Source organism: Rutidosis leptorrhynchoides, chromosome 7, assembly GCF_046630445.1.
Source record: "Rutidosis leptorrhynchoides isolate AG116_Rl617_1_P2 chromosome 7, CSIRO_AGI_Rlap_v1, whole genome shotgun sequence".
NCBI classification, from domain to species: domain Eukaryota; kingdom Viridiplantae; phylum Streptophyta; class Magnoliopsida; order Asterales; family Asteraceae; genus Rutidosis; species Rutidosis leptorrhynchoides.
Genome location: NC_092339.1, coordinates 281,847,287 through 281,919,375, shown reverse-complemented (window position 1 = coordinate 281,919,375; position 72,089 = coordinate 281,847,287). Strand labels below are relative to the sequence as shown.

General features: G+C 33.5%; 3 protein-coding genes across 3 annotated transcripts; all 3 read right to left on the bottom strand.

Moving 5' to 3' along the window:
- Nucleotides 1-38,879: 38,879 nt before the first annotated feature.
- On the bottom strand, nucleotides 38,880-39,496 carry LOC139860048 (uncharacterized). The gene is made up of 2 exons (XM_071848822.1): nucleotides 39,390-39,496; nucleotides 38,880-39,246 (listed from the first exon to the last, which is right to left on the bottom strand). Exons 1-2 carry the CDS (start codon nucleotides 39,494-39,496, stop codon nucleotides 38,880-38,882), a joined length of 474 nt encoding a protein of 157 aa, XP_071704923.1.
- Nucleotides 39,497-39,503: 7 nt separating this feature from the next.
- On the bottom strand, nucleotides 39,504-40,055 carry LOC139860047 (uncharacterized). Its single transcript, XM_071848821.1, has one exon. The coding sequence runs from the start codon at nucleotides 40,053-40,055 to the stop codon at nucleotides 39,504-39,506; it is 552 nt and encodes a 183-aa protein (XP_071704922.1).
- A 24-nt stretch (nucleotides 40,056-40,079) lies between these two features.
- Nucleotides 40,080-40,589, bottom strand: LOC139860046 (uncharacterized). Its single transcript, XM_071848820.1, has one exon. It carries the CDS (start codon nucleotides 40,587-40,589, stop codon nucleotides 40,080-40,082), a length of 510 nt encoding a protein of 169 aa, XP_071704921.1.
- Between the last annotated feature and the right edge of the window lie 31,500 nt (nucleotides 40,590-72,089).

Sequence of the window (72,089 nt, the reverse complement as noted above, 5' to 3'; positions counted from 1 at the left end):
ATTATAGGTTTAAATAAACGAATAAACTTTAGACCGCAAGATTTAAAATGTTAGAAAACTGATAAGGCTAAAAATGAACACATATTTTACAGCATTATTTCCCAAGAAAGACAAGATTTTAGTTGATATTGTTCGATTTACAAGCACTATTCGTTTAAATATTAAAAAGTGAAGATAAAAGGCAGATTCGACAAATTGAAGACGGAAAGGTCCAAAAAGTTAAAAAGTACAAGATTCAATCAAAAAGGTTCAAATTATTGATGAGGAACGTCTCAAAATAACAAGAGTACAAGTTACAAGACGCAAAGTACGCGATTTAAAATAATACGCGAAGACGTCCGAAAATCCGGAACCGGGACCTGAGCCTAGAAGAAACGCCCGACGTAACGGACCAAAAATATCTACTCAACTATGCATATAAATATAATATAATATATAAATAATTATTAAAATTATTTATATATTTATATTATTTATTTATTATGTCGGCAAGCTAGAAAACAAATGATCCTGAGCTGGAAATCACGGCCATGCGAGTCGCATGGCCTAATGCCCAAACTCATGCTACTCGCATGAGTACCTTTTCCAGGCCACCTTCTATTTAAAGCGACTTCGTGATCCGTTTTTAAAAGACAGAAAATATATCTCTCTCTCTCATATATACGATATATATATATATATAATTTATATTTTAATTTTAATTTTAATTTTAATTCTAATAATAAGGGTATGTTAGCGAATGTTGTAAGGGTATAAGTCGAAATTCTGTCCGTGTAACGCTACGCTATTTTTAATCATTGTAAGTTATGTTCAACCTTTTTATATTAATGTCTCGTAGCTAAGTTATTATTATGCTTATTTAAAACGAAGTAATCATGATGTTGGGCTAATTACTAAAATTGGGTAATTGGGCTTTGTACCATAATTGGGGTTTGGACAAAAGAACGACACTTGTGGAAATTAGACTATGGGCTATTAATGGGCTTTATATTTGTTTAACTAAATGATAGTTTGTTAATGTTAATATAAAGATTTACAATTGGGCGTCCTTATAAATTACCATATACACTCGATCGGACACGATGGGCGGGGTATTTATATGTACGAATAATCGTTCATTTAACCGGACACGGGAATGGATTAATAGCCACTAGAATAATTAAAACAGGGGTGAAATTACATTCAAGGGTAATTGGTGTAATTGTAAACAAAGTATTAAAACCTTGTTACAATTCGAATCCCCAATTAGTTGGAATATTTAACTTCGGGTATAAGGATAATTTGACGAGGACACTCGCACTTTATATTTATGACTGATGGACTGTTATGGACAAAAACCAGACGGACATATTAAATAATCCAGGACAAAGGACAATTAACCCATGGGCATAAAACTAAAATCAACACGTCAAACATCATGATTACGGAAGTTTAAATAAGCATAATTCTTTTATTTCATATTTAATTTCCTTTATTTTATATTTAATTGCACTTCTAATTATCGCACTTTTATTTATTGTTATTTAATCGCACTTTTAATTATCGTACTTTTTAATTATCGTAAGTTTATTTTATCGCACTTTTATTATTCGCAATTTCATTATCGTTATTTACTTTACGCTTTAATTTAAGTCTTGTATTTATTTTATATTTTACATTAGGTTTTAACTGCGACTAAAGTTTTAAAATCGACAAACCGGTAATTAAACGGTAAAAACCCCCCTTTATAATAATAATATTACTTATATATATGTTTGTATTTTTATAAAAGTAAACTAATATAGCGTTGAGATTTGTTTAAAGATTTCCCTGTGGAACGAACCGGACTTACTAAAAACTACACTACTGTACGATTAGGTACACTGCCTATAAGTGTTGTAGCAAGGTTTAAGTATATCCATTCTATAAATAAATAAATATCTTGTGTAAAATTGTATCGTATTTAATAGTGTTTTCTGCTAAAATTAATAAACTATTTTATATACACCTCGCAAAACATCAAGTATTTTTGGCGCCGCTGCCGGGGAATCGCCGAAGCGAAACGTCAAAATATTTATAAAAATTTTTTAAGTTTTAATTAGTTTTTTTTATAAATATATATTTTTGTTTAAATTTTGAAAAATATAAAAAAATTAAAAATTTTATAAAACCGAAAAAAAAAAAATATTTTAAAATCTATTTTTAAGTTTTTCTTTTATATTTATAAAATTATAAGTATTTTTATTTTTTTTTAGTTTTAAAATTAAGTTTTTATTTAAATTGTATATTTATTTTATTTTAAAACAGAAAAGGAAAATAAATATTAAAAAAAATTACGTGACATGTCATAATTGACCTGTCAACTGAACCAGTCCAGCAAGGCCATGCGACTCGCATGACCTGCTGCCTTGTCCCATGCGACTCGCATGGTAAGCCCAGACAGGCCACAAACTTACCCTAATTCCGCATTTATTACGGGTATTATTTAATTAATATTATCTAAACCCTAGTTTTTATTAATTATTATATTTAAGTTTTAGTTTAATTAATTTTTATTACTTATAATTATTTTTTATATTTTATAAACTTAATACTTTTATTATATAAAATATAAAAACAATATTTTTATAATAAACTAATAATTTTTATTAACTTTTTATAACTTTTATATTTTATACTTTTTAATCGTTTTAGCGTAATTTTTATATTTTCTTCGGTCGTACTTAGTTTTTAGTCTAGTTTTTTGTCGTAGTTTTATTTTTACTTCTAGAATTTTTAGGATTGCCGTAAAATCCCTTAAGTGCTTATTCCTTAAATTAAGTATTAGGTGCTTTAGAATTTTGCGACGCCATTTTTCGTGCTACTTTCTTATTTTCTTATTTTTCGACGCTTTTACCTATGTATCAATTACAATTCCAATTAGTGATCTCCATTTGCAATTTTAATTTTAAGATAATAGTCGTTATAAGGATCGATTAGTTGAGTGTTTTAAAAATGTTACAAGCTACTCTTCGCCTTTTTCATTTTTCGACACTTTTTGACGCGCAATCTATTTCTTCCTTATTTCTCGACATTCTAGTTATAGGACATAGAATTTTTTCTACTTCTTATCTAAATTTCTTAAAATTACGAAAATTTATTTTAAGAGGTTAAATTAATAGACATCAAAATTTTCTGGTTCGTAGTAATAGTTGGATTTGTACGTGGACCGGGTTATTGGAGCCAAACAGTCCTCAATTATATTGAGACCAAACGAATCCTGCCCCTCTGCTGCATCTTTTGGCTATTCGAAACGTGGGCAAAATCAGAAAAGTCTATTGATTGGATAACTTATTATAATTTTTCTTTCCTTTTAAAAACTAATAGGATATTCAGTGAATGCACCGAGCAAGACGTTCACCACCTTTTGTACGTTCACCACCTGTAACTAGATCAAGACATTTAGCAAATATAACCGCCGTTGATTTTTCTTTAGAATCGTCATCTAGTCAACCAAGTACTTCAGTTCAAATTTCCGATAATCCATTTTTTGAACCCAACCTCACAATTGAGAATCCAGAGAATATTCAGGAATGGTTCATAGATCCTGAACCATTAAACTTTCCTCCGGAACCACCAATCATTCAAACAGAGATTGTTGAGGAACGAACCATTAAATCAGAATCATCTAGTGATACCGATTCAACAAATTCAATTATGGAGAATCTGGAACCTTTAAGTATGGAAGACCGAATGAGAGCTAAACGCACTGGCCAAGGTCAGGCAATTACTCATCCAGACATTAATGCGCCAGATTATGAAATCAAAGGACAAATTTTACACATGGTGACTAATCAATGCCAATTTAGTGGTGCGCCGAAGGAAGATCCAAATGAACATCTACGTACCTTTAATAGGATCTGCACACTATTTAAAATCCGAGAAGTGGAGGATGAACAGATATATCTCATGTTATTTCCCTGGACTTTAAAGGGAGAAGCCAAAGATTGGTTGGAATCGTTACCTGAAGGGGCGATTGATACATGGGATGTTTTAGTTGACAAATTTCTTAAACAATTCTTTCCTGCATCTAAAGCCGTAAGACTTCAAGCAGAAATTGTTACGTTCACACAGAAACCAAATGAAACTCTATATGAGGCGTGGACAAGATATGGAAAGTTGTTAAGAGGATGTCCGCAACATGGTTTAGACACCTGTCAAATAGTACAAATATTCTACCAAGGATGCGACATCACTACAAGGAAAGACATAGATATAGCAGCTGGTGGTTCTATTATGAAGAAAACCGAAACTGATGCTTACAAAATTATTGATAACACTGCTTCCCACTCACATGAGTGGCACCAAGAAAAAGATATCGTTAGATCATCTAAAGCAGCTAGAGCCGATTCTAGCCATGACTTAGATTCCATTTCCGCAAAGATAGATGCTGTGGAGAGACGAATGGAAAAGATGACTAAAGATATTCACTCAATACGAATTATTTGTGAGCAGTGTGGAGGACCACATTTGACAAAAGATTGTCTCAGTATTGAATTAACAATGGAACAAAGAGAGAATATTTCATACATAAACCAAAGGCCTGGAAATAATTATCAGAATAATTATCAACCGCCAAGACCGATTTACAATCAAAACCAGAATTATAACCGAAATATTCCATACAACAACCAACAAGGTCCTAGCAATCAACAAGTATCCAATAATACTTATAATCAGCAAAGACCTAATTTTCAAAACAAACCACCACAACAAACTGATGATAAAAAGCCGAATTTAGAAGATATGATGACGAAGCTAGTTGAAACTCAAACGCAGTTTTTCACATCTCAAAAACAAACTAATGAACAAAATGCTCAAGCATTTAGAAATCAACAAGCTTCTATTCAAAATCTGAAACAAGAAGTAAGTAACCTAGCAAGATTAATAGGTGAAAGAAAACCGGGAAGTCTACCTAGTGATACAAATGCTAACCCCCGGAATGAAACAGCTAAAGCTATTACCACAAGAAGTGGTACAACACTTAAACCACCTGAAATACCTGTAACTTCTGATGAAACTATTCCTACTCCACAAGAACCACAACCTGATCAAGATAAGGAAAAAGAACCGGTAGTTGAAAAGGATAATGAAGATAACACAGTTAAGGATAAACCTTATGTTAAACCATACCAACCACCACTTCCTTACCCGAGTAAAATGAAGAAAGAAAAACTTGAAGCCGAGCAATCCAAATTCTTGGATATGTTTAAACAGATAAATGTAAATCTTCCTTTCATTGATGTGATTTCAGGAATGCCTAGATATGCTAAATTCTTGAAAGATCTAATCTCAAATAGAAAGAAAATGGAAGAACTCTCGGCTGTTACTATGAATGCTAATTGTTCAGCAGTGCTGTTGAATAAGATACCAGAAAAATTATCTGATCCAGGAAGTTTCACAATTCCATGTTTTCTGGGTAGTCTTAGTTCAATAGAAGCATTGGCAGACTTAGGTGCTAGTATAAATCTAATGCCGTATTCACTATACACTAAACTAGACCTTGGAGAATTGAAACCAACCAGAATAAGCATACAACTAGCCGATAGATCAATAAAATATCCTAGAGGGATAATGGATGCACATGCAGAATTATTAGAAGAATTTCCAGAATTACAAGGAACAGGAGAATGTTCTTTAGGAGAAGGTAATGAACCAATTGATGAAGCTGAAATGTTAGCTACACTTATAGCTAATGGATATGAACCAACAACAGAAGAAATTCAAATGCTAAAAGAAGAAGACAGATATCGATATAAATCATCGATAGAAGAACCTCCGAAATTAGAGTTAAAGCCACTTCCAAACCATTTGGAATACGCTTATTTACATGGTGAATCTGAATTACCTGTAATAATATCGTCTTCTCTTACTGAAAATGAGAAATCACAACTCATTTCTGTGTTGAAAGCTCATAAACCAGCCATTGCATGGAAGATTCATGATATTAAAGGAATAAGTCCTTCGTATTGCACACATAAAATCCTTATGGAAGAAGGTCATAAAACGTATGTGCAACGCCAACGATGACTAAATCCTAATATGCAAGATGTAGTTAAGAAAGAGATTATTAAACTGCTAGATGCAGGTTTAATTTATCCAATCTCTGATAGTCCATGGGTAAGCCCAGTTCAATGCGTACCTAAGAAGGGTGGCATGACTGTCATCACAAATGAGAAAAATGAGCTTATTCCTACTAGGACTGTAACAGGATGGCGTGTATGTATTGATTATAGAAAATTAAATGACGCCACCAGAAAAGATCACTTTCCCTTACCTTTCATAGATCAAATGTTGGAAAGATTAGCCAGAAATAGTTACTATTGTTTTCTAGATGGATTTTCCGGATATTTTCAAATTCCAATAGCACCCGAGGACCAAGAGAAAACCACATTCACGTGCCCTTATGGTACTTTTGCTTACAAAAGAATGCCATTTGGACTTTGCAACGCCCCTGCAACCTTTCAAAGGTGTATGATGGCGATTTTTCACGACATGATAGAAGAATGCATGGAAGTATTCATGGATGACTTTTCAGTCTTCGGTGATACATTTAAATCATGTCTAGTTAATCTGGAACGAATGCTAATTAGATGCGAAAAATCAAATCTAGTACTTAATTGGGAGAAATGCCATTTCATGGTTAAAGAAGGCATCGTTCTTGGACATAAAATTTCAAAAGAAGGAATTGAAGTGGATAGAGCTAAAGTAGATGTAATTGCTAAACTTCCACATCCCACCAATATTAGAGGAGTTAGGAGTTTTCTAGGGCATGCCGGTTTTTACCGACGTTTCATAAAAGATTTTTCTAAAATTGCCACTCATATGAATAAACTCCTAGAAAAGGATGCGCCATTCATCTTTTCAGATGAATGTATCAAATCTTTTAATATTCTTAAAGAAAAACTCACTAATGCGCCGATCATGATAACACCAAATTGGAATCTACCATTTGAACTAATGTGCGATGCAAGTGATTTTGCAATGGGAGCCGTTTTAGGACAAAGGATTGAAAAACGATTTCAACCTATATATTATACTAGTAAGACATTACAAGGAGCATAAACGAACTATACAACTACTGAAAAAGAACTCCTTGCTATTGTCTTTGCTTTTGACAAATTTCGATCATATCTCGTTCTAGCAAAAACGGTGGTCTATACCGACCATTCTGCTCTTAGATACCTATTTTCAAAACAAGATGCTAAACCAAGATTAATCCGTTGGATCTTACTCTTACAAGAGTTTGATATTGAAATCCGAGATAAAAAAGGAGCAGAAAATCTCGCCGCTGATCATCTTTCTCGTCTTGAAAATCCCGAATTAGAAGTTCTGAATGAATCAGCCATACAAGACAACTTTCCTGATGAATATCTATTGAAGATAGATTATAAAGAAATTCCATGGTTTGCAGACTATGCAAACTACTTAGTTTGTGGATTCCTTGAAAAAGGATTATCGTACCAAAGACGAAAGAAATTCTTCAGTGATATAAAACACTATTTCTGGGAAGATCCACATCTGTTTAAAAGTTGTCCCGATGGAATAATACGCCGATGTGTATTTAGAGATGAAGCTAGTAAAATTTTAAACCATTGTCACACAGGACCAACAGGAGGGCATTATGGGCCTCAACTAACAGCAAGAAAAGTTTATGAAGCTGGATTCTATTGGCCTACAATTTACAAAGACGCACACCTTCTTTGCAAATCCTGTGATGCATGTCAAAGGGCCGGAAAAATAAGTCAACGTGATGAAATGCCACAAAATGTCATCCAAGTATGTGAAGTATTTGACATTTGGGGTATTGACTTTATGGGTCCATTTCCAAAATCTCATAATAATCTATATATACTCGTAGCCATTGATTATGTATCTAAATGGGCGGAAGCACAAGCTCTCCCAACTAACGATGCACGAGTTGTAGTCAACTTTTTAAAACGTCTTTTTGCAAGGTTTGGAACACCGAAAGCTTTAATAAGTGATTGGGGTACTCATTTCTGTAATAATCAACTTGAGAAAGTTCTTAAAAGATATGGAGTAACTCATAAAATCTCCACCGCATATCATCCACAAACAAGTGGACAAGTTGAAAATACCAACCGAGCTTTAAAACGTATTCTAGAGAAAACCGTAGGATCAAATCCGAAGGAATGGTCCATTAAATTGGAGGATGCACTCTGGGCTTTTAGAACAGCCTACAAAACTCCAATTAGAACCACACCTTTTAGACTTGTTTATGGAAAAGCATGTCATCTTCCAGTAGAAATTGAACACAAAGCATTTTGGGCTTTGAAGACATGTAATCTTGATTTACATGAAGCCGGACGTCTACGATTAAGTCAACTAAATGAATTAGAAGAATTAAGACATGAAGCATACGAAAATTCGTTAATCTATAAAGAAAGAACAAAGAAATGGCATGATAAAAGAATCAGAAGTTCAAAAGAATTTAAAGAAGGAGACATAGTTCTTCTTTTCAATTCACGATTCAAGCTATTTCCTGGAAAATTGAAATCAAGATGGTCTGGACCATTCATAGTCAAAAGAGTTTTCCCATACGGAACGATAGAATTAATAAATTCAAATGAGATGGAATTTAAAGTTAATGGTCACAGAGTTAAACATTACATACATGGTCCGATGGAAGTCGACAACGAAGTTAATCACAATTTCAACACCACAGCTAACTAAGTGTGGGGAGAATCAAGTCTTTAAAGGATAATATGTATTTCTGTTAAAGTTAGATTGTCTGTTTTCGTGTAGTTCTCGAAAATGGAACTCGAATGGTCTTTCCCTAGCAGACCCTAAAGAACTAGTCTTCTCCCCCCATTCTGAATTTTTATTTTTTTTAGGTTTTTACAAAATGAAGACTGCCTGTGAACTAAACCATGGTCTAATGCTACACGCTTTGATCACTAAACGTAATAATGACATACTACCGAGTGAAATAGTATCAGTAATCAGAGAAAGAATGGACGGAGTTAGAAAAGAATCCAGATGCGAAGATAATAAGTTACAATTTGGTAAAGGAAAATCAAAATCCGCAGCAAAAAGAAGAGCACGACACCTAGAAAGATGTCACAAATGCGGAAAATGGTCACATGGAGGTAAATGTTCAAATAATCAAACCTATTCAAATACCGAATTTGTTACTTTATGCAGAGACGGACCGTTCATATGTTTAGAAGAAAAGACACTGAATGCTCGAGGTTACGCCTATGTAGCCATGAAAAACCAATTAAACCGACTATCTTATGAATGGAATAGATCATATAACTAAGAAATCTATTTCACAGGTATGTCTGTACAGTTTTTATTTTTTTTTTATTTTTAACCTTTTGATAATAAACGCTAATTTGTTCGCTAAAAAGTATTAAATTGATATTGAATAAAATTAGGTTTGGCGACCGAAATTATTGATATCATTCAAAAATTTATTACATCACTGCGAAATTTAACGTTTATTCTTAAGGTATAAATATCTTTAATCAATCAACCCAAAATATTTCAAAAATTCGTCATGAGTCAAATTAGGTCTTGGAACCGAAATTACTTTACCGAAAAGAGAGCGCATATTTTTGATAATATTTGATTGATTAAAGTGGGATAAAAAGCCAAAAAGATTTTTAATTTTATTTTTACCATGTTTTTAAAATTAATATAAATCTTAAATTAATATTGTAAACTTTGTAAAAACAATATATTTAAAATTGTAAATATTTGAAAAATTAATATAAGTTTGGTGTGAATTTATAATATGAATTTTTAATATAAGTTTGGTGTGAATTTATAATATGAATTTTTAAATTAAGTCTGGTGTGAATTTTTAAAATATGAATTTTTAATTTTATGCATTTCAAATTTTAAGTTTGGTGTGATTTTTTTTAATATTAATTTTGAATTTTATATTTAAATTGTGTGAATTTAAAAACAAAAATTTACTCTATCTCATTAAGTTAAAAATATGATTTTTAAAATTCGTCGTAAGTTGAAGACTAGGTCTTTGAACCGAAATTGCTTTACCCGATGGCGGGACGAGAATTTTTATTATCATTATTTTTAAGCTTATTGATTTAAAGTATGCCAAAAAAAAAAAAATTAAAAAATCCAAAAATCTAAGCTTTTAAAACAATCGCTTGAAAATGACAAAATTTTAAAATTTTGTCGAGGGACGGACTAGGGCATCGTCCCGAAACGACCTCGTCTTAAAAAGAAACAAAATTTTTAAAATTTTATTAATTCTATGTTTTAAAAGTATAAGGTTTTATATATAAAAAAAAAAAAAAAAAAATTAAAATCCTGGATTTTCACCCCATGCGACTCGCATGGGGGTATGCACAAATCCATGCGACTCGCATGGAACAAAAAAACTGGTCAGGATCATAAAACTCAGCGAGCTGCTTATTCTGTCACAATACACACACATACACGAAAACCTCTCAAAACTCTCTCAATTTTTCACCAATTTTTACCAAATTACTTGCAAAACTTCACAATAATCATGTGTAGATTCAGTAGGCTCAACCCCTTCAGGAACACGGTAAAGATTTCACCCCTAATCTCTTTAAATTCGAATTATTGTGTTCTTGAGCTATAAATTTTATATTTTGATTTTGTTAAATTCTAGTGTAATTAGACTTAAATTGTTGTTATATTATGCATGAATATCCTAGATTGAAGCTATTTAACATGGATTGAAGCTAAAAACTTCAAATTTTTAAGAATCTAGGGTTTGTGTTCTTGAGTAATTTGGGGCTTTTTGATATAAACAGGTTATGGCCGATTTTTGTCATGAATTGTTGCTAAATTAAGTAGTGTAACATGTTTAGGTAGTTAATTGATCCAAACTTTGAGCCTAAACATGTTTTTGAGAATTAAAGTAGACTTTTTAAGTTTAAAAAATTCATAAACTTGGATAATTTGATGTAAAGGCCAATTTAAACTTGTTTAATTGCTAGTAGTGATTAGTTTGGCATATAATTTGCGATGAATGATTAAAAACTTGATGAACATTTTCTTATGTACTTATTTGAAAAAGTGTAGACTTGACGAAGTATGAAAATGAACATGAGTTTGATTTGAATGCCATGTAATAAGTGTTTAATTGCTATAATGATTATTGTTAACATGTTTAAGAGTTTAAATGTGATAAAACATTGTATACATTTTCGTATGTAAAAGTGTAGAATTATTATTGTTAGGAAAATATGTATAAAATGTGTTATGAATTGAACATGTCATCATAATTGTTTCAAGTTATTATTTTGCTAACACTAATGCATATTTGGATGCACAATTTTTGTGTTTAATGTGTTTTGCAGAGATATACAAATACGGACGGTGCATCATCGTCCAGGCAACCAGAGCCCGAACCGGAAATGTTTTATGAACAAGAACAACATATGCAACAAGAAGAAGAACAACATGAGGATCAACATATTCCATATCACGATCAAGATCAATTATTCATGAATCAGTTTCGTCAATTCGCTCCACATCAAATGATTCTGAGCTTAGACATTAATGAAGATCAGTTACACCCAAATCTGAGATTTGATCGATGTTGGATAGAGTATCCAGATTATCAAAAGAACATGCACATTCTCTACTTTAAGGTTGTTGAAATGCCAAGGGCAATTGACTGGGTACCTTTGGAAACAGTTGACCTTGCCGAACCGATTCGGGAATTATTAGTGCAAAGGTATGGTAATTCTCAGTTTAACGATTGGATGCGCCTATTTTCCATTCGTAGAACCATATATAGGGAATGGTGTATAGAATTACTTAGTACTATTAAGTTAAACAGTGATGTTAGGAGGATAGATGATAGAAGCTTTATTAGATTTCTGTTAGGTGGACGCATGTACAGAATGTCCATGATAGATTTAGCCAGGGCCTTACAGATTTACACCCCTGCTGAACTTTTGAGCCCCGACTGTAATAGCCTGATTGCCCAAGGAGAAAGGATAGATAGGGAATTTGATATTAACGCCGTCTGGAGGCGTATGTCCCACTTTAATGAATTTCACGCTAGTGGAAATCATACATACTTAGATATAGATAGAGCTGAACTCCGGGTGATTCATAGATTCTTAGCAAACACAATTACACAAAGGGGTAAGAATAAGGAGAAATTGACCGTAAACGATTTGTTCTACCTCAAGTGTATTAGAGACCCGAGGAGTTTCGTTAACATTCCCTATTGTGTTGGTTATTATCTCGCTAATGTAGTTTCGGGGATGAAATCGGGGAGTATTATAGGTGGTGGTATTTTCATTACTCTCATTGGAGAGTATTTAGGTGTGGATAAGCACCAAGGGGGTCCAATGAACGAAATAGAGGACGAAGGTGAAACTATAAGTTCAAACCTTTATCACGGTGCAAGGGTATTATTGATGAGACGTGGTCGGGTATATCGATACGAGGGACCTCAGCGACAGGTAGAAAGAGGTTCGGATGACGAAATGGAAGAGGCGAACAACATTATAGGAGTTGTTCGGGAGACTGCTCTTGATTTAGGCGTTCGTATGGAGGATGAATACATGACGAACTATGATAGGCATATGCAGTACGAGGCATGGCAACGTCGGAATGACTACGAGCATTCCCGGCAACGAGAGCATGGCCGATGGGATTATCATCAGCGCCAAATTATAAGCCAGTTGCAGCCTGGCGAGATGTATTATCCGACCCGACCCGCATACTATCCCGCACATCAGCCAGAAATGAGACCACCCTATGATTTATATGATTATGACGCAGCATACCAGTTCACCTATCATCAGCCATGGAACCCGGACGCGAACATGAATTGGGATCCCTATCCTAATTATCCTCCTAACCCACCTCCTGATCAGTAGAGATAAGTTGGTAATTTATATTTTTATTATTTTAAACACTTAACATTTTAATTACATTTATGTAATGTTTGATATTTCTATTATTATTGTGTACTAATATTTTTCTTATAATTTGAAAGTGGGATGCCAAAGTTCCATTTCAAATTGCATGTATGATTATATTTGTATTGCATGTATTTTATGTTATGCACAAAACAGGATAAAACAACGCGTTTTCAAAGACTGGCATTAAGTTCAGCAAAAGCAAGTAATTTTGACAACAAGATGCAAAATATGTGTGAAATAACAAACAAGACGGAATAAACAAATGACGTGCACCATTTATCATTCAACAAACAAACAACAATATGTTTGAAACTTTGGTAAAATTTAATCACTTTTCTACGCTTATCACCCTCAATAATTTAAATTGTTACAGATTTCTTGCAAGTGAGGGCATTGCAAGATCTTAAGTGTGGGAAGGGGTTAAATTCTTTCGGATTTTTAAATTTTTTTTACTTTATACACTTAGTTACCATTAAAAATACTAGTAAAGCAGTAGTTGTATTAGAATCTAGTGCTCTCTGATAATAAATAACAGCCCTAGTCTTATATACTGACTACCCAATTCTAGTAAAATTTTTCAAAATTTTCAATTAAATGAACTCAAAATCATGTTTATACATATTTATGAACGATAAAACTAGGTTTTAACACCGAAATTATCGTTACCTCGGAAAGGACATAAATTGAGAAACAACCAAAATGTTAGAATTCATTTAAAAATGGAATAGAGGACGATAAAAAGGAAAATAAAAGCCAAGTGTGGGAAAACTTTACCAAGTTATTCAAAATATATCACATATTTTTGTACAAACAATTGAAAATACTTTTGTTTTGAACAATAATCAATAATCAACTGTTTTACCCGATGAAAGAAAAGAAGAGATGGATCTACACGATGAATCAATTCCATCATTTAAAGGAAGTAAATTCTTCCGAAAAAGACACACGCTTCTTGATTTAGGTCATGAAGTTGTCGTCCAGACCAGCTGTAGGTTGACGAAAAATCTAGAAAAGTCATCACTAAAATCGGCTGGAAATCCACGGACCTCAGCATCAAACAGGGTCGCCAAGTGGTCAGATTTATCCTAACCATGAGAAGGATTTATCTCGTACAATGGGGAGGCACCATGCAAATTAGCTGGATAAGAATAATGAATCAGATCCCCAGAAAGGATAATCTCCTTAAAGATTAAAAATCAGCTTTTAAGCCTGATATTACTCAATCCTTGAGATTGACCTTAAAGATTGAGAATTTAAACTCATGGAATTCGATGATATCTAAACTCGAGCTTGAACGAGAAAATATTTTGATCAAAATTATAAACCGATTTGTTTTCTGAAAACCCATTTTCAATGCGTTCATTACCATTGAACGTAAAATCCTAGGAATTCACCTGGAATTCATTAGGTCACCTGAACTAAATCGGGTGTCAACCGTAAGAACGGTGGTTGCATAGCATGGTCGGAGACAGGACCTTGTGCCAGACCGAAAAATCATAGGATGATCTTTACTATCGCTCCTACCAAGGATAGTTCTAGCATCCGACACGTTTAATAAGACCATAATCATCTGCATGTCATAGGACATTGCCTTAACAGTTTCTTGTTCATCGCTTTCCTTTACAACCGGACGGTAGTTTACCGAAAGGTAATATACGGAACAAGTAAAGTGGATGTGTGCTTTCCGATACCGGGATAGCAGTGGATTACACGAACCTAAAAGTTTTAGCCAAACTATTGATCCACAAATATATTTTGCAACACCGATGGTGGATTAAATCAGAAAACTTATCTAGGGTAAAATCTAGCTTGAATTTTCAAAAGATCAAATGTTTTTATAAAGATCCAATTTCCTTAAGGATCTAAATTTTTATAGTCATGTGGGACTGTAAACCACCTTTCAAATGTGCACTTTGCTTTGGAAACCGAAAGTAAATCGGCTATTTGATTGCAAGTGTCGTTGACCTAAACCCGAGGCAACTATAAAAGACACACCCACCTTTAAACCACATCGTTACTATCATTGTCTATACCGCTGTATTGAAGTCACTTATGTACAAAGTGTGAAGAATAAAGAAGTGATTCAAGTGTTTCAAGACTATATTGCTTGAGGACAAGCAACGCTTAAGTGTGGGAATATTGATAAGGCTAAAAATGAACACATATTTTACAGCATTATTTCCCAAGAAAGACAAGATTTTAGTTGATATTGTTCGATTTACAAGCACTATTCGTTTAAATATTAAAAAGTGAAGATAAAAGGCAGATTCGACAAATTGAAGACGGAAAGGTCCAAAAAGCTAAAAAGTACAAGATTCAATCAAAAAGGTTCAAATTATTGATGAGGAACGTCTCAAAATAACAAGAGTACAAGTTACAAGACGCAAAGTACGCGATTTAAAATAATACGCGAAGACGTCCGAAAATCCGGAACCGGGACCTGAGCCTAGAAGAAACGCCCGACGTAACGGACCAAAAATATCTACTCAACTATGCATATAAATATAATATAATATATAAATAATTATTAAAATTATTTATATATTTATATTATTTATTTATTATGTCGGCAAGCTAGAAAACAAATGATCCTGAGCTGGAAATCACGGCCATGCGAGTCGCATGGCCTAATGCCCAAACTCATGCGACTCGCATGAGTACCTTTTACAGGCCACCTTCTATTTAAAGCGACTTCGTGATCCGTTTTTAAAAGACAGAAAATATATCTCTCTCTCTCATATATACGATATATATATATATATATATATATAATTTATATTTTAATTTTAATTTTAATTTTAATTCTAATAATAAGGGTATGTTAGCGAATGTTGTAAGGGTATAAGTCGAAATTCTGTCCGTGTAACGCTACGCTATTTTTAATCATTGTAAGTTATGTTCAACCTTTTTATATTAATGTCTCGTAGCTAAGTTATTATTATGCTTATTTAAAACGAAGTAATCATGATGTTGGGCTAATTACTAAAATTGGGTAATTGGGCTTTGTACCATAATTGGGGTTTGGACAAAAGAACGACACTTGTGGAAATTAGACTATGGGCTATTAATGGGCTTTATATTTGTTTAACTAAATGATAGTTTGTTAATGTTAATATAAAGATTTACAATTGGGCGTCCTTATAAATTACCATATACACTCGATCGGACACGATGGGCGGGGTATTTATATGTACGAATAATCGTTCATTTAACCGGACACGGGAATGGATTAATAGCCACTAGAATAATTAAAACAGGGGTGAAATTGCATTCAAGGGTAATTGGTGTAATTGTAAACAAAGTATTAAAACCTTGTTACAATTCGAATCCCCAATTAGTTGGAATATTTAACTTCGGGTATAAGGATAATTTGACGAGGACACTCGCACTTTATATTTATGACTGATGGACTGTTATGGACAAAAATCAGACGGACATATTAAATAATCCAGGACAAAGGACAATTAACCCATGGGCATAAAACTAAAATCAACACGTCAAACATCATGATTACGGAAGTTTAAATAAGCATAATTCTTTTATTTCATATTTAATTTCCTTTATTTTATATTTAATTGCACTTCTAATTATCGCACTTTTATTTATTGTTATTTAATCGCACTTTTAATTATCGTACTTTTTAATTATCGTAAGTTTATTTTATCGCACTTTTATTATTCGCAATTTCATTATCGTTATTTACTTTACGCTTTAATTTAAGTCTTGTATTTATTTTATATTTTACATTAGGTTTTAACTGCGACTAAAGTTTTAAAATCGACAAACCGGTCATTAAACGGTAAAAACCCCCCTTTATAATAATAATATTACTTATATATATGTTTGTATTTTTATAAAAGTAAACTAATATAGCGTTGAGCTTTGTTTAAAGATTTCCCTGTGGAACGAACCGGACTTACTAAAAACTACACTACTGTACGATTAGGTACACTGCCTATAAGTGTTGTAGCAAGGTTTAAGTATATCCATTCTATAAATAAATAAATATCTTGTGTAAAATTGTATCGTATTTAATAGTGTTTTCTGCTAAAATTAATAAACTATTTTATATACACCTCGCAAAACATCAAAAACATAAAATATTATTCCATTAATCCATGAGTCACCTAGTAACCACTTAACCATTTCCATACCCATACCAAACACAATATACACTGAACAGGTGTATCTTTAAATAATAACGAAGTACTAATACATTCCGATTATAAATTGCTAGCGCGACTAGCTCGAAGTGGGGCTGTCAAGCCCGATAGATCTATCCATAGGATTCGCGTTCACCAGTAGAAACTAGTGATTACAGTTACCAGACTAGGGAATATTTTCGTTCAACTCATAATGAATAATTTAAATTTAATTGCCACTTGTGTCTAGACGTAAAACAAAATGCATGTAATCATATCCCAAAATACTTTAAATAGTATGAAAAAATGGGACTATAACTTACCTTAACGTAAATGAAGTGATAACACAGAAATGAGAGCAGCAAAAGATAAAGTGATCAAGAATGATCACAACGCATACCTAAAAACAAAGCAGGTTTATATAAATAACTAACTTAGATCAAGTCTTAGTATGATAGCTATAGTACTTGTTGCAAGTAAACATAGAACAACACTCAGTATGCTTCGGTTTGATCAGAACAGCTTAAGGACACGTACTTTCTATTTTTAACAAGTTTCTATTTTTAGCAGGTTTCCATTTTTGGAAAGTTTCTATTTTAGAAAATTTTCTATTTTAGGAAAGTTTCTATTTTTGGAAAGTTTCTATTTTTGAAAAGTTTTCATATTTAGAAAGTTACTATATTAGGAAAGTTTCTATAATTAGAAGGTTTCTATTTTTAAAAAGTTTTAGCTTAAGAAAGTTTCCTTAATTAGAAAGTCAACTGAAAGTCAAAGTCAACTGAAAGTCAACTCAAAAATCAACCTTGATCAAACATAGTCAACATTGAATTTTAAAGTATAAATTATATTAATAATATAAGTTATAATGTTATTTAAAGTGAGTTGGAGTGAGTTGCTTGTTTACGTGTGTTTCTTGGGCTCGTTGTTCGTGTTTTATGTAGCGTGTTTTTAGATGTTACGGTAATCTGGTGTCGTCATTTTTGCATCCATTAATGTCGATGTAATGTGGGTCTTTTTGGAGTCGTTGTAATTGCTAGCTTCTGGCTAGTTTCTTTTTTATTTATTTAATTGCTTGCCTGTCGAAAAATAAAATATATCATAAGTCTTAAATTAAAATAATTACTTTTATATCATAAGTAATGTAATAATAATGAAAATCATTATTTATTTCATAAGTTCCATTTCATAACCATAAGTTTTAATTAAAAGTTCATCGGGTCATAACTTGAGGCCCGGGTGTCGGTTTTCGGCAAGTCTTATATATATCTTCGCCTAACCAAACCACCCGACACATTAGTGTACTCAAGAACACCCCAAAATCAGTCCCCAAGTCGTGACAGCCATAAATCAACTTGGAACTTTAATCCATTCAAAATCTTGTTTTAGTCATACCGGGTGATCTGTAGCTCATATTTCGATGACCCTAACATGAATGTTCATCTAATCATCAATCCTAACACACTAGTACATCCTAGAGACTCCAAAAGTGGTCACAAAGTCATACCAAAACTGAATACATTCATTTTTAAACTTTAATTCCATGAAAACACCAAATTATGCATAACTTAAGTTCCGGGACTCGAAATAACATGAATCCGGAGTCTAAAATCAATGTCTTGATGAGAGGAACTCAACTAAACACTTTAATTTATCAAAAACATCAGTTAAATGTACTGAAATAATCAAACAGTCCGCTGTGCAAATTTATCAAACCGAAAACATACACGATTGAGCATTTCTACGCATACAATCATCAATACAACAATACACAAGTGCTATACTATCATAATAACATCAAAATACATACATAATCAGTAATATTAAATAAAAATCAAAAATCTAGGGTTAGGGTTTATACCCTAATTGAGAATCAAGTGATATGATCGTGTAGAGGAGAGCGAGAGCAACACGATTATGTAAACAATTGAATGATCCAAGATTGTTTTGTTGGTGAAATGATGATGATGGTGGAGGTGTATGGCGATGTCTGATGTTATGCGAGGTGTATATAAAATAGTTATTAATTTTTACAAGGAAATACTATTAAATACGATACAATTTTACACAAGTGATTTATTTATTTATAGAGTGGATATACTTAAACCTTGCTACAACACTTATAGGCAGTGTACCTAATCGTACAGTAGTGTAGTTTTTAGTAAGTCCGGTTCGTTCCATAGGGAGACTTAGCCAAGTTTAAAGCTATATTTTTTTTGCTTATAATTGTAAATACAAATATATATATAAGTAGTATTGTTATTATAAAAGGGGGTTTTTACCGTTTAATGACCGGTTTGTCAATTTTAAAACTTTAGTCGCAGTTAAAACCTAATGTAAAATATTAAAAATAAATATAACTTAATTTAAAGCGTAAAGTAAATAACGATAACAAAAATGCGATAAATAAAAAGTACGACAATTAAAGAGTAAGATAATTAAAAGTGCAATTAAATATAATGACAATAAATAAAAGTGCGATAATTAAAAGTGCAATTAAATATTAAATAAAGGAAATTAAATATGAAATAAAGGAATTATGCTTATATAAACTTCCGTAATCATGATGTTTGACGTGTTGTTTTTAGTTTATTCCCATGGGTTAATTGTCCTTTGTCCTAGATTATTTGATATGTCCATACGGATTTGTCCATAATAGTCCATCAGTCATAATCATAAAATGCGGAAGTCTTCGTCAAATTATTCTTATTCCCGAAGTCAAATATTCCAACTAATTGGGGATTCGAATTGTAACAAGGTCTTAATATTTTGTTTAATGAATACACCAGGTTATCGACTGCGTGTAAACCAAGATTTTACTACTTTGTTAACAATTACACCAATTATCCTTGAATGTAATCCACCCCTGTTTCAACAAGTCTATTAACTATTAATCCAGTTTCGTGTCCGGTAAAATGAACAATTATTGGTAATTATAGATATCCCGCCCACCGTACCCAGTCAAGCGTATGTGGTTATATATAAATACGTCAAATTATAAGTCTATATATTAAATCAACTAGGTATCATTTAGTTAATATAAAACCCATTAATAGCCCATAGTCTAATTTCCACAAGTGTCGTTCTTTTATCAAAACCTGATGTTTCGCGAGGTAGTATATAAAATAGCTATTATTTTTAGCAGGAAATACTATTAAATACGATACAATTTTACACAAGATATTTATTTATTTATAGAATGGATATACTTAAACCTTGCTACAACACTTATAGGCAGTGTACCTAATCGTAAAGTAGTGTAGTTTTTAGTAAGTCCGGTTCGTTCCACAGGGAATCTTTTTAAACAAAGCTTAACGCTATATTAGTTTACTTTTAAAGAAATACATATATATATATATATATATATATATATATATATATATATAAGTAATATTATTATTATAAAGGGGGGTATTTACCGTTTAATGACCGGTTTGTCGATTTTAAAACTTTAGTCGCAGTTAAAACCTAATGTAAAATATTAAATAAATAAAAGACTTAATTTAAAGCGTAAAGTAAATAACGATAATGAAATTGCGAATAATAAAAGTGCGATAAAATAAACTTGCGATAATTAAAAAGTACGATAATTAAAAGTGCAATTAAATACAATAACAATAAAAATGCGATAATTAGAAGTGCAATTAAATATAAAATAAAGGAAATTAAATATGAAATAAAAGAATTATGCTTATTTAAACTTTCGTAATCATGATGGTCGTGGTAACCAAGTGTATAAAGTAAAAAGTTTTAAAATCCGAAAGAATTTAACCCCTTCCCACACTTAAGATCTTGCAATGCCCTCATTTGCAAGAAATCAGTAATAATTTAAATTATTGAGGGTGATTTGTGTGAAAATGATTAAATTTTTACCAAAGTTTCCAAATATATTGGCGTTTGTTTGCTGAATGATAAATGGTGCACATCATTTGTTCATTCCGTCTTGTTGTTATTTCACATATATTTTGCATCTTGTCGTCAAAATTAGTTGCTTTTGCTGAACTTAATGTCAGTCTTTGAAAATGCGTTGTTTTACCCTGTTGTGTACATAAGATAAACTGCAAACATATATACATATTTTTGAAGTTTGGTATATTACCCCACATTTAAAAATTATTAAAATCTAAGAATAAAAGTTAGACAATTATAAAAACTATTACAATATTAACAAAAGTATTAAACGTATCAATCATTACAAATTACAAAATAAAAAAAAAATAAAAATAAAAAATAAGTAGACTAGGGATGATATTGGTACCAATAGGGGTTCCAGGCATAACCATAGGTGCTATAGAATGCTTTGGCAGGGTTATACGTAGGATATGGTGGCTGCATCTCTATAGACCAGGGAGGGAAGATGGGTTTCGGTGTAGAAATATAGTTTCTACCTATATGTTGGCAATGAGCTATGATTTGGTTCTGATGAACTTGCCAATCTTCAAATGCTCTCTGTCTAGCATTTTCGTACTCCTGAGAAGCTATAAACCTTTGCATTTCTTGCATCTCATTCCCCCCTCCTACATTACCTTGCTGTTGGTTTCTCTCAACATGTGGATGTCTACCATGGTATGGTACTGCGGCGTTATTTCGCCTTTTCAAAACTTTCGCACCATGGTATACATTTAAACCTATAGTATCGCGGGGTTCTGGTTCTTCTACTAATAATCCCCCCCGACTTATATCCACACCGAGATATTCACCAATCAAAGTAATAAAAATACCACCTCCTATTATGCTATGCGGTCGCATCCCCCGAACCATAGCTGATAAATAATAACCCACATAATACGGTATACTTACAGCGCTTTGTGGGTCTCGAATACACATATGGTAAAACAAATCCTGTTCATTTACTTTTTCCTTGTTCTTACCCCTTTGTGTAATCGAATTAGCTAAAAACCTATAAATTACTCTTAATTCGGCTCTATCTATATCCAAATAAGAGTAATTTCCCCCTTTGAAACGGTGATGGCTTGTCATTTGACTCCACACACCGTGTGTATCAAAATTTTCATCTATCTTTCTACCGTTTAGTATCAACCCTCTACAATCGGCAGATGCTAACTCCTCGGGCGTATATATACGTAAAGCCTGAGCCATGTCCAGTAAAGACATGTGGCGCATCGAACCGCCTAACAAAAATCTAATAAAAGAACGATCGGTTAAACTAGCTACCCGATCATTCAACTCTATACTACATAACAATTCTTCACACCATACTTTATATACAGGTCTACGCATGGTGAATAAATGTACCCAGTCATTAAAAGTAGAATTACCATACCTCTGTACAAGTAATTCTCTAATTGGCCCGACCAATTCTACAGCTTCTAAGGGTCCCCATTCTATGACCCTCGGTACCTCAACAACCTTAGAATGAAGAGTATGCAAACCCCTTTGATATTTTGGATAATCTATCCAAAGTCTGTCAAATCTCAGGTTCGGGTGCAACTCTTCCAAGTGCATATCAGAAAAGGTCATGACTGGATGAGGTATATCCTGCTTGTAGTAGTTATCCACCTCCTGTTGTTCCGCATTCTCAGCAGGAGCATTGCGAGCTTGGGATGAAGATTCACCCCTTTCAGTCTGCAAAACACATCAAACACAATTTTTGTGCATCCAAATATGCATTAGTGTCAGTAAAATCATCAATCAAAATAATTACAATGACATGATCAATTTATATCAAACTTAAGCTCATTTTCATATTTTCATCAAATCTACACTTTTTCAAATAAGCATATACGAAAATGTTCGCCAAGTTCATAAGCATTCAACTCAAATAACATGTCAAAATAATCATTACTAGCAATTAAACAAGTCTCAAATGGCATTATCTTTCAAAAATCAAGTTCATGAATTTTAGACTTGAAAAAGTCCACTTTAATTCTCAAAATCATGTTTAGGCTCAAAGTTTGGATCATTTAACTACCTAGACATGTTACACTACTTAATTTAGCAACAATTCATGACAAAAATCGGCCATAACCTGTTTATATCAAAAAGCCCCAAATTTGCTCAAGAACACAAACCCTAGATTACTCAAAATTTGAAGGTTAAGGCTTCTAATCATGTTAAACAGCATCAATCTAGGTTATACAAGCATAATACATAAACAATTTAAGCCTAATTACACTAAAAAGCATCAAAATCAAATTGGGAAAAAAAATTGTTCAAGAACACCAAATTTCGGATTAAATGGTGTTTAGGTGTAGAAATTTACCGTTTTTCTTGAGTAATTCCTAGATAGCATCCTTCTCAACATGATTTTAGTAAAAGATTTGGTGATTAACGGTTAAAAATTGTGATTTTGGGGTATATTTTTCGGGTTTTTTCGATGGATATTCGCAGTTTTTTTTCTGTTGTGGGGAGTGAAACTGAGCTGTTGCAGCTCTTTATTTTTTTTCTGTAATCCGGTACTCCCGCGACTCGCGGCATTTAAGCCTTCAAACTCCAGGAGTCGCGGAGTTTGGTATTTTTTTTTTTTAACTTATTAAAACAATTAATTAATTAATTTTAGAATTTTGTTTCCTTTGTTATTTAGGACGAGGTCGTTTCGGATCGATGTCCTAGTCCGTCCTTCGACAAAAGTTTAAAATTTGTCTTTTTGTAGCGATTGTTTTAAAAGCTAAGATTTTGGGTTTTTTTAATGTTTTTGGCATACTTTAATTCAATAAGATTAAAAATAATGATAATAAAAGTTCTCGTCCCTCCCTCGGGTAAAGCAATTTCGGTTCAAAGACCTAGTCTTCAACTTACGACGAATTTTAAAAATCATATTTTTAACTTAATGAGATAAAGTACATTTTTGTTTTAAAATTCACACAATTTAATTATAAAATTCAAAATTAATATTAAAAATTCACACCAAACTTAAAATTTAAAATGCATAAAAATAAAATTCATATTTTTTTAAAATTCACACCAAACTTAATTTAAAAATTCATATTATAAATTCACACCAAATTTATTTTAATTTTTCCAATATTTACAATTTTAAAAATATTGTTTTTACAAAGTTTATAATATTAATTTAAGATTTATATATTAATTTTAAAAATATGGTAAAAATAAAATTAAAAATCTTTTTGGCTTTTTATCCCACTTTAATCAATCAAATATTATCAAAAATATGCGCCCCTCTTTTCGGTAAAGTAATTTCGGTTCCAAGACCTAATTTAACTCATGACGAATTTTTGAAATATTTTGGGTTGATTGATTAAAGATATTTATACCTTAAGAATAAACGTTAAATTTCGCAGTGATGTAATAAATTTTTGTATGATATCAATAATTTCGGTCGCCAAACCTAATTTTATTCAATACCAATTTAATACTTTATAGCGAACAAATTAGCGTTTATTATCAAAAAAAAAAAAAAAACTGTACAAACATACCTGTGAAATAGATTTCTTAGTTATATGATCTATCCCATTCATAAGATAGTCGGTTTAATTGGTTTTCCATAGCTACATAGGCGTAACCTCGAGCATTCAGTGTCTTTTCTTCTAAACATATGAACGGTCCGTCTCTGCATAAAGTAACAAATTCGGTATTTGAATAGGTTTGATTATTTGAACATTTACCTCCATGTGACCATTTTCCGCATTTGTGACATCTTTCTAGGTGTCGTGCTCTTCTTTTTGCTGCGGATTTTGAGTTTCCTTTACCAAATTATAACTTATTATCTTCGCATCTGGATTCTTTTCTAACTCCGTCCATTCTTTCTCTGATTACTGATACTAATTCACTCGGTAGTATGTCATTATTTCGTTTAGTGATCAAAGCGTGTAGCATTAGACCATGGTTTAGTTCACAGGCAGTCTTCATTTTGTAAAAACCTAAAAAAATAAAAATTCAGAATGGGGGGAGAAGACTAGTTCTTTAGGGTCTGCTAGGGAAAGACCATTCGGGTTCCATTTTCGAGAACTACACGAAAATAGACAATCTAACTCTAACAGAAATACATATTATCATTTAAAGACTTGATTCTCCCCACACTTAGTTAGCTGTGGTGTCGAAATTGTGATTAACTTCGTTGTCGACTTCCATCGGACCATGTATGTAATGTTTAACTCTGTGACCATTAACTTTAAATTCAATCCCATTTGAATTTATTAATTCTATCGTTCCGTATGGAAAAACTCTTTTGACTATGAATGGTCCAGACCATCTTGATTTCAATTTTCCAGGAAATAGCTTGAATCGTGAATTGAAAAGAAGAACTCTGTCTCCTTCTTTAAATTCTTTTGAACTTCTGATTCTTTTATCATGTCATTTCTTCGTTCTTTCTTTATAGATTAACGAATTATCGTATGCTTCATGTCTTAATTCTTCTAATTCGTTTAGTTGACTTAATCGTAGACGTCCGACTTCATGTAAATCAAGATTACATGTCTTCAAAGCCCAAAATTCTTTGTGTTCAATTTCTACTGGAAGATGACATGCTTTTCCATAAACAAGTCTAAAAGGTGTGGTTCCAATTGGAGTTTTGTAGGCTGTTCTAAAAGCTCAGAGTGCATCCTCCAATTTAATGGACCATTCCTTTGGATTTGATCCTACGGTTTTCTCTAGAATACGTTTTAAAGCTCGGTTGGTATTTTCAACTTGTCCACTTGTTTGTGGATGATATGCGGTGGAGATTTTATGAGTTACTCCATATCTTTTAAGAACTTTCTCAAGTTGATTATTACAGAAATGAGTACCCCGATCACTTATTAAAGCTTTCGGTGTTCCAAACCTTGCAAAAAGACGTTTTAAAAAGTTGACTACAACTCGTGCATCGTTAGTTGGGAGAGCTTGTGCTTCCGCCCATTTAGATACATAATCAATGGCTACGAGAATATAGAGATTATTATGAGATTTTGGAAATGGACCCATAAAGTCAATACCCCAAATGTCAAATACTTCACATACTTGGATGACATTTTGTGGCATTTCATCACGTTGACTTATTTTTCCGGCCCTTTGACAAGCATCACAGGATTTGCAAAGAAGGTGTGCGTCTTTGTAAATTGTAGGCCAATAGAATCCAGCATCATAAACTTTTCTTGCTGTTAGTTGAGGCCCATAATGCCCTCCTGTTGGTCCTGTGTGACAATGGTTTAATATTTTACTAGCTTCATCTCCAAATACACATCGGCGTATTATTCCATCGGGACAACTTTTAAACAGATGTGGATCTTCCCAAAAATAGTGTTTTATATCACTGAAGAATTTCTTTCGTCTTTGGTACGATAATCCTTTTACAAGGAATCCACAAACTAAGTAGTTTGCATAGTCTGCAAACCATGGGATTTCTTTATAATCTATCTTCAATAGATATTCATCAGGAAAGTTGTCTTGTATGGCCGATTCATTTAGAACTTCTAATTCGGGATTTTCAAGACGAGAAAGATGATCAGCGGCGAGATTTTCTGCTCCTCTTTTATCTCGGATTTCAATATCAAACTCTTGTAAGAGTAAGATCCAACGGATTAATCTTGGTTTAGCATCTTGTTTTGAAAATAGGTATCTAAGAGCAGAATGGTCGGTATAGACCACCGTTTTTGCTAGAACGAGATATGATCGAAATTTGTCAAAAGCAAAGACAATAGCAAAGAGTTCTTTTTCAGTAGTTGTATAGTTTGTTTGTGCTCCTTGTAACGTCTTACTAGCATAATATATAGGTTGAAATCATTTTTCAATCCTTTGTCCTAAAACGGCTCCCATTGCAAAATCACTTGCATCGCACATTAGTTCAAATGGTAAATTCCAATTTGGTGTTATCATAATCGGCGCATTAGTGAGTTTTTCTTTAAGAATATTAAAATATTTGATACACTCATCTGAAAAGATGAATGGAGCATCCTTTTCTAGGAGTTTATTCTTAGGAGTGGCAATTTTAGAAAAATCTTTTATGAAACGTCGGTAAAAACCGGCATGCCCTAGAAAACTCCTAACTCCTCTAACATTGGTGGGATGTGGAAGTTTAGCAATTACATCTACTTTAGCTCTATCCACTTCAATTCCTTCTTTTGAAATTTTATGTCCAAGAACGATCCCTTCTTTAACCATGAAATGGCATTTCTCCCAATTAAGAACTAGATTTGATTGTTCGCATCTAATTAGCATTCGTTCCAGATTAACTAGACATGATTCAAATGTATCACCGAAGATTGAAAAGTCATCCATGAAAACTTCCATGCATTCTTCTATCATGTCGTGAAAAATCGCCATCATACACCTTTGAAAGGTTGCAGGGGCGTTGCAAAGTCCAAATGGCATGCGTTTGTAAGCAAAAGTACCATAAGGGCACGTGAATGTGGTTTTCTCTTGATCTTTGGGTGCTATTGGAATTTGAAAATATCCGGAAAATCCATCTAGAAAACAATAGTAACTATTTTCGGCTAATCTTTCCAACATTTGATCTATGAAAGGCAAGGGAAAGTGATCTTTTCTGGTGGCGTCATTTAATTTTCTATAATCAATACACACACGCCATCCTGTTACAGTCCTAGTAGGAATAAGCTCATTTTTCTCATTTGTAATGACAGTCATGCCACCCTTCTTAGGCACGCATTGAACTGGGCTTACCCATGGACTATCAGAGATTGGATAAATTAGACCTGCGTCTAGCAGTTTAATAATCTCTTTCTTAACTACATCTTGCATATTTGGATTTAGTCTTCGTTGGCGTTGCACATACGTTTTATGACCTTCTTCCATAAGGATTTTATGTGTGCAATACGAAGGACTTATTCCTTTAATATCATGAATCTTCCATGCAATGGCTGGTTTATGAGCTTTCAACACGGAAATGAGTTGTGATTTCTCATTTTCAGTAAGAGAAGACGATATTATTACAGGTAATTCAAATTCATCATGTAAATAAGCGTATTCAAAATGGTTTGGAAGTGGCTTTAACTCTAATTTCGGAGGTTCTTCTATCGATGATTTGTATCGATATCTGTCTTCTTCTTTTAGCATTTGAATTTCTTCTGTTGTTGGTTCATATCCATTAGCTATAAGTGTAGCTAACATTTCAGCTTCATCAATTGGTTCATTACCTTCTCCTAAAGAACATTCTCCTGTTCCTTGTAATTCTGGAAATTCTTCTAATAATTCTGCATGTGCATCTATAGTTTGAATATAATAACATGTATCATCTGCAGATTGTGGTTGTTGCATTGCTCTATCAACTGAAAAGGTAACACTCTCATCCTCTATACTTAGGGTCAATTTCTTACCGAACACGTCTATCATTGCTTTAGCCGTGTTTAAGAATGGTCTTTCTAATATGAGAGGAACTTGAGAATCTTCTTCCATGTCCAAAACAACAAAATCTACTGGAAATACTAAAGTACCAACTTTAACTAGCATGTTCTCCATTATCCCTCTAGGATATTTTATTGATCTATCGGCTAGTTGTATGCTTATTCTGGTTGGTTTCAATTCTCCAAGGTCTAGTTTAGTGTATAGTGAATACGGCATTAGATTTATACTAGCACCTAAGTCTGCCAATGCTTCTATTGAACTAAGACTACCCAGAAAACATGGAATTGTGAAACTTCCTGGATCAGATAGTTTTTCTGGTATCTTATTCAACAGCACTGCTGAACAATTAGCATTCATAGTAACAGCCGAGAGTTCTTCCATTTTCTTTCTATTTGAGATTAGATCTTTCAAGAATTTAGCATATCTAGGCATTCCTGAAATCACATCAATGAAAGGAAGATTTACATTTATCTGTTTAAACATATCCAAGAATTTGGATTGCTCGCCTTCAAGTTTCTCTTTCTTCATTTTACTCGGGTAAGGAAGTGGTGGTTGGTATGGTTTAACATAAGGTTTAGCCTTAACTGTGTTATCTTCATTAACCTTTTCAACTACCTGTTCTTTTTCCTTATCTTGATCAGGTTGTGGTTCTTGTGGAGTAGGAATAGCTTCATCAGAAGTTACAGGTATTTCTGGTGGTTTAAGTGTTGTACCACTTCTTGTGGTAATGGCTTTAGCTGTTTCATTCCGGGGGTTAGCATTTGTATCACTAGGTAGACTTCCCGGTTTTCTTTCACCTATTAACCTTGCTAGGTTACTCACTTCTTGTTCCAGATTTTGAATAGAAGCTTGTTGATTTCTAAATGCTTGAGCATTTTGTTCATTGGTTAGTTTTTGAGATGTGAAAAACTGTGTTTGAGTTTCAACTAGCTTCGTCATCATATCCTCTAAATTTGGCTTTTTATCATCGGTTTGTTGTGGTGGTTTGTTTTGAAAATTAGGTCTTTGCTGGTTGTAAGTATTATTGGATACTTGTTGATTGCTAGGACCTTGTTGGTTGTTGTATGGAATATTTCGGTTATAATTCTGGTTTTGATTGTAAATCGGTCTTGGCGGTTGATAATTATTCTGATAATTATTTCCAGGCCTTTGGTTTATGTATGAAATATTCTCTCTTTGTTCCATTGTTAATTCAATACTGAGACAATCTTTTGTCAAATGTGGTCCTCCACACTGCTCACAACTAATTCGTATTGAGTGAATATCCTTAGTCATTTTTTCCATTCGTCTTTCCACAGCATCTATCTTTGCGGAAATGGAATCTAAGTCATGGCTAGAATCGGCTCTAGCTGCTTTAGATGATCTAATGATATCTTTTTCTTGGTGCCACTCATGTGAGTGGGAAGCAGTGTTATCAATAATTTTGTAAGCATCAGTTTCGGTTTTCTTCATAATAGAACCACCAGCTGCTATATCTATGTCTTTTCTTGTAGTGATGTCGCATCCTTGGTAGAATATTTGTACTATTTGACAGGTGTCTAAACCATGTTGTGGACATCCTCTTAATAACTTTCCATATCTAGTCCATGCCTCATATAGAGTTTCATTTGGTTTCTGTGTGAACGTAACAATTTCTGCTTGAAGTCTTACTGCTTTAGATGCAGGAAAGAATTGTTTAAGAAATTTTTCAACTAAAACGTATCATGTATCAATCGCCCCTTCAGGTAACGATTCCAACCAATCTTTGGCTTCTCCCTTTAAAGTCCAGGGAAATAACATGAGATATATCTGTTCATCCTCCACTTCTCGGATTTTAAATAGTGTGCAGATCCTATTAAAGGTACGTAGATGTTCATTTGGATCTTCCTTCGGCGCACCGCTAAATTGGCATTGATTAGTCACCATGTGTAGAATTTGTCCTTTGATTTCATAATCTGGCGCATTAATGTCTGGATGAGTAATTGCGTGACCTTGGCCAGTGCGTTTAGCTCTCATTCGGTCTTCCATACTTAAAGGTTCCAGATTCTCCATAATTGAATTTGTTGAATCGGTATCACTAGAGGATTCTGATTTAATGGTTCGTTCCTCAACAATCTCTGTTTGAATGATTGGTGGTTCCGGAGAAAAGTTTAGTGGTTCAGGATCTACGAACCGTTCCTGAATATTCTCCGAATTCTCAATTGTGAGGTCGGGTTCAAAAAATGGATTATCGGAAATTTGAACTGAAGTACTTGGTCGACTGGATGATGATTCTAAAGAAAAATCAACGGCGGTTATATTTGCTAAATGTCTTGATCTAGTTACAGGTGGTGAACGTACAAAAGGTGGTGAACGTCTTGCTCGGTGCATTCACTGAATATCCTATTAGTTTTTAAAAGGAAAGAAAAATTATAATAAGTTATCCAATCAATAGACTTTTCTGATTTTGCCCACGTTTCGAATAGCCAAAAGATGCAGCAGAGGGGCAGGATTCGTTTGGTCTCAATATAATTGAGGACTGTTTGGCTCCAATAACCCGGTCCACGTACAAATCCAACTATTACTATGAACCAGAAAATTTTTATGTCTATCAATTTAACCACTTAAAATAAATTTTCGTAATTTTAAGAAATTAAGATAAGAAGTAGAATAAAAATCTATGTCCTAAAACTAGAATAGCGAGAAATAAGAAAGAAAAAGAGTTCGTCGAAAAAGGTCGAAAAAGAAAAATGGTTGAAAAATAAAAGGTGACGGAAAAATAAAAGAAACTTATAAAACTTAAAAATACTTGACTAACCTAACCTTATTACTACAACTAACTTAAAATTATAATCGCAAATTGAGATTACTAATTGGAATGATAATTGGTACATAGTAAAAGGTGTCTAAAAATATTAAAGCTTACAGGAAAACTAAATCCCAAATGAAAATAACTTAAAAAGAAACTAAAACTTAAAAAGGCGTCGCAAAATTCTAAAGCACCTAAATCTTAGTCTAGATAAAAAGTACTTAAGGAATTCTACGGCAAAGCCTAAAAATCTAGAAGTAAAAATAATTATGGCAAAAACTATGTTTAAAACTAAATATGAGCTAAAAATACAAATATTACGCTAAAACAATTAAAAAGGGACAAAATATAAAAATATACAAAAAGTTGTAAAAAGTACAATTTTTATAAAAATATTATTTTTATATTATTTATTTTATAAAACTATTAATTTTACAATTTAATTAAACTTAATAAACTAAAATATAAATTAAATAGAACTTAAATTAAAATAAAACTAATTATAATAATAATAATAATTAGGGTTAATAATAATTATAATTAATAATAATCCGTAATAAATGCAGTTTAGGGTTTCTGTCGGTGTCAGAGTATCTCCGCGAGTTGCGGTATTCGATGCAGCAAACCCCGCGAGTCGCGGGGTTCAGAATTTCAACTGACAGGTTTAATATTCGACGCGTTTTTATTTTTTTTATTTTTTTTTTATATTTTTAATTTCTGTTTTTAATTTTCTGTTTTAATAAAAGTATTTATATAATAAAAACTTATATCTAAAAACTAAAATAGAAATATTTTATAATTTTATAAATAAAAATCTTAAAACTAGAATTATATATATATATTTTTTTTTCGGTTTTTGATTTTATGTTTTAAAAATACTTAAATAAAACTTATATTTTTATAAAATAAAAATAAAGAAACTTTCTAAAACTTAAATATTTAACAAAATTTTAAAAATATATAAATTTTTCTTTTTATATTTTCAAATATTTAAAACGTATTTTTATAAAAACGAATTTTAATAAAAGTAAAAAAAAATTTTTTTTTTTTATATTAGCATTGCGCTTCCGGCGTTTAAGAGTTCCCCGGCAGCGGCGCCAAAAATACTTGATGTTTCGCGAGGTAGTATATAAAATAGCTATTATTTTTAGCAGGAAATACTATTAAATACGATACAATTTTACACAAGATATTTATTTATTTATAGAATGGATATACTTAAACCTTGCTACAACACTTATAGGCAGTGTACCTAATCGTAAAGTAGCGTAGTTTTTAGTAAGTCCGGTTCGTTCCACAGGGAATCTTTTTAAACAAAGCTTAACGCTATATTAGTTTACTTTTATAGAAATACATATATATATATAAGTAATATTATTATTATAAAGGGGGGTTTTTACCGTTTAATGACCGGTTTGTCGATTTTAAAACTTTAGTCGCAGTTAAAACCTAATGTAAAATATTAAATAAATAAAAGACTTAATTTAAAGCGTAAAGTAAATAACGATAATGAAATTGCGAATAATAAAAGTGCGATAAAATAAACTTGCGATAATTAAAAAGTACGATAATTAAAAGTGCAATTAAATACAATAACAATAAAAATGCGATAATTAGAAGTGCAATTAAATATAAAATAAAGGAAATTAAATATGAAATAAAAGAATTATGCTTATTTAAACTTCCGTAATCATGATGTTTGACGTATTGATTTTAGTTTTATGCCCATGGGTTAATTGTCCTTTGTCCTGGATTATTTAATATGTCCGTCTGGTTTTTGTCCATAACAGTCCATCAGTCATAAATATAAAGTGCGAGTGTCCTCGTCAAATTATCCTTATACCCGAAGTTAAATATTCCAACTAATTGGGGATTTAAACTGTAACAAGATTTTAATACTTTGTTTAATAATTACACCAGGATGTCGACTGAGTGTAACCCAAGGTTTTTATATTTTGTTATCAATTATACCAAGTGTCCTTTGTACATAATTTCACCCCTGTTTTAATTATTCTAGTGACTATTAATCCATTCCCGTGTCCGGTTAAATGAACGATTATTCGTACATATAAATACCCCGCCCATCGTGTCCGATTGAGTGTATATGGTAATTTATAGGGACGCCCAATTGTAAATCTTTATATTAACATTAACAAACTATCATTTAGTTAAACAAATATAAAGCCCTTTAATAGCCCATAGTCTAATTTCCACAAGTGTCGTTCTTTTGTCCAAACCCCAATTATGATACAAATCCCAATTACCTAATTTTAGTAATTAGCCCAACATCATGATTACTTCGGATTAAATAAGCATAATAATAACTTAGCTACGAGACATTAATATAAAAAGGTTGAACATAACTTACAATGATTAAAAATAGCGTAGCGTTACACGGACAGAATTTCGACTTACACCCTTACAACATTCGCTAACATACCCTTATTATTAGAATTATAATTAAAATTAAAATTAAAATTAAAATATAAATATAAATTTTTACATAGTATTATAAGAGAAGAAGAAAAAGATGATATTTTACGATCAGAATGCGCGAGCTTTATAGGGGGTTTCCGAATTTGGGGCTCCGCGACTCGCGGCCCTTTTGGCCTTCAAACTCCGCGAGTCGCGGAGTTTGCAATTACAGCTCACTCTGGTTTGGAGTCTTTCTTGCCGACGGTTTTTATTATTTATTATAATATATAAATAATTATAAGAATTATTTAAATATTATATTATATTTATGTGCATAGTTGACTTGTAATTTTTAGTCCGTTGCGTCGAGCGTTGAGAGTTGACTCTGGTCCTGGTTCCGGATTTTCGAACGTCCTTGCGTACAATTTTATATTTTGTACTTTGCGTTTTGAATCTTGTACTCTTGTAATTTCGAGACGTTTCTTATCAATAATTGGAACCTCTTTGATTGTCTTTTGTACTTTTGAGCTTTTTGGTCGTTTGCGTCTTCAATTCGTCGAATCTGTCTTTTGTCTTCACCTTTTATTATGTAAACGAATATCACTTTTAAATAGAACAATTGCAACTAAAAGCTTGTCTTTCTTGAGGAATAATGCTATGAAATATATGTTCGTTTTTAGCATTATCAAAACCCCAATTATGGTACAAAGCCCAATTACCCAATTTTAATATTTAGCCCAACATCACGATTACTTCGGTATTAAATAAGCATAATAATAACTTAGCTACGAGACATTAAATTAAAAATAACATTAACCATAACTTACAGTGATTAAAAATAGCGTAGCGTTACACGAACAGTATTTCGACTTACACCCTTACAACATTCGCTAACATACCCTTGTTATTAGAAGTTAAAATTAAAATTAAAATTATAATATATATATATATATATATATATATATATATATATATATATATATATATATATATATATATATATACGTGATAGATAGAGAGATGGATGAAGGATATATGATATAAACTGAGCCAAAACACGCAAATTTATAGCATGTGGCCAACTTTTCAGGGCCTTGCAATCGCATGGCTTTTGTGCCTCCAGGCCATGCGATCGCATGGAGGTAGGTATCAGCACACATGAGTTTGTTTTCTTGTTTGCCGACGTTTATAATATATAATATAATATGTATATTAATTTTAAGAATTTATTATATATTATATTATATTCATGTGCATAGTTGACTTGTAATTTTTAGTCCGTTGCGTCGAGCGTTGAGAGTTGACTTTGGTCCCGGTTCCGGATTTTCGAACGTCCTTGCGTACAATTTAATATCTTGTACTTTGCATTTTGCGTCTTGTACTCTTGTAATTTTGAGACGTTTCTTATCAATAATTGGAACCACTTTGATTGTACTTTGTACTTTTGAGCTTTTTGGTCGTTTGCGTCTTCAATTCGTCGAATCTGTCTTTTGTCTTCACCTTTTATTATTTAAACGAATATTACTTGTAAATAGAACAATTGCAACTAAAAGCTTGTCTTCCTTGAGGGATAATGCTATTAAATATATGTTCGTTTTTAGCATTATCAATGTCCACAAAGGGAGGAGAAGGAGAAGAGAGAAAAATTTAGAGATTAGTTTTTGAAATGAAAAGTGAAATGTTGAAAATGAATTACAAAATGAAAAATTAAGGCTATCCCCCCTACACAAGGGGTTCGGCCGATGGAGTGCATGGGAGTGGGCCCCATGGCCCAATTTTGATAAATGGTAAATTGCTTGTGGCCCGAACGCTCGATCGAAGCCCGAAACGCGAAAACGCCACTACGTGATTAAATCTTCGGAGAGATAACATATACGCGACAAATAAAATATATAAACACTATATATAAACATATGACATCAAAATATCATATTTAAAATAATTTGGATTTAAAAATCCCAAAAGTCTGACCATTGGTTTGAAACCCGAAAAGATTCGCCGGATAAAAATCTGCGACACGTAGAAACGTACAATTTAAAATATGAATACAAATATTCACATAACACATAATAATTAATATATTATTACTAAAATAATAATATAGGTCATAGAAATGACGTGGCACGAATAACAATTAACGGGCATTAAATAATAAACGGTAAAAGATAACGGAAAAAGTAGGGTCATGATAATAGATGTGGCTGGTTTGCAAGTGACCTTGTAGGAGTTATCGGGTGCCTGATATTCATGGTCTAGCAGTCCTTTCAGACATGGTTCTCAGTTTCTTAATGTTCTTGCATCCGACTAGTCGGTGTCGGTAACTTGCATTCTTGTCCAAGCCGGTACTTCTTGTGGCGTCCCTGCTGAGCCCTATCTGATGTGATCCTTTCCTGGAAGTGTTTACTTGTAACCTTGTGTCCGGCTACTAAGATGAGGCCGGGAAGACATTTTCCTGTTTGTGATGATGTATGCCAGATACACTATGTCCGGGGTGTTACCAGTAGTATGCCTTATGGAGACGGATCATTATGCGTATCATCAAGTCCCCCCATTTTGGTGATGTCGGCTAGGATGGCTGTGTTGCCAAACTTAAAGGAACATACCCCACACGAGTGATTTGACATGCAATTAATGCTTGTCCCTTTCAGTCTTAATCATAGTAAAGTCTTTTCGTGTATTCAATGCGCCTTTTTGAGTTCTATGGGGCCCTTAGTTGCTTATATAAGTGACCACTTATCTTCACTTAAATTCTTCTACCTTCGATATTCTTCATTTTCGTAATACAGAGAAATTCTTGGTTTATCTTTGTTGATTATACTCCTTCCTTCTTCTTCTGCTTCGTTCATTATGCCTCCTAGACCTGCCAATCCCCTTAATGACGTATTACGTGCATCTAGTAGTGTTGACGAAGCGTATCTTGATAGGGTTTGCTATTTATGGCCTCAATTGCAAGATTTGGGGCTGGTAATACCCAAGTCACATCAGCATGCGTGTGCGCCCCCACCATATTACTATGCTATTTATTTGAGACCTTTCAAGGTTTCAAATCTGAGGTACCCATTTACTTGTCTCTTCATGAAGGTTCTGAATTTCTATGGCCTTAATGTTGCACGTTTGCATCCTAATGGCGTTCGTGCAATTGTGCTCTTTGAAATGTACTTCAATGGTTTAGGGATGGTCCTAAGCTTGAACATTTTCAGAAGCATATTTCGCCTATCATCGTATTGCAAAGGGTGGTACACATTTACTGATGAGATTAACTTCCTTGGAGAGGCACTGGTGGTTGCATATAACTGGGTGCAATCATTTATTTTTGCTAAGTGCACCGATTTTCCGTTAAGGGACGCTCAGTCCAATCTATTTAGGTCTGTGACTGTACAACAGCTGAAACAGCTGCCTGAACTAGGCGTAGAGATGGTTGACCAGTTAAGAGGCCTGATGATTCCTCAACGGTCTTATGATGAGCAAGTGTTGGTGATGGCCAATGTTAGTAACAACTGGAGCCACTCTGATAGGATTCATGTTGCTCGCAGAGGCGGGAGAGGTATTTATCCGTGTAATGCTCCTTATTCTTTTTACGTAGTTATGATTGTTAGAATGACGTTTATAATTTGTGCAGAGTTGACCTTGTTGGAGGTTCTGAGGGCGACGAGTCTAGATGGCATGGTCTTTACCGACAAGGTGGGTATAGCCCCGACATCTACCAGCAGCTGTCGGGCGCCTCCTCCTGAAGACTTGGAGTCTTCCAATGGCGGTTCTTCGGATGGCGGGCTGATTCGTCGAACTAGGCGTCGGGTTGAGCCGTCTACTATAGCTGAAGGTATGCCTTTGACATATGCTCACTTTTGCTTGCCTGAGAATGTCTCGTGCTAACTACATTGTTTTGTTGTCTGTTGTGTACAGGTCATGCTGGTGTGATTTCCACAGGGACGCAGGCACCCATTCCTGCGGTACCCTTACTTGAGGGAGTAGCTTCCCGGGAGAGGGTTGAACCGGCTGTTGTAGAGATTCGGGTAGATGAGGAAGTACGGGCTGAGAGGGAGATGGTTCAAAGGCACCATCCCGGGAAGGAACCTGCTGTGAAGGCCTCGGATTCTTGCCCCAGGTTAACAACCAATGCTGGGCAGAACGTTTACGTTCTGCCCGACTGTAATGTCGGGCCGTTCCGTGATCTTTTACACTGTGATGCTTCAGACAATCCAGTTTACAGGGAGTATCTAGACTTTATTACTTTTCCAGCTCTGAAAGAGGCGTTGGCCGCCCTTTCCGCCACACAGGCACGGCACTTGCTTTCTAAGTTTGCCATGTTTGCTCAACATCTTGGGACAGATGAATTAACAGGAGCGAGGCTGATGCTCGCCGCATCCACGATCATTGTGTGATGTTCGAGAACGACAACCGGCGTGCTGGCGTCGGCAAAGGAAGCTTTGGACCCCACCCGGGATGAGCTGCAGGTGTCCCGAGAGGCCCTGGAAGCTTGAATACAGCACTTGCCTGGGAGCAGGAAACGGTTGCCCTTCTCTTGGATGATAATAAGAGGTTATCAGAGAAGGTATCGGCTACATTGGGTGAACTTACCCGCCTGCAGCATGGTATACCCGTACTCTTTGCCCGCCTACTGAAGGCTTCCATTGTCCATCGGCCGTTCAACGTCTTTATCTAAGCCATCAAAAAGTTGACTACTTTTGAAGTGCTAAGGCGAGTGCAGTGCTTCTTGCCGACTGGTAGTGCTGCACTAAAGATGATGAATGACCTGAGCGCTACTTGTGTCCAAGATTGCCGACGAGCGCACGATGCTCTCGCCCAGATTAGTTTTGAAGAGTTAGATAACATTTGTAGGGATGATAATTCATCCGTGGAGGATATTGTAAACTATCAACCGTAGAGATATGCACTCGATTGTTTTTGTAGTTTGTTATTGATGTAACTCTTTTGTGTTTGTTATGTCTTGCGTATAAACTAGTTTATTTATGTATGAATTGTTTGATGTGTCATGACGATAACGTAGATATCTAGACTATGCGTGAGTATGGTCGAGATGTTTCTACGATAAAAATGGACCATCAATGATTTGGCCGGATACCCTCATTATCCGATAAGGTTCTTCAAGAGGTATCCTCCTACCAATGAAAGCTAGAAGGTATTTCTTCTGGCGGTAGGTCTGGAATATGCCTAAATACTTTTGATTGTGTTCGTGTCATATCCAGAGTTGCTACAGAGTACAAGTATATAAAATGTAATTTTATTGATGACTTATACTTAGAAAAAATATGATACAAAAGTGTATGACTCTTCTGGTGTCCGGGTGGGTGATCAGTCCTCCCAGTCGCAGGTAGATTACACATGATACTTCTTTAAATGGAAGGGGTGCCAGGGTCATTGCACTGGGATTCCGTCTGGTGTCTCTAGGTAGTATGCGCCATAGTCAGTTATACCGACAACCCTGTAGGGTCCTTCCCATCGCGGGCCTAGTTTACCGACGTCCTGCTGTCGGCTAGCTTCTTTGCTTCTTAACACAAGGTCGTGTAGCTGAAAGTCCAATGGCTTGACTTTTTTGTCATAGTGGTTTTCATTTTTTTTCTTCTTTTCCGCCTGTCGGATGTGTGCTATTGTCCGGCGCTCTTCCAGGGCATCTAGATTTTCTCGCAATGTTTCATCATTTTGTTGTCCATCGAATGTTGTTATTCGTTTCGTTGGGACAAGAATTTCAGCCAGGATGACCGCTTCAGTGCCGTATACCAGACTGAATGGGGTTTCGTTTGTACTATCTTTGGGTGTCGTCCGGTGTGCCCAAAGTACATGTTGTAACTCGTCTACCAATCCTTATCGGTGTTTTCCTAGCCTTGCCTTTATTCCTGCTACTATATCCCTGTTAGTGACCTCGACCTGTCCATGTCTGCACACCAGTCTTTAAAAGGATTGTGTGCAAATTGTGTTCCGTTGTCGCTGACTATTTCTCGTGGTAAACCGAAACAAAAACGATATCCTCCCATACGAAGGTTAAGATTTTCCTTCAGTAATCGTGCTTAACGGTTTTGCTTCGACCCATTTTGTAAAGTAGTCAATTGCGACTACTAAGAACTTAACGTTTCCGACACCCCTTGGGAGTGGGCCAACTATGTCGATCTCCCACTTGCAAAATGGCCATGTGGCGTGTATTGGTATCATGTTACGTCTAGGGGATCTGTTGACGGGGGCATGTATTTGACATGTCTCACAATTTACGATCAGATCGTATGTGTCGCGGTACATGTGTGGCCAGAAATAACCAATTCTCTTGATCCTGCTGACTATCGTTCTGTAGCCGGAGTGTGTCGAGCAGGCTCCTTCGTGCATTTCTTGTACGATTTCTTTGGCCTGTGTCAGTCCAACACACCTCAAATATGGCTCAGTGAATGATTTTATGTACAGGATGCCGTCTTTGAAGTGATACATTAGTGCACGCATCCTGATCCTGCGCGCTTGTAGTTTATCTTCCGGGAGGGTACTGTCAGTAAGGTATCTTATGAAGGGTGCCATCCAACAGTCCTCGTCTGCTGTGATTGTTTCCATGAGGGTATCCTCGTCGGTTGACTTTCATTCCAGCACTTCCACCATGACCTTTTTGCTGAAGTGATCGTATAAGAGGGAGGAAAGTTCGCTTAAAGCGTCTGCTTTTTTGTTACGGTTGCAGGGTATTTGTGTAATTTCAAATACCACGAAGTTTTGGACCAGCAATTTTGCAAGCTCTAGGTATTTTTGCATCGATGCATCTCTTGCCTCGAAACTACCGTTTAACTGGCTTGCTACTAATTGTGAGTCAACATAAGCTGTGAGCCGTTGCACGTCGATGCTTTTTGCTAGGCGTAGGCCTGCTAATAGTGTCTCGTACTCCGCTTCGTTATTTGAGGTGGCGAAGTTCAACCAGATGGCGTAAGTTATTTCTTTCCCGTTTGGGGACACTAGGAGTAAACCTATGCCGGCCCCTTCTTCACTTGATGCCCCATCTGTATAAAGCTCCCAGACTTCGTCCTCGTCTCTTTTAGTAATTGTAGTTTCTCCCTTTTTAATCATATCGGAGGGGAGTTCTAACAGGAAGTCTGCCATGACTTGTCCTTTGACCGAATTTCTTGGGAGAAAATCGATTTCGTGCTCGCCGAGCTCAATCGCCTACTTGGCCATTCTCCCAGATATCTCTGGCTGGGTTAAGACGTGCTTGATTGGTTAGTTCGTTAGGACCCGGATCGGGTGAGCTTAGAAGTACCTTCGTAATCGCCTTGCCGTGTGTACAAGAGCATAGATTAGCTTCTCCATTGCCGAATAATTTACTTCTCTGTTTTGTAATACTTTGCTTACAAAGTATACCGACATTTGGACTTTACCCCGGTCAGCGATTAGTACTGAGCTAATTGTCTCGGAGGAAGCGGCAAGATATACCGTGAGGGTTTCTCCCTGGATTGGTGCCGTTAAGGTAGGTAACTCTTTTAGAAATGCTTTCATGTCTTGGAAGGCTTTCTCGACGTCTTTCGTCCAGACGAAGTCGTTTTAGTTCAAACATCCCTTTAGTGTATGAAAGAAGGGTAAGGACCTATCCGCAGCCCGGGACAAGAATCTTGTTAGCGCCGCTAACTTCCCGTTTATACTCTGCATATATTTTTTTGGTTCTAGGGGACTGCATGTCCTCAATTGCTTGGATTTTCTTTGGGTTCGCCTTAATTCCTCTCGGAGTGACCATGAACCCTAAAAATTAGCCTTCTTCCATCCCAAAGGAACACTTTGACAGGTTAAGCTTCATGTTGATTGTCCGTAGGGACTCGAACATTTCGATTATGTCCAAAATCATCTCTTCCTCCGAGTTACTTTTAATGACAATGTCGTCCACGTATGCCTCAATGTTTCTTCCGATCTGATTTTGGAATGCCTTGTCGATCACATTTTGGTATGTCGCTCCTGCATTTTTTAAACCGAATGGCATTTTGGTATAGCAAAAGATGCCTTTGTTTGTGAAGAAAGCGGTTTTTTCTTCGTAAATTTCTGCCATTGGTATTTGTTGGTATTCTCTGTACGCGTCTAAGAAGCTTTTAAATTTGTGACCCGCGAGGGATTCAACCTTACAATCAATCTCCGGCAAGGGGTAGTTGTCTTTTGGGCAGGCTTTATTGATGTCTTTGTAATCGACACACATGCGCCAGGAGCCGTCTGCCTTTTTTACCATGACGGGGTTGGCTACCCATGTTTGGTATTTTACTTCCTTCATTATCCCGGCATCGACGAGCCATTGCACCTCGTCGTCTAGGAATTTGCTTCTTTCTAACACCATAGCTTGTTTCTTTTGGACGACAGGCGTGATGTTTGGGTTCGTGTTTAGCCGGTGTTGAGCTATTTCTCGTGGGACACCCGTCATGTCGGATGGCTCCTATGCGAAGACGTCAATATTTACATCTAGGAGTTTACACAGTGTGCCCCTTGCGTTAGTGCTCAAAGTAGCACCGATCTGGATCCGCAGGTCCGGATGCTTAGGGTTCGGGGACACGTAGCCGTCATCGTGGATTATAATGTCATTGGTGCCTTTGAATATCTGCATACGCTCGATTGGCTCCAATTCTTGTGTCCGGATTGTGGCTACCCCGGCTGGAGTTGGGAACTTCAACATGCCGTGCACCGTTGACGTAATTGCACCAAATTTCTGCATGGCATTACGTCCTAGGATAACATTGTACCGTGAGTCTGTTTTGACGATGGAGAATTCCATGTCTGCGGTGCTTTGGAAGGGTAATGTTCCTAGAACAACTTCCAACGTGATGGAACCTACCGGCCAGGTTGCAGCACTGTTGAATCCTGCTAACAGCGAAGTTGCAACTTTCTTCTGCCGTCTAATGCTTTCTGGTAGCTGCAAAAAGCAGTGTTCGAACATGATCTCTGTTCTAGCACCAGTGTCGGTATATATTCGTCCAATTTGGCAATTGGAAATGTGCGCCCGAATGATAACCGGTTCAGAAGAAGGGTTGATATTAAATAATGACGGGAAGATGATGGGTTCATGCTTCCAGTTATCTAATACTCCCGCTTTGCGTCACTGCCTAGCATCCCATGAGTGTATCATGTATATGTCAGCCTTCACTCTGTTGCCCGCGCTCGTGTCTTCATTGTCTAGCTCGTGAGGTTGAGGAGTGATTAATTTCGTACCTTTAGATAGCGCCATTTGATCAAACCAAAATCGTTATGCTTGAATAGATTTCGGGTTTGAGTGCTTGATTAAGAAAAAGAGTGGATCGAATGTTTTAACTCCAATAATTGTGCAAACCCCGATTTGAAATTTGGATTTCAAGGGTGTAAAACAATCGATGGGATTAACCTTACTCGATCGGAATCGAGTAAGTTAATATCTTAGAGTTGAGATTAACTCCGATAGCGACCGGAATCTTGATCGGAGTCGTATTGTCAGCTGGAGAAAATGCTACCGTTATTAATTTGGGCAGAGAACATTAATGCATCCAATGTTTTTGGTTGAAAGATCTTGAATGTGTATTTATAGGTGATACGAGGGAATGGTGACGTGGCACATGTCTCTTTCATGGTTGTAACAAACTTTGCTAATCCCCAGGACTGACGTGGCACATGTCCCTTTCATAGGAATAACGAGCAGATCCTAACAAACTTTGCTAGATTCGTAGGCTGACGTGGCGTGCAGCTTGTTTGTTTGTTTGTTTTGGGATCAAGTACTCGTTCCGGGATGATGCACTTATTCCGGGATCAAGTGTCTGTTCCGGGAGCGTGGAGGATCCGACTAGGGTATGGCGGGTGGATGCCTTGTTCAGTCAAGAAAGTTCTAACTTGATGTTTTATTCCAAGTGTTTCTTCACGGTAGTAGTATGACCGGGATAGATGTGGCCGGTTTGCAAGTGACCTTGTAGGAGTTACCGGGTGCCTGATATTCATGGTCTAGCAGTCCTTTCAGACATAGTTCTCGGTTTCTTAATGTTCTTGCATCCGACTAGTCGGTGTCGGTAACTTGCATTCTTGTTCAAGCTGGGACTTCTTGTGGCGTCCTTGCTGAGCCCTATCTGATGTGATCCTTTCCCGGATGTGTTTACTAGTAACCTTGTGGCCGGCTACTAAGATGAGGCCGGGAAGACATTTTCCTGTTTGTTCGATGGTAGATAGCATATGCTCGTTAGTTTGTTTTTGTTTTGTTTTGTGGTTTCGAGCCTAGTCAATTTGTTATGGTTGTATTCTTGTTTCGTTCTTTCATTTTCCGATGAAAGAGCTTTGGTTATATAGTAAGTATTCGTTATTTTTGTGAAAATAAACTAAAAACAAAGTAGCTGCAATACTGCTCTTCTTAAATTTCATTTTAAATATGTTAGTTTATTTTATATAATATTTGATTCCAATGAAAACACAATAAAAACAGTTCATTTATATTAAAACCCTATATCAAATGCTGATTTCCGAAAGTGTTGTTAAAGCTGTTTTGTTCATATAGTTGTTCAAATTGACGAGTGAATGATTGAAGAGTTTTATGGGTGTTGTCAAGTGTCTTTAACTCTAACCAACGTCCGGTACTTATAGGTGAATATTTAGGGTAAATGGTGTAACCGCCTATCTTCTCGAAGGTCGACAGTTACATTGCTCAGTCATCACTCATTCACTCACGTTCACCACTTCCAACATACTCATGTGCAGATATCTAGGGAGTGGGAAGACTTAGTCACATTCGTCTTCTGCTATAACAGATGCGACGAAAGATCCTTATGTAGCGTTTACAAATACCATTGTTTTTCATCTTTAATTCCTCAAGTTAGTTTTCATGTATTCTCACAAAAGTTCCAATCAAGTTTATTATGAGAATAACTACGGACGTGACGGAAGGCACATCATAATAACTTTTTAATTGTATTGTCCTTTTACATGTATTAAAAATAATTATATTTCTTCAGGTCATGTGAGAATTTTTTTTATGAATAAGCTTAAGTTCAATAATATTTTTATGTATTAGAAAATTTAACGTTTATAAGAGTTTATTTTTTATATCTCAAACATAATTTCATAAGTTACTCGATGAACTTCATGAATACACACCTTAATAATTAATAATTTCCATTAGAAAATAGGTGCCAAACAAAGAAGCATACAATCGCAAAAGGCTATTGCCAATAATAAAAATAGCTAATAGCTTTGGCTTCACAGATCAAATGGTTCATTCTATACCAAAGCTCTTAATAATTTCCTAGTTGACTTAACCTCAGAGAAAGTCAAGCAGCTATACGCCTATACCTACATTATCAAACAACTTGATCCCTCCAAAATTAGAATTTTTGTTTGGAGAGCAAAACAAAACAAACTACTAGTAAGAATGAAACTCGACAAACGTGAAATTGATTTTCGGTTAATGTCGTGTTTGTGATGACGATATTGAAACTATCGAGCACACCCTATCTATTATTATTATTATTATTATTATTATTATTATTATTATTATTATTATTTTATTATTATATATAATAATAAAGTCACTTTTACATAATCATTGATTCAAAAGATGACATGACAAAAAAAGGACTCTTAGAGCGCTAGTAGTCGACAACAATTGCCACCGTTAAACCATTTAACGCCGGGGACGGCGAGCTGCCGCCACTCCGCGCCGGCGTCGGACCACCGTTAAATCTCGCCGTTGCTCTTCACCGTCGAGCAGCTAACACTGTGTTTTTTTTTTCCTTTTATTCTTTTCTTTCTTCTTCTTTTTCTTTATTTTTTCCTTCTTTTTCTTTGCATATTGCAGGTGTGTGAAAGTCTTTTTTTTTAAGTACAGGGAGGATGAAGAAGAAGACTTCAAGAGGGGATGAAGAAGAAGAATGAAAGAGGGGTTAGGGTTTTTAATATATTAAATTGGGCTAATTTTTGGGCCATTAAAGGGCCGGTTTTTAAAAAAAAAAATTGGACCAATTTTTTAAAAAAATCACAATAATACTTATTTTTATTTATATTATATTTTTTGTTAGTTAGATAAGTTAAATAATAAATAAAAGTATAAATATAAATTAAATAATAATAATTAACTGTGTTTCTTTTTTTTCTTCTTTTTCTAAATAATATTATTAAAGTGTTAAAAAATAATTAAATAATGATTTAACACTGAGATTTAACACTGAACCATTTCTCCTGTTTTGGCCTCAGTATTAAATTTAACACCGAACGACTCCCTGTGCTCTTAGATGCAATCTCATCTTTCAATAATTATCATTGCTTAGCTTGATCACTCATCAATTGTCTCATTCCAAACAGGATTTCGACTGCATTTGTGGGTAATCTACCTAGATCCGTAACTCCTATGCTTATTAGCAGTCTTTTTAGAAGATTCGGGTGGATTCAAAATATAGCTTGGAGACACGGTAGAAACTATGCCTTCATTAAATTCGCTAATTGTGAGCAAGTGTGAAACGACCCGTCCATATTACTATAAACGCAGTACGTTATTCATTGGTCCCATAGCGAGGTATTTGACCTCTATATGATACGTTTTAGAAAATATTGCATTCGTTTCATAAAAAGCACACCATTATTATACATAATGCATGTTTTAAACAAGTGGCGATTATTTAAGAGATAATCCCCATAATACATCAGTTTCCAAATACTACACACGTGACATAACAGTCAAATATAATACATGACAAAGGTTTTATTTAATGCAACACTTCATTTAAACAAAAGCATGAGACTCCATGCACAGCTTGCTCAGATAATGCAACAGCGGAAGACTTTCTTAAGGACCTGAGAATAAACATGCTTAAACAGTCAACACAAAGGTTGGTGAGATATATAGGTTTAAAGCTAGCATCGATATAAATATAGACCACAAGATTTTATAGTTATAAATATTTCAATAAAGATATTCTATAAGTTGTTGAGCGCTTCGGTAACCATACTTAACCATAAATGTAGCATATTCCCTTTATTATTAAATCTCCCTACACTGTACCAAGTGTAGTAAAAACGAAGTACTATGCAACCGTTTACGATACTAGAGCGATTAGCCCGGTTGGGTTGTCAAACTCGATAGATCTATCAATAGGATTCGCGCTTACATGTTCTTACAACATGTAAATATTAGTTACCAAGCTATTAGGGAAGATATGTAATGTGGTACAACTCAACGTAGAATATATTTTAAGTACTTGTTGTAGAGACCCGTCCTAATCCATCCGGACGAAGTCCATATCGATTACAAACGATTCACAACAGTTGATTACATCGCGAGGTAATTGACTTCTATATGATAAATTTTACAAACATTGCATTCGTTTTTAAAAGACAAACTTTCATTACATCGACAGTTGACAGGCATGTAAAGCATTTCATAATATATCCAAATATAATTGACTTAATAATAATCTTGATGAACTCAACGACTCGAATGCAACATCTTTTGAAATATGTCATGAATGACTCCAAGTAATATCTCTAATATGAGCAAATGCACAGCGGAAGATTTCTTTCGTACCTGAGAATAAACATGCTTTAAAGTGTCAACCAAAAGGTTGGTGAGTTCATTAGTTTATCATAAAGAATCATTTCATAATTTTAATAGACCACAAGATTTCATACTTCCATTTCTCATAATCATACGTCCCATGCATAGAGACAAAAATATCATTCATATGGATTGAACACCTGGTAACCGACATTCACAATATGCATATAAGAATATCCCCATCATTCCGGGATCCTCCTTCGGACATGATATAAATTTCGAAGTACTAAAGCATCCGGTACTTTGGATGGGGCTTGTTGGGCCCGATAGATCTATCTTTAGAGTTCGCGTCAATTAGGGTGTCTGTTCCCTAATTCTTAGATTACCAGACTTAATAAAAAGGGGCATATTCAGTTTCGATCATTCAACCATAGAACGTAATTTCGATTACTTGTGTCTATTTCGTAAAACAGTTATAAAAGTTGCGCATGTATTCTCAGCCCAAAAATATAAAGGGTAAAAAGGTAAATGAAACTCACAATATTGTATTTTGTAGTAAAAATACATATAACGACATTGAACAATGCAGGGCTGGCCTCGGATTCAAGAACCTATATCAAGTATTAACACATTATAGTATAAATCAATTAAGTTTATATATTTGTTATGTATTAATTATTCTTATAATATATTATGATACTTATTTGATATTTAATTAATGTTATATCAATAATATTAGTTGAAACATAATTTTATGTAATATTAGTATATTTTATGTAATAATATATTTACATATATATCTTTTGTTTTGTAAAATTAAGAATTGTAGAAATACCTAAGGATAATAATAATAATATTAATAATAATAATAATAATTTTTAAAAGTATAAAACTACCTTAGGAGTCAGTTTTAAAAAAATTGCACCAAGCCGGGCTCAAACCCGAGACCTCTCGTTCACTCATCAACACCCTTAACCATTCCTCCATTTAAGTTTTTCTGATTTATAATACAAACCAAAATACATATCTATTACATGTTTCAACCCACTTCATCTTCTTCACCAAAATCTAAACAATCAAACAACTTCATTCTTAATAGTCAATCATCAAAATAGTTTTAGGACTTCTAAACAAACATGAAACAAAAAATAAAAATGTGTTCATGATATAAAAAAAATGAGAAAAAAAAACAAAAAAATCCTACTGCTTGCGCGTAGCTAAGAAAAAAAAAATTTGTTTTCAATTTTGAGTTCGTTTTGGACAATCTTTACAACATGAAACATGTTTCAAATCATTCCTAAAAACTATTGAAATCGTCAATTGAACTTGAAACATCAAAACAAGCTCTAATTTCTCCAAGAACAAAATAGTTGACTTTTGACAATTTAACTTTGACTCACAAATTCGAATTCGTTATCAAGAATTGGAACTTGAGATTTTGCAGGAAGTTTAAGTAAATGATTCCTAACAACTCTACATTTTTAGTTTTTGAAATTTGTTTCGAATTCACGTTAGTGTATATCACTGTGAAGAACTCAAGAACTCAAAAATTGATTTTTAGATTAAGAGTGTTATAGGTTATGATTACAACATGAATTGTGTTGTAAATCATTCCTATAATCTTTATGGATCATCAAATTAACTGGAGATATCAAAACAAACTCGAATTTGATTCAAGAACACTTAGTTGACTTTGAAAACCAAAACTTTGACTCTCAAATTAGAAATTAATAGAAAGAATTGAGGATTGAAAACTTACATATAGTTTAGATAGACGATTCCTAACATGACTGCATTATTACATTTTGAAAATTTGTTCTAAATCAAAATATGGTGAAAAAGATGAATGTACAGAGTGTCGAGCTTATTTTCTGGGTTTTCTTTGTTTTCAACTCAAATTGCAGTTTGTAAATTATATAGAGTGATTAGGTACATGATTTAACAGTTAAATTGATTTTCAATTGATTTGTGAAGTAGACTTGTAACAAACTGGAGACATGAAGTACGTAAATTATTTTCATGTGAAGAAAAAGAAAAAAATTGATAGTTACTTCTAACATAATGGGATTCCCTATTTTTATTTTTAATAAATATTAATAGTAAATACCCTAATAATATTAATAATAATTCTAATAAAATAACTAAATAATATCATAAAAATGATAATAAATAAAAATAAGAATTCGTTTAAATCATAAATAAATTTTAATCTTAATTATCTTGTACATTATTTTACATTTTCAATTCAAATGATTATTTTGTATTTTATTAATACAACTTAATATGCACTCTTATATTTATACATGTATATATATTTACATATTTATTTATACACAATTGTTCGTGAATCGTCGGAAATAGTCACAGGTTAAATGAATCTATATAAATAGTTCAAACATTTCGAGACTCAACATTACAGACTTTGCTTATTGTGTTGGAACATATAAAGATTAAGTTTTAATTTGGTTGGAAATTTCCGGGTCGTCACAGTACCTACCCGTTAAAGAAATTTCGTCCCGAAATTTGAGTGGAATGGTCATGGCTGACAATAAGTATGTTTTCATGACGTATCCGAGCTAGAAATTAGAGTTTTATCATCAGTGAGTAATATAGGTAAAAAAAAATTTGATTACGCGAAGAGTATAATCGAAGCTATCGCAAGAGAGGGAACTGATGACGTAGTTATGATTGATTTCCGGAATTCATGGGATTTAAAGAAAATCTTCGTAATAAGATTTGGTTCTTCGGCGATATAGGAAATCAGATCTTCTTTGATTAAATGCAATAATCTGTTTCGATTGCTCTGTCGGATATTTTACTATAAATCCACTCCCTTCGTTTCCTTATTTTCACAGCTCATACCTTCCATTCTTTCTCCCCTTATTCATATTTTTAAAGCATTCATTAATATGCTCCATCCAGTTCTGATCCTTGATATACTCTTAACTTTCATATCTGTCATTCTTCTCTTTCATCTACCACCGGAGGATTATATTTACTTCTACTATTATCTTGGGGTTATAGTGTTTTTAATTTTCCCGTGCCTTTACGTGGCAATACGTATTGATATGCACGGTTTGTAATTTATGTGTTGTTGTCGAGCTTTATATTTTCTTTATATTCAAGAGTTCCATACTTTCGTCTCCTCTTCCCGACTTCAAGTCAAGTGAATAATGGTCCGGAATTCGTAGATATGGATTTTGAAATGAACATAGTTAATGTTCTAGAAGGAAATCGTAATGGCACGATCTTGATTTTTCAAATTACTAGAATATCTGAAAAGATAGAACTATTAAGAATATATGTTCTTGATATACTTGGAGATTGGGTAGAATGTAAGAGTCGTGTAACATGGCACATGATGACGTTATGATCTGTGAATCATCACGTTCCATTAGAAACTCAGCATGACTTACTGTAATATAATCACGTTGATCAAGTGTCATTATATTATACTAACTCATGCATCAGTTCCCAACAGTACTTCAATAACATTCATATTTCAAGCTCGAAAGTTTACAGAATATAGAAACTAACAGTTTCTATATGATGTAACACTGATAGCACGAAGAGATTAATGATTTCAGATAAGAATTGTTATGAAAATATTCTCGGAAATATCAAAGATATTTATGATGATATTTTCAGAATTTTTGAGATCGAATGTTGATGAAGAAAATCCTTTCGCAAGGATTTAGAATAAATAAGGAGCAAGATATTCACTAAAGACTTCATCAGAAACAGAATCATCAGGGTTCTTTATGTACAAGTTTAGTCCTTGTGATTTGCTCAGAGTCTCCTTCATGGTTTGCTCAATTCGTTTTTCAGTACCAAACTTCCTTTTGAGCTTTTCCAACGTATCTTTTTTTTTTATCAAACTTTTGACTGTTAAAATCATCCATAGTTTTTGTTGCTTCATTCAACTTTTCAAAATTTAGAGCATTAATTCACAGACTGGGTGCTTTTCTGAATTTCAGAATGGAAGATCATAATTCTAAGAGATAAATGTTATATGGATACATATAACTGTTGATGTGGAAACGTTGCGAGACTCAAAATACAAATTTGCTGATTCCCGGTAATTGGTATGGCAGTTCTCGTTACAAGATGCGGATGAGTATATGATTGAGTTTCAATGAATAAATATAATGATTTGTCAGAGAGATTTAAGCCAAAAAAAACAACGAGGCTGCTGGTACGTCTTCTGGTAATATGGTGGAATATAAAAGAATTCTCCGTTATAAAAAGGGTAACTGTATATATCAGGATTATAGTAAGGCTACTTCGAATGAAAAGTCGAAGTTGACTTGCTGGAGCTGTGACAAAATTGGTTACTTTGAAAAGGGATCACAAAGTTATTTTTGCTAATAAATGCCAAAGGATCTGATGCGGCTACGTGTTAAACTTTTACTCAGTTGCCGAGAGTTTCTCAGGTGCATAACTATATGCATAAACCTTTCCTTCCGTAGATGAAGTGCGGTTGATTCATCCTATCGATTGAGGTGTTTTCAAGAATCATGAAAGGTTTGAACGCAGATTGTAATCGTCAAGATACATATGAGGTTTAAGATGAGATCAAGTGGCAAACTTGAAGATATGTTTAGTTTCATATGTTATAATCAATATTTTAATTCATTTTAATTATCCAATGTTGACAGTCCATATTTGATAGTCCACAATTAACAGTCCGATAATACATATATAGCTTAATATATAATATCCGAATTAATTAATACGTATCGGGACCCGTGTACATGTCTCAGACTCGATCACAACTCAAAGTATATATATTATTATAGAATCAACCTCAACCCTGTATAGAGAACTCGGTCATTACTGCATATAGAGTGTCTATGGTGATTCCAAATAATATATATAGATGCATCGATATGATATGTCAAAACCTTGTATACGTGTCCCGATATTTAAAGTGCGTAAAATAAATAACAGGAATTAAATAACGATAACTAAAGTGCGTAAAGTAAATAACAGAAATTAGATGACAATAAATAAAATTGCGGGAATGTAAATTGCGATAATTAAATTGCAATAAATAAAATGCGATAAATAGAATGTAATCAGTTAGCTAGGAACAGTTAGCTGGAACAGTTAGCATGGTTTCTTAACAAAATTCCATATTATTAATTAGTCTGTTTCTAATCAATTTTTATTGTGTCCATTATTTCTTCATTATGCCACTTGTTAAATTCTGGCAAGCAAAAATCCAAATATGAAATTGAATTTGAATGAAAATGGTTATTCTGTGGTGAACGGATTCGTATATCGATAGATGTAGGTAGGATGGTAATCGACCGTTGAATCAGATTCGAAGACTGTACAATGTAACTTATTAATGTGAAATCTTAAATATTTCTCGGGTATTACCTACCCGTTAAAATATTTTTACCATTAACAGTTTGTACGAAAGAATTTTTAATCACAATCTTTATGAAAATATATTTACATATATATTTTCTTCAGATGTAATTATGGATTTAATGAGTCAATGTGATATTAAACTCATCATATTTACGATTAGAACTATGATACATAATCTCTAAAACATTAGAGTTTACATAATCGTCATGTCGAACGAAGATAAATGATGTAGAATGATTTGTGGAACGATAATTATACTCGAGGTACAGAATGAGATGTTGAGGCATGGATTGTTGAAACTTGGGTTGTTGGTGGTACTGGTGCCATTGGTGCTAAGGCTGGTGATGTTACTGGTGTTGGTGATACTGTTGATGATTGCAAATTGTATACCGTGCTCTCTAAAGTTAATACTCGAGCTCGGAGTTCTCTAACTTCTTCTACTAACCCGAGTTGTTTATCAATGTGAGGTAGAGGTCAGATATCTTCTCTAGTTCCATTAATGGTCGTTTCAAGATGAAACATTCTTGCAAATAGGGTATAAACGGTATTGCGAACGGGTTCGCCGGTGAGCGGGTCAAGTACTCCAAGGTTAGGTGGTAGATTTGATTCATGATATGGAGTACCTTCTTCCTTTCTCCATAGGGTGATTATGTCGCGAACCCATCCTCATTTTCTCCAGTAATCACGGTAGTTGATTGGTTGGTGTGCTCCTGTCATGCTGTCTTCGGAGTCAGAGGAACATGGTCGATTCGTAGAGGCCATCTTAAACGATCTCGGGAAAGATTTTTGGTATGAAGAGTTTAGTGGCATCAATTGATAGTTAGATGGTATTCTCAATGCATAATTTGCATAGATATATATAGTACCAGGATCCCTTAAATTAAGGAGAAATTTACGAGAGATATCAGGCAAGGTCTACAGTAACAGATACACTAAGATATGAATTGTCAGATACGCTAAGATATGAATTTTGTCTATACACTATTCATGCAGTCAATGCAGTAAAATGTGTCTAGACTAAGAATAATGAGTAGGTAATTTCCTAAGGATGATAAGCAGATGTTTTCCGATAAAAATGATAAGCAAAACTTTTGACATGCAGACATGGTCGAAGTCCAGACTCACTAATGCATCCTAACGACTATCAGTTAGGCACGCTAATGCAAGACCTGGTTCGCTAAGACCACCGCTCTGATACCAACTGTAGAGACCCGTCCTAATCCATCCAGACGAAGTCCATATCGATTACAAACGATTCACAACAGTTGATTACATCGCGAGGTAATTGACCTCTATATGATAAATTTTACAAACATTGCATTCGTTTTTAAAAGACAAACTTTCGTTACATCGACAGTTGACAGGCATGTAAAGCATTTCATAATATATCCAAATATAATTGACTTAATAATAATCTTGATGAACTCAATGACTCGAATGCAACATCTTTTGAAATAGGTCATGAATGACTCCAAGTAATATCTCTAATATGAGCAAATGCACAGCGGAATATTTCTTTTGTACCTGAGAATAAACATGCTTTAAAGTGTCAACCAAAAGGTTGGTGAGTTCATTAGTTTATCATAAAGAATCATTTCATAATTTTAATAGACCACAATATTTCATACTTCCATTTCTCATAATCATACGTCCCATGCATAGAGACAAAAATATCATTCATATGGATTGAACACCTGGTAACCGACATTCACAATAGGCATATAAGAATATCCCCATCATTCCGGGATCCTCCTTCGGACATGATATAAATTTCGAAGTACTAAAGCATCCGGTACTTTGGATGGGGCTTGTTGGGCCCGATAGATCTATCTTTAGAGTTCGCGTCAATTAGGGTGTCTGTTCCCTAATTCTTAGATTACCAGACTTAATAAAAAGGGGCATATTCAGTTTCGATCATTCAACCATAGAACGTAATTTCGATTACTTGTGTCTATTTCGTAAAACAGTTATAAAAGTTGCGCATGTATTCTCAGCCCAAAAATATAAAGGGTAAAAAGGTAAATGAAACTCACAATACTGTATTTTGTAGTAAAAATACATATGACGACATTGAACAATGCAGGATTGGCCTCGGATTCACGAACCTATATCAAGTATTAACACATTATAGTATAAATCAATTAAGTTTATATATTTGTTATGTATTAATTATTCTTATAATATATTATGATACTTATTTGATATTTAATTAATGTTATATCAATAATATTAGTTGAAACATAATTTTATGTAATATTAGTATATTTTATGTAATAATATATTTACATATATATCTTTTGTTTTGTAAAATTAATAATTGTAGAAATACCTAAGGATAATAATAATAATATTAATAATAATAATAATAATTTTTAAAAGTATAAAACTACCTTAGGAGTCAGTTTTAAAAAAATTGCACCAAGCCGGGCTCAAACCCGAGACCTCTCGTTCACTCATCAACACCCTTAACCATTCCTCCATTTTAGTTTTTCTGATTTATAATACAAACCCAAATACATATCTATTATATGTTTCAACCCACTTCATCTTCTTCACCAAAATCTAAACAATCAAACAACTTCATTCTTAATAGTCAATCATCAAAATGGTTTTAGGACTTCTAAACAAACATGAAACAAAAAATAAAAATGTGTTCATGATATAAAAAAAATGAGAAAAAAAAACAAAAAAATCCTACTGCTTGCTGGTAGCCAAGAAAAAAAAATTTTGTTTTCAATTTTGAGTTCGTTTTGGACAATCTTTACAACATGAAACATGTTTCAAATCATTCCTAAAAACTATTGAAATCGTCAATTGAACTTAAAACATCAAAACAAGCTCTAATTTCTCCAAGAACAAAACAGTTGACTTTTGACAATTTAACTTTGACTCACAAATTCGAATTCGTTATCAAGAATTGGAACTTGAGATTTTGCAGGAAGTTTAAGTAAATGATTCCTAACAACTCTACATTTTTAGTTTTTGAAATTTGTTTCGAATTCACGTTAGTGTATATCACTGTGAAGAACTCAAGAACTCAAAAATTGATTTTTAGATTAAGAGTGTTATAGGTTATGATTACAACATGAATTTTGTTGTAAATCATTCCTATAATCTTTATGGATCATCAAATTAACTGGAGATATCAAAACAAACTCGAATTTGATTCAAGAACACTTAGTTGACTTTGAAAACCAAAACTTTGACTCTCAAATTAGAAATTAATAGAAAGAATTGAGGATTGAAAACTTACAGATAGTTTAGATAGACGATTCCTAACATGACCGCATTATTACATTTTGAAAATTTGTTCTAAATCAAAATATGGTGAAAAAGATGAATGTACAGAGTGTCGAGCTTATTTTCTGGGTTTTCTTTGTTTTCAACTCAAATTGCAGTTTGTAACTTATATAGAGTGATTAGGTACATGATTTAACAGTTAAATTGATTTCCAATTGATTTGTGAAGTAGACTTGTAACAAACTGGAGACATGAAGTACGTAAATTATTTTCATGTGAAGAAAAAGAAAAAAATTGATAGTTACTTCTAACATAATGGGATTCCCTATTTTTATTTTTAATAAATATTAATAGTAAATACCCTAATAATATTAATAATAATTCTAATAAAATAACTAAATAATATCATAAAAATGATAATAAATAAAAATAAGAATTCGTTTAAATCATAAATAAATTTTAATCTTAATTATCTTGTACATTATTTTACATTTTCAATTCAAATGATTATTTTGTATTTTATTAATACAACTTAATATGCACTCTTATATTTATACATGTATATATATTTACATATTTATTTACACACAATTGTTCGTGAATCGTCGGAAATAGTCACAGGTTAAATGAATCTATATAAATAGTTCAAACATTTCAAGACTCAACATGTTGGAACATATAAAGATTAAGTTTTAATTTGGTTGGAAATTTCCGGGTCGTCACACTTGTGTTCATGGCGTAAAACATAAAATGCATGTATTCTCATCCCAAAATATATTTAGAGTTTAAAAATGGGACTATATACTCACTTGAATAGATTTTCAAATCGTTGAAAATCAGACTTGGCCTAGAATCGATTCACGAACCTATAATAACATATACATATATCAAAGTATGATAGAAATATATTCACATCATATTTGTATTTACGTGTTGACGATTTAAGTTGTTAAGTTAGTAGTCCAACGTTAGTAGTCCACAATTAGAAGTCCACAATTAGTAGTACATAGTATACATGTATTGTATAAGACTCAATCATGACCCTCAATACCGATATTGTAGTTACACGTATTGTGTATATGGGTCTTTTGATTTATCCGACGTATTGTATAACCATGACATGTTAGAATACATGTATAATACAAGAAAATTTAGTTAGGATATGGTTAGTATAGATTTTGTAAAAACAATCCCGAATTCATTTTAGCCATTTTTAACCAATATTGTTTTGCTCATATCTTTTTCATTATAAATCCGTTTTAAGTGAATCAAATTGCTATGGTTTCATAATGAACTGTAGTATTTAGAACTAAACTGAAAAAGTAGTGGTTTATAGTCGGAGTTACAGGTTACAAGTCATATTTGAAAGAGGTAGTCATTTCCGTCGAAAAAATGACATCTTGATGACCATTTTGAAAAACATACTTCCACTTTGAGTTTAACCATGATTTTTGGATATAGTTTCATGTTCATAAGAAATATCATTTTCCAAGAAGAAAAACTTTTAAATCAAAGTTTATCATAGTTTTTAATTATCCAACCCAAAACAGCCCCGGTTTTACTAAGGCGGCGTATGTCCGGTTTTACGGTGTTCTTCGTGTTTACAGGTTTTAAATCATTAAGTTAGCATATCATATAGATATAGAACATGTGTTTAGTTGATTTTAAAAGTTAAGTTAGAAAGATTAACTTTGTTTGCGAACAAGTTTAGAATTAACTAAACTATGTTCTAGTGATTACAATTTGTTTGTATTGAATAAGATAGATATATGAGTATGAATCGAACGAGGTTATGAACAAGGTTACTACCTCAAATCAAATGGATAAGGTTGCTGGAAAAAATAAGGATATAATCTTGAGCTTGATGATGTTCTTGAAAGCTTGGAAGTAATCTTGCAAGTTTGAAAGATTTCTTGAAGTGTTCTTGAATGGTTGTTTTATGATGATTAAAGCTTGTAATTGAAGCTAAATGATGGAAAAAATGCTTGGAGATGATCAAGTATGAAGTTAGGAGTATTTTAAGAGAGAATTGAGAGTGTAAGTATGAGAAAATGGATTGAAGAAATGGTGTGCATGCATAAAAACGTTTTTAGTTTATAAAGAAAGAAAAGATTCCTAATTTTGTTTTCTTGCTAAATAATTCATGCTACTTGACAAATGGTTGGTTCCACATGTTCCTTAATCATTTAAGGCTGATAAGGAGCAGATTTTTATTGGTATATACCAATAGTAAATACATCTAGAAGCTGGGTATAATACGAGTGCAAATACCGATACGAGTAGAATTGTTGATGAAAATGAATGAGAATGGAATTGTAACCATTTTTGTTAACTATGAGTGTTTTGATATATGTCTTGAACTCCTTCAAATGTGTATTAATACATCTTAATACACTATATATATATATATATATATATATATATATATATATATATATATATATATATATATATATATATATATATATATATATATATATATATATATATATATTTATATATATATATATATACATATATACATTTTAACTGAGTCGTTAAATCATTGTTAGTCGTTACATCTAAGTGTTGTTTCGAAACCTTTAAGTTAACGACCTTGTTAAATGTAATTAATCCCATTGTTACTATATCTAATGAGATGTTAAATTGTTATATTATCATGATAACATAGTGTGTTAATATATCTTAATACGATATATAATATTAAGACGTTATTACAACGATAATCGTTACGTATATATATCGTTTCAAAATCCTTAAGTTATTAGTCTCATTTTATGTATATAGTTCATGGTTAATATACTTAATGAGATACTTAATTATCATTTCATCATGTTAAATATAAATATATATATATATATATAATATATATATATATATATATATATATATATATATATATATATATATATATATATATTATCATGTCATTTACAAGTTATAACGTTCGTGAATCATCGGATAATTTGGGTTGTCACACGTTTACATAAAATTCGTTCCAATTAATCAAGTCTTAACAAGTTTGATTTCTTAACATGTTGGAAACATTTAATCATGTAAATATTAATATCGTTCGATATATAACATGGAAAAATTCGGGTCATGACAGTACCTACCCGTTAAAAAAATTTCGTCCCGAAATTTGAAGTAGTACTTATTCAATGGGCGGTGTTTGTAAACAGATGTGGATACTTATGTTTCATCTGGTTTTCTCTTTCCCAAGTGAACTCAGGACCTCTTCGATCATTCCAACGAACCCTAACTATAGGTATGTTGCTTTGCTTGAGCCGTTTGACTTCACGATCCATGATTTCGACAGGCTTTTCTATAAAATGCAGTTTCTCATCGAGTTGGATTTCTTCAAGAGGAACAGTAAGGTCTTCTTTAGTAAGGCATTTCCTTTGCTTCGAGACGTGAAAGGTATTGTGTACTGCAGCAAGTTGTTGTGGTAGCTTAAGTCGATAAGCCACCGGTCCAATACGTTCGATGATATTGAATGGTCCTACATATCTTGGGTTCAATTTACCCCTCTTACCAAAGCGTATCACACCTTTCCATGGTGACACCTTTAACATAACCATGTCATCAACCTGAAATTCTAACGGCTTCCTTCGAACATCAGCATAGCTCTTTTGACGACTTTGGGCGGTCTTCAATCTCTCCTTGATTTGCATAATCTTTTCAGTAGTCTCCTGTATGATCTCAGGACCAGTCAGTTGTCTGTCACCTACTTCGTTCCAACAGATAGGGGATCTACCCTTTCTTCCATAAAGTGCTTCTAATGGTGCAGCATTAATACTCGTATGATAACTGTTGTTATACGAGAATTCTGCCAATGGTAAATATTTATCCCATCCATTTCCGAAATCGATCACACATGCTCTAAGCATGTCTTCAAGAGTCCGAATGGTCCTTTAACTTTGCCCATCGGTTTGAGGATGATATGCAGTGCTCATATCCAGACGAGTCCCTAGAGCTTCATGTAGTGATTGCCAAAACCTTGACGTAAACCTACTGTCGCGATCAGATATAATGGAGATAGGTACTCCATGTCTTGAAACAACTTCCTTCATGTATAATCGTACCAATTTCTCCATCTTATCCATTTCCTTCATAGGTAGGAAATATGCAGATTTGGTGAGACGATCGACAATTACCCAAATGGTGTCGTAACCCCATGCAGTCTTTGGTAGCTTCGTGATGAAATCCATGGTGATACATTCCCATTTCCATTCTGGGATTTCTGGTTGTTGAAGCAGACCTGACGGTTTCTGATGTTCTGCCTTGACTTTGGAGCAAGTCAAACATTCTTCGATGTACGTTGCAATATCAGCTTTCAAATTCGACCACCAAAATGCTTTCAGATCTTGATACATCTTTCCAGCTCCTGGATGTATCGAGTATCTCGTCTTATGTGCCTCATCCAAAACCAATTTCCTTAACCCTTTAAACTTCGGTACCCAAATGCGTCCAGTAAAGTATCGGGTTCCGTCTTCCCATGTAACAAGCTGTTTATCTAACCCTTTAAGCATCTCATTTCCAAAGTTTTCTTCAAAAAGAGCTCCTTGTTCAGCCTCCTTAATTTGGGTAGTGAGGTTCGTACGAATCTTCATATTCATTGCTCGTACTCGAATCGGCTCTCTTTCCTTCCTGCTTAAAGCATCTGCTACTACATTTGCTTTCCCGGGATGATAGCGAATTTCACAATCATAGTCGTTTATCAGCTCGACCCACCTACGTTGCCTCATGTTCAGTTGTTTTTGGTTGAAGGCTTTTATGATCGGTATACACAGTACATTTAACCCCGTACAAGTAGTGTCTCCAAATCTTTAATGCAAACACCACTGCTCCCAATTCTAGATCATGAGTCGTATAATTTTGTTCATGGATCTTCAGTTGTCGGGATGCATATGCCATAACCTTCTTTCGTTACATGAGGACACAACCAAAACCTTTTCGCGAAGCGTCACAATAAATTACAAAATCATCGTTTCCTTCAGGTAACGATAGAATAGGCGATGTAGTCAACTTCTTCTTCAATAATTGAAATGAGGCTTCCTGCTCAGAAGTCCATTCGTACTTCTTCCCTTTATGTGTTAATGCTGTCAATGGTTTGGCTATCCGTGAAAAATCTTGAATAAACCTTCTGTAATAGCCAGCAAGACCCAAAAATTGACGTATTTGCGTCAGAGTCTTTGGGGTTTCCCATTTTTCAATGGCTTCGACCTTCGCGGGATCGACCTGAATTCCTTGACTGCTAACGATGTGACCACGGAATTGTACTTCCTTTAACCAAAATGCGCACTTAGAAAACTTTGCGTATAACTGTTCTTTCCTCAACAGTTCCAGCACCAACCTTAAATGTTGCTCATGTTCTTGTTCATTTTTGGAATAAATAAGAATATCATCAATAAAGACGATAACAAACTTATCCAAATACGGACTGCATACCCGATTCATGAGGTCCATGACTACAGCTGGTGCGTTTGTCAGCCCGAACGACATGACTAAAAATTCATAATGACCGTAGCGTGTCCGAAATGCAGTTTTGGAATATCTTCTTCTTTGACACGCAACTGATGATATCCCGATCTTAGATCAATTTTGAGTAAACACGTGATCCTTGCAGCTAATCAAACAAGTCATCAATTCTCGGTAATGGGTACCGATTCTTGAAAGTTAACTTGTTTAATTCGCGGTAATCTATACACATTCGGAAGGATCCATCTTTCTTCTTGACGAATAAAATTGGAGCTCCCCACGGTGAAGTACTCGGTCGAATAAATCCACGATCTAGCAATTCTTGCAACTGGCTTTGTAGTTCTTTCATTTCCGACGGTGCGAGTCTATACGGAGCACGAGCCACCGGTGCAGCTCCCGGTACTAGATCTATTTGAAATTCTACAGATCTATGCGGAGGTAATCCCGGTAATTCTTCCAGAAACACTTCGAGAAATTCTCTTACCACAGGAACATCGTTGATGCTCTTCTCTTTCTCTTTCGTTTCGACTTTATTAACATGTGCTAGGATAGCATAGCACCCTTTCTTCAAGCACTTTTGGACTTTTAAGCAGCTAATGAGTTTTAGCTTTGAGTTACCCTTCTCTCCATAAATCATTACTGCCGTTTTATCCTTACGGGGAATGCGAATTGCCTTCTTGGCACACACAACTTCAGCTCCTATTTTGGACATCCAGTCCATGCCGACTATTACATCAAAACTTCCTAATTTTACGGGTATCAAATCAATTTTAAACGTCTCTCTGGCTAAATTTATTTTACAATCACGGTAAATTTTATCGGCTTTAATTAGTTTACCATTAGCTAACTCAATCATGTACTTAGCATCTAGAGGTAATGATGAACAATTCAATTTAGCGTAAAAGTCTCTACACATGTAACTTCTATCGGCACCAGTATCAAATATAATAGATGTTGATAAGTCATTAATGGTAAACGTACTCGTAACAAGCTCCGGGTCTTCACACGCCTCTCTAGCATTAATAACAAATGCTCTTCCCAGTGCAGGTCCGTTATTCTTCTCTGGATTCGGGCACTGGCTCTTAATATGACCCTGTTTCCCACACCCGTAACAAGTAACAGTAGCTAGGGCAGTTCTATTTGCATTGGTGGCAGGAGTCTTGGTGCCATTTATATTTGTAACAGGAACCCAACAATCTTCAGCAAGATGACCCCTTTGATTACATTTGTTGCACACCACATTGCAAAAACTAGTGTGATGTTTGTGGCATCTGTTACATAAGGGATTACGCCCTTTGTAACCCGAGCTTGAAACACTACCCGCACCTTGTGTGGTTTCCTGTTTCTTGAGAGATTATTGCTGGTGACCTCGATCACGGTTTCCATCCCACTTTCTTTTGTTATCCAATACCTTGGCATCGGTATTTGATGCATTCTTATCCAGGATGATCTGATCCATTAGCTCATTTGCCATGGTGATAGCTTCATGAATTGTCTTGGGTTTGGATGCTGTAACATTGGCCTTGATCTTCTTTGGCAGACCATCTTTGTACAATTCAATCTTTCGCTCTTCTGTTGGTACCAATTCAGGACATAACAAGGCTAATTCCATGAATCACCTGTTATAGTTGGTAAGTTCCATTCCGACAACTTTCAGATTTCGTAACTCGGCTTCCATCTTCCTAACCTCATTCCTTGGGCAGTATTCGTTGATTAGCATATTTTTCAACTCTTCCCAAGGAGTACCATATGCTTCATCGCCCCCTACAGCTTTTACATAGTTTTCCCACCATGTAAGTGCACCCACCTGTAATGTGCATGAAGCATACTTCGTCCTATCCCCTTCCGCACAACCACTAATTTTAAATACGGACTCCAGCTTTTCAAACCATCGGGTTAAACCGACTGGTCCCTCTGTTCCGCTGAATGATGAAGGTTTGCAACCTTGAAATGCTTTATATGAGCATCCAACACGAGGGTTGGTGTTGTTTGCTGCTGCTCTTGCCGCTTCGACCCAAAGCATTCGGTCGTTTACGCGTTGGTTGATAAGCTCCTCAATTTCTTGTTCCGTCATTTGATTTAATCGAGCCATGTTTCTTCAATAAACATATAAGATAATTAATCACATAGAATATTATAGATGTAGCAAGTAATTAATGGTACATCGTGGCATATTAATAATATGAACCAATTATTATAAAAGCATTTTCTTCTTATTAGCGTTTTACAATTGTAGCTCGGGTAGTACCTAGCCGTTAAAGTTCATACTTAATAGCTAGTACACAAATTAACTACTATAATCATGATAATATTCTATCATGAAAAACTTAATGCATTAATACTTCATGCTTATTCTTTTGGTACAATATTTTACAATAATTCAATACCACTATTTACATAAAACATATGTAAGATGAAATATAGCACATGATATATTATTATATAAGGCGTGAAGTCGAATAGCTGCAAAAACAGATTAGAAACGACGAGGTTTCCTTGGGAATTCAAAGAAATCTGGGAAATCATAGAATTTTCGCTTCCCTACTGTCAGAGTGCATATTTCAGCGGTAAGTCTAGGTTTTGGTTGGGGTTCAGTAGATGACATTTCTGTAGTATTGGTAAGACATGGTTGACTAGGTGTGGTAGTATCGGGAGTACTTGGTACAATAATTGTTTTATTAGTTTCTACTTTTGGAATTTCTGAGTTGTCGATTATAGGTTTCTTTCCCTTATTAAATTCTGCCTCGGTAGTTTCTTTTACTTCGTTCTCCTCAGGTTCCTCTTCTGGTTCCTCTGGGAATTGTGAGTCTTCCAAAAATGCATCCGACTCCAGTTCATCATCGTCATCGGTTATATAGATGATTGATACACCTTCCTTCGGGTCATCGTCGTTATCAGATAAGTCGATGATTGGTACTTTTGCTGGAGATTCGACTTCGGAGTCGTGAATGTGATAATGAGATTGGTGCTAGAAGTAGACATCTATCACACATTAACTACCACATTAGTAATATACCACATAATATTTACATGTTATAATATTTAATTTCCGACCAAAAATGATAAGCAAACGTTTTTTAAAACAAGTTCGGTCAAAGTTCAGACTCATTAATGCATCCTAACAAATACCGGACAGACACACTAATGCAATTTCTGGTTCGCTAAGACCTCTGCTCGGATACCAACTGAAACCACCCGTCCATATTACTATAAACGCAGTACGTTATTCATTGGTCCCATAGCGAGGTATTTGACCTCTATATTGAAAGGACCCGTTCATATACATTATAAACGATTCACAATAGTTGATTACATTGCGAGGTATTTGACCTCTATATGATACATTTTACAAACATTGCATTCGTTTTTAAAAGACAAACTTTCTTTACATTGAAAATTGACAGGCATGCATACCATTTCATAATATCCACTATCCAACTATAAATTGATTTAATAATAATCTTTGATGAACTCAATGACTCGAATGCAACGTTCTTCGAAATATGCTATGAAAGACTCCAAGTAATATCTTTAAAATGAGCAAATGCACAGCGGAAGATTTCTTTAACACCTGAGAATAAACATGCTTTAAAGTGTCAACCAAAAGGTTGGTGAGTTCATTAGTTTATCATAATCATTTATTTCCATCATTTTAATAGACCACAAGAATTTCATTTCCAGTTCTCATAAACATACGTCCCATGCATAGAGACAAAAATAATCATTATATGGTGAACACCTGGTAACCGACATTAACTAGATACATATAAGAATATCCCCTATCATTCCGGGATCCTCCTTCGGACATGATATAAATTTCGAAGTACTAAAGCATCCGGTACTTTGGATGGGGTTTGTTAGGCCCAATAGATCTATCTTTAGGATTCGCGTCAATTAGGGTGTCTGTTCCCTAATTCTTAGATTACCAGACTTTAATAAAAAGGGGCATATTCGATTTCGATAATTTAACCATAGAATGTAGTTTCAATTACTTGTGTCTATTTCGTCAAACATTTATAAAAGCGCATGTATTCTCAGTCCCAAAAATATAAAGGGTAAAAAAGCAAATGAAACTCACCATACTGTATTTCGTAGTAAAAATACATATAACGTCATTGAACAAGTGCAAGGTTGGCCTCAGATTCACGAACCTAAATTAATTATATATAATTATGTGTTGGTCAATATTTGTCTAACAAATTAGGTCAAGTCATAGTGTACCACAATCCTAATGCTCGAGACTAATATGCAAAAGTCAACAAAAGTAAATTTGACTCAAAATAATTTTCAAAAATCTATACATGATTAATATATAGTTTAAATATCGTCGTTTTATATTTTTAAATATTTTTAAAAGATTTATTAGAGTAATAATATAATTTATTTATTAATAGATAAAATTTTATATTAAATTTATGTAATAAAATATACTTTTATATATATTAAGTAATAAAATTTATAGGGTTCATTTAATATCATAAAGATAATATGATAGGTATTATTAAAGTAAGTTATTACACGTAGTAAAATATGTTTGTATCACATATTTATTTGATAAAATAATATCTATAATGATAGTAAGTAAAAGTTGTATTATTTTGTAATAATAATTATTATTATAAAAATATCAATATTTATAATTACTAAGATGACATTATGATAAAACGATAATTCTAATTATGATAACTTTAATATTTACGATAATTTTTAATATTATCTTTAAAATAATAATTCTATTTAAAATAATAATAATAATGATATTTTATAGTAACAATGACATTTCTATTAAAATGATAATTTTTATTAAAATGATAGTTTTAATACTAATGATACTTTTAATAATAATAGTAATGATAAAAATAATAAGAACGATAATTTTATCTAAATCAATATCTTATAATATTTTAATTTCATCATGATACTCTTACTCATTATTTCCTAATCGTTTCGTTTAATAGCTTTTAATCGTTTTTTATATCGTGTTCATAATAATGATAATAATAGTAATCAAAATAATTAGGTGTTACAAATATTTGTTTTAATTACACTAATATTAATAATGATAGTTACTATAACATTATTAACGATAATACTAATAATTATCTTAATGATAATATAGTAATAATAATAATAACAATAACAATAACCATTTTTAAATAATAATATATATATTAATAATGATAATAATAATAATAATACTAATAATAATAATAATAATAATGATAATAATAATAATAATAATAATTGGATAATAATAATACTAATTATAACTTTAACGATAATAACGATAGTAATAATAAAAAAAAATAACAATTTTTAATGATAAATCCCTTTTATTGATAAAGATAATAATAATGATAATAATAAGATAAAACTAGAACGACGATAAAAACGACGATAATAATAATCATTTTTAATAAAAATATCGAAAATTCAATTGATTAAAACTTCTAATCCGTTCATCGAAACCATTCGATATCTAAAGGAAAAGTTCTTAATTTTTCGCTAGCTTTCCAAGGACATGCATATCTTATACCTTATCTCAACCGCAAGTGTAACTAATTCAATATTCAACCTAACCTGTCTAAGGGCAATATCAAAAGTACAAGCATGCATAATCCTAAATACTCGAGCACTAGTCAGAGATACACTATTAGTATGTAAAAGTTAAATTATGAGTACTCACGTATCAATATTGAGATTCAATATTGCAGGAAAGGTACGTAGACACAACGGAAATGATAAACACTATATTGACCTCACGAGCATACCCATGAACCATACTCAATCACCTCCATAGCTATAACCCATAATTTCCTTAATCCTATCCTACTCGAAAAACAATTTCGAAATCACTCGGACAGCACTCCGTCGTAATATTTTATGTATACTAATAATATCTTGAAATAATACGGAGTAAATATATATATGTAAATCGATTGAGAGAGTTTAGAGAAAAATATTTTCAAGTTTCTATGAAATAATGAAACCTATTGAATTCTATTTATAATAGATTTTTGAATTATTAAAGTATGAATTATTAAAGTGAATTATTAAAGTATGAATTATTAAAGTGAATTATTAAAGTGAATTATTAAAGTATGAATTATTAAAGTGAATTATTAAAGTATGAATTATTAAAGTGAATTATTAAAGTTAAAGTAAAGTAAAAATAAAGTAAAGGTAAAGTTTAAGTATAGTAAAAGTATAAAACTATGTACGTATAATACGCGTATAAATATATATAATATTAATTTAAATCGTTATATATATTTAATAAAATAAAATATAAATATCGTTATCTTTATTATACTAGTTAAGTAATGAGTTGTCAAAAGTGGTTCTAGATATTTATAAAAGTTATATACGTTTTAATAACAAAGTTCTTTTTAAACTGAAAACGTTTTTGTACGTTTGAAACTAAATAGATCAATCGAGTCTTTATGAGATTCAATCTTCCACTATCCTTTGTCTAGTTCTGAATGATTGACAATTTGTTCTTATTTATAAATCACTTTACCATTTTCCGAATATTGTTAAAATGGAAAGATTTCTCAAATCAACGTGGGCCTTTCAACAGAGACTTGTAATCATAATTCAATATATCTAATAATTCAATCATTTGATCTTATCTTCTAATTCCATTGATAAACATTTTGAAACAGATACAATCACATAAAGTATTTAATCTAATATTTTGTTTACGTTTCAAGTTATAATATATATACACATATACATATATAATCATATTCATTTAATGGTTCGTGAATCGTTGAAACTTGGTTGAGGTTGAATGAATGTATGAACATAGTTTAAAATTCTTGCAATTTAACTTAACAAATATTGCTTATCGTGTCGGAAACATATAAAGATTAAAGTTTAAATTTGGTTGGATATTTCCGGGTTGTCACAGTACCTACCCGTTAAAGAAATTTCGTCCCGAAATTTGAGTGGAAAGGTCGTGAATGATAATAAGTATTTTTCATGATGCATACGGGCTGAAAATTAGAGTTTTATCATCAGCGAATAATTTGGATAAACAATCCATTTATATGAAGAGTACGAATGAAGCTAACATAGAAGAGTGAAATGAGTAAGTGTAGATTTATCTTATCATTTGACGTAGATATGATTGATTCCCAGATTTCAAGGGATTTGAAGAAAATCTTCTTAATAAGATTTGACTCTCCGGTAATTGAGGGAATTAGGATCCGCTTTAAATGCGATCATCCATTTTAATTGTTCTGTAGGAGATTTTCTTATAAATTCACCTCCTTCATTTCCTTACAACTCACACCTTCTGTTGATGCATTTTATGCAACTCCCTAGACATCTACCCACGTCCATTGCAGGTACAACAGTTTGCAGGCCACCATGATTGCTCGTTATTATCCTATCTGTGTTTGTATATGGTTACAGGAACTGTAGGAACGAGATTTAGATGTTTGACTATGTTAGACTTAGTCAGACGTACGAGTGAAGCCTTACTAGTACAGCTGACAGGCTCATATGCACGGTTGATGATGACCTAAGTCACAAATACAAACTAAATGAGAAGACACGAGTGAGTGATCACCCGTATGGCTGATGAAGCCAACTCGTACGTGTGATGAATGAATCATATGGGTGAGTCAACAGCAGGGGTATATAAAGTCTTATATTCTTCATTTTAGGTTAAGCTTCTCATTTGTTACACACACTCAGATCTAGTGAGCTCCTCCGATTCTCTCTCAGTCCAAATCACCCAGGTGGTGAATAATAGCTCTAGGTGTTGATCTAATCACACTTGATTTAGTTGTGGTTTGACTAAATTAATCAAAAAAAAAACTTAACCTATTCACTAGAGGGTTTGATTCACTTATTCCGCCATTGTGTGAGTTAAATATGTTGATTTCTAAGTTCTTAGTCATGTTTCATCACCTTCTATTCTTTCCCCCTCAACTCATATTTTAAAGTATTCATCAATATGCTCCATCCAGTTCTGATTCTCGATATACTTCTAACTTTCATATCGGTCATTCTTCTTTTTCATCTACCGCCGGAAGAATCTATTTACTTCTACTATACTCTTGGGTTTATAGTGTTTCTAGTTCTCCCGTGTCTTTATATTGCTATATGCATCGATATATATGGTTTATAATTTCTGGTTTGTCGTTGGGATTTATATGTTCCCTTATATTTCAAAGTCTCTGTTTCTGTCTTCTATAATCATTATCATTCACAGTTAATGCTCTCTTTTATTTGCTGCAATTTATACCCCAATTTCTATTTCGGAGTTTTGTCCTTTCGTTTCTTCTTCTTGCGATTAAGCACCGCTTGTAATGGTCCAGAATTGACAGATATGAATTTCGGAATGAACATTGTTAATGTTCTAGGAAGGAAATTGTGATGGCACGATCTTGACTTGTCAAATTACTAGAATACCTTGGAAAAGGCCGAATCATCAAGAAATATTTTCTTGATATTTTAGAGGTTAAATAGAATACAAGAGTCGTATAACATGGCACATTATGATGTTATGATCTGTGAATCATCACGTTCTATTTAGAAACTCAGCATGACTTACTGTAATATAATCACATTGATCAAGTGTCATTATATTATACTAATTCATGCTTCAGTTCCCAACATTACTTCAAAATATTCTTATTTTAAACTTGAATGTTTCAGAATTTAGAAACTAAAATAGTTTCTTTTATGATTTAATACAGATAGCGCGAAGAGGTAAATGATTTCAAATAAGAAAAATTAAGAAAATATCTTCAGAAATATGGAGGATATTTATAATGAAAGATATGATGATATTTTAGAATTTCTAATATCAGAGGATGATGAAGAATATTGTCCGCAGCGGTTTAGAGTCAGGAGCAAGGTATTCGTTAATGACTTCAGCAGGTACTGAATCATTTGGATCCTTTGAATTCAGGTTCAGTCTTTGTAATTTGTCCACAGCCTCCATCCTACTTTGCTCAATCCGTTTTCCAGTTCCAAAACTTCTCTTTTTCTGCGCTTTGCCAGCACACTTCATCATTATAATCCAGCTTTTACCGTTTAAAGTAGTTTATAGTTTTTGCTGCTTCATCAGCATTTTTTTTTCCATTTTCGAAGAACCAATTCGTAGTTCGGAGTGTTTTTCAGAAACTTCACATTCAAATTAAGTCCAGAAGATAGACGTTATATATACACATATAACTGTTGGCGTAGACATCCTGTGAGATTTTAAAATACTGATTGCTAATTCCCAATGATTCGTATGGCAATTCTCATTACAAGATGCGAATGAGTAAATGATGGGGTTTCAATGAATAATTATAATGACTTTTTGGAGAGGCTAAAGTCAAAGGGTAATGAAGTTGTTGGTACATCTGCTAATAATGTGGTGGAATGTAAAAGGTTCCCTGGTAACGATGGTGTATATCTCAAGGTTATAATAAGGTTACTCTGACTGAAAAGTCGAAGTTGACTTGCTGGAGCCGTGACAAAACTGGCTACTTTGAATAGGAGTCGCAAAGTTATTTTTGCTAATAAATGCCAAAGAATCTGACGCGGATACGTTGTTTAAACTTTTACTTTGGTTTCAAGAGTTTTTTTCGGGTACATAACTGTGGGTAACATGTGGTTGGATCATCATCTCGATTGCTCATCATTCGAAGTGTCTTCAGAAATTTTTGAAGGGTTTGAACACAGATTGTAATCGTTAACATACATTTGATGTTCTAACACAGTTTTAAAGTCAAAATATAGCTTGTGAAAGATGTAAGGATCTAAGAGTGATGATTTTGGTCATATCTCAAGTTGAATTTTGAGATTTCAAAATCAGAATATGTAATTAAATTTTGAATGAGTATGGTTGTTTTGATTTCTATAAAAGAATGTATATTGTTGTGAAAGTAGGGAGTATAATGGATGATTTGCTAAATCAGATTCGAAGAATGTAACATATTAATTGTGAATTTATATATCTCTCGGGTATTACCTACCCGTTAAAAAAAATTTTCACAATTAATATTTTGTACAAAAGAATTTTATTACAGTCTTTATGAAAATATATATATGTATATTTTCTTCAGATGTAACATAGATTTAATGAGTTAATGTTAAATTAAACTCATTTGATTTACGGTTGAAACTAGAATTGAATAATCCATAAAGGCTTTAAAAAGTACATAACTTTTACGCAGTATTTCTTTAATGACATTGAAATTATGAATCAATACTTCGTTATTTGTTGATGTATGATGTTCGGTTCATGGAATTCTTGTGAATTTTGCAAAGTACGAATGATGTTATCTGAAAAGTTTCGGGTACATCGATGATGAAAGTGTAAAATCAAATATATACTTGATTTATTATGAATTGAAATTTGTTGAATTGCGACAGAGATTGTAGTTAACGCTGGTTAAGTTGCTGCCGAAGGACGTACATTATTGCATATTTGTAATATGAATTAACCGAGTAGTTAAGATTCACACACAATAGCTTAGCAGAGAAAGATTTATTTCAATATATATATATATATATATATATATATATATATATATATATATATATATATATATATATATATATATATATATATATATATATATATATATATATATATATATATATATATATATATATATATATATATATATAATATACATATAATTTCTTCAGAAGGAATGAGTTAATTCTTCATAACTCGTTGATACAATATACACGTTATTGATTCGTAATGATGTCCACAGTGATTCTTGAACTGACGGAGTTTGTGATGTTATCGGTGTTGTTGATTCGGATGTTGACTGTACTGACGATGCTGGTAACGCTAACGGTACTGTTGATGATGTTGGTAAAGCAAGTTTAGCTTGTTAATCACACACCATTTTTGTCAGGATTTCTACTCTTCCTTCTATCATTTTGGTTCGTTTAACTGATTTATGATTAGGGCTAGATTAGATAATCTCTAAGACTTTAGAGATTACATAATCGCCGCGGAATGTTTCTCCAATGAAGTTATGAATTAATACTTCGTCAGTTATTGTTGTTGG

Excerpts from the sequence above, each read along its gene's own strand:
- LOC139860048 (XM_071848822.1), bottom strand. The coding sequence starts at position 39,496 with ATGGGAGGATATCGTTTTTGTTTCGGTTTACCACGAGAAATAGTCAGC. Across the intron at positions 39,247-39,389 it reads TGGTGTGCAGACATGGACAG|TCTGGTATACGGCACTGAAG; the intron begins GTCGAGGTCACT and ends AACCCCATTCAG.
- LOC139860047 (XM_071848821.1), bottom strand. The coding sequence starts at position 40,055 with ATGGAAACAATCACAGCAGACGAGGACTGTTGGATGGCACCCTTCATA.
- LOC139860046 (XM_071848820.1), bottom strand. The coding sequence starts at position 40,589 with ATGGCAGACTTCCTGTTAGAACTCCCCTCCGATATGATTAAAAAGGGA.